The sequence below is a fragment of the Corylus avellana genome, chromosome 4, assembly GCF_965113065.1.
Source record: "Corylus avellana chromosome 4, dhCorAvel1.hap1.2, whole genome shotgun sequence".
NCBI lineage: Eukaryota > Viridiplantae > Streptophyta > Magnoliopsida > Fagales > Betulaceae > Corylus > Corylus avellana.
The window spans coordinates 24,802,242-24,874,330 of NC_142493.1; the positions used below are offsets into that span (position 1 = coordinate 24,802,242).

General features: G+C 35.8%; 6 protein-coding genes and 1 pseudogene across 7 annotated transcripts; all 7 read right to left on the minus strand.

Annotated features, from left to right (window-relative positions):
- Window positions 1-306: 306 nt before the first annotated feature.
- LOC148586497 (glu S.griseus protease inhibitor-like) lies at window positions 307-595 on the minus strand. Its single transcript, XM_088515962.1, has 2 exons — window positions 577-595; window positions 307-500 (listed from the first exon to the last, which is right to left on the minus strand). The coding sequence occupies exons 1-2, from the start codon at window positions 593-595 to the stop codon at window positions 307-309; spliced, it is 213 nt and encodes a 70-aa protein (XP_088372088.1).
- An 11,089-nt stretch (window positions 596-11,684) lies between these two features.
- LOC148586498 (TNF receptor-associated factor homolog 1a-like) lies at window positions 11,685-23,258 on the minus strand (annotated as a pseudogene). Its single transcript, XR_015911963.1, has 4 exons — window positions 23,001-23,258; window positions 14,588-15,063; window positions 14,303-14,507; window positions 11,685-13,075 (listed from the first exon to the last, which is right to left on the minus strand). The product of XR_015911963.1 is annotated as a TNF receptor-associated factor homolog 1a-like (transcript).
- A 2,772-nt stretch (window positions 23,259-26,030) lies between these two features.
- Window positions 26,031-26,599, minus strand: LOC148586499 (glu S.griseus protease inhibitor-like). The gene is made up of 2 exons (XM_088516032.1): window positions 26,499-26,599; window positions 26,031-26,381 (listed from the first exon to the last, which is right to left on the minus strand). Exons 1-2 carry the CDS (start codon window positions 26,518-26,520, stop codon window positions 26,188-26,190), a joined length of 216 nt encoding a protein of 71 aa, XP_088372158.1. The 5' UTR covers window positions 26,521-26,599; the 3' UTR covers window positions 26,031-26,187.
- Window positions 26,600-29,111: 2,512 nt separating this feature from the next.
- LOC148586500 (glu S.griseus protease inhibitor-like) lies at window positions 29,112-29,580 on the minus strand. The gene is made up of 2 exons (XM_088516037.1): window positions 29,512-29,580; window positions 29,112-29,429 (listed from the first exon to the last, which is right to left on the minus strand). Exons 1-2 carry the CDS (start codon window positions 29,528-29,530, stop codon window positions 29,236-29,238), a joined length of 213 nt encoding a protein of 70 aa, XP_088372163.1. The 5' UTR covers window positions 29,531-29,580; the 3' UTR covers window positions 29,112-29,235.
- Window positions 29,581-32,935: 3,355 nt separating this feature from the next.
- LOC148586501 (glu S.griseus protease inhibitor-like) lies at window positions 32,936-33,519 on the minus strand. Its single transcript, XM_088516008.1, has 2 exons — window positions 33,410-33,519; window positions 32,936-33,288 (listed from the first exon to the last, which is right to left on the minus strand). The coding sequence occupies exons 1-2, from the start codon at window positions 33,429-33,431 to the stop codon at window positions 33,095-33,097; spliced, it is 216 nt and encodes a 71-aa protein (XP_088372134.1). The 5' UTR covers window positions 33,432-33,519; the 3' UTR covers window positions 32,936-33,094.
- A 3,773-nt stretch (window positions 33,520-37,292) lies between these two features.
- On the minus strand, window positions 37,293-37,798 carry LOC148586502 (glu S.griseus protease inhibitor-like). The gene is made up of 2 exons (XM_088516046.1): window positions 37,730-37,798; window positions 37,293-37,621 (listed from the first exon to the last, which is right to left on the minus strand). Exons 1-2 carry the CDS (start codon window positions 37,746-37,748, stop codon window positions 37,428-37,430), a joined length of 213 nt encoding a protein of 70 aa, XP_088372172.1. The 5' UTR covers window positions 37,749-37,798; the 3' UTR covers window positions 37,293-37,427.
- A 4,307-nt stretch (window positions 37,799-42,105) lies between these two features.
- Window positions 42,106-57,103, minus strand: LOC132179322 (TNF receptor-associated factor homolog 1a). Its single transcript, XM_059592026.2, has 14 exons — window positions 56,962-57,103; window positions 56,351-56,476; window positions 55,895-56,116; window positions 54,586-54,697; window positions 53,640-53,728; window positions 53,473-53,541; window positions 53,243-53,372; window positions 52,967-53,125; window positions 52,045-52,393; window positions 50,007-50,119; window positions 45,619-45,769; window positions 44,441-44,916; window positions 44,156-44,360; window positions 42,106-43,671 (listed from the first exon to the last, which is right to left on the minus strand). The coding sequence occupies exons 3-14, from the start codon at window positions 56,070-56,072 to the stop codon at window positions 42,298-42,300; spliced, it is 3,405 nt and encodes a 1,134-aa protein (XP_059448009.2). The 5' UTR covers window positions 56,073-56,116; window positions 56,351-56,476; window positions 56,962-57,103; the 3' UTR covers window positions 42,106-42,297.
- Between the last annotated feature and the right edge of the window lie 14,986 nt (window positions 57,104-72,089).

The following is a 72,089-nucleotide window of genomic DNA, read 5'->3' on the forward strand; positions in this document are numbered from 1 at the left end:
ATCGAGGCACCCTGTAAACCGTATTAGAGTAATATACACAAGCTATATTAAGAGAGCTAAGAGATTCTTCTAGTGCTCGGCTGCTTCTTGAATCTTTATTTAAGAGGGAAATGTGCATAAGAGATAATTCGATCAACAATAACGTACACAAAATGAAAATTACTCCAAACATTACAAGTCTGCAGTCTTATTAATTATTAAGTATCAAATACAATGGAAATCCTTAATTAATTATTTCATTTTATTTGGAATTGAAATTACAAGCCATGCAGTCTTATTCACATGCAAGCGTGCATGTCTTGAGGCCTAGCCAATAACGGGGACCCTATAAACAACGCCATTTTTATCAATCCAAACCCAAACCCTGTCACAGCGGAAGTCCTGTATGACAACTGATCCTTCCGGCACGATCTTAGCATCCACAAGCAGATTCTCTCTCTCAATTCTCACCTCAGCAACCGTCCCTTGCACTCCAACCAGCTCAGGCCATGATTTCTTACCTACAAAAAAGACTTTTGTCTCATAGCAATTCAATATATATATATATACTTGGAATATTTCTTAATTATTCATTACCGTCACACTCTGAAGCCATCCTTTTCCTTGATCACCCTCTTATATATATTGATAACGTGTTTATTTATGATGTAGTATTGGTTGGGTGAAGAGATTGGGGGGGTGTTTGTATTTATAGAGTATCATTACATAACTTGTGGTTCGTCATTATTGACTATTTAGATTTGAAAGCTAAGGGTTTGAATTCTTTTTTTTTTTTTTTATCTTTTTTTTTTCTCAAAAAAACAAATTAGCGGTCCTTGACATAACTGTCATGGTGAGGTGCCTGATAAGGATTAGCTGCAGTTTTCATTGAATATTCTTTTTCCCCGGCTGCTCTTTATATATATATATATATATATATATATATATATATAGAGAGAGAGAGAGAGAGAGAGAGAGAGTTCACATGAATTCACAAATCTAATGATTAATATATTAAATTTATAAGATGAGATATAAAAATAAAATAAAATAAAAAATATTAACGCGAATCATTCATCTTTATAAACTAATATTCATATTCATTCGCAATAAAGTCTTAAAATCAAGTTATTCATTTTATTAGTGATTTTATATTATGATCCATTCTCTCTATCATATTACCATCTCAAAATGGGCTTCTACTTACTCTAAGCCCATCTATTTGGGCTGGGTCTACCGTTTATTATAGTCTTTATAGATTCATAGCATAAAATTAGAGTTACCATTTACCTTCTCATGAAATTAGGATTGTTACAAAATAAGTCCTGTTACTGTTTCAAACTTATATAGGCGCAATTCATCTTTCCCTCGTAGCTGTTGTGGCTCAACTACATCCGCTTTTTCAAAATGCGATATATAAATAGCAAAATTCATATATTTAGATCAAAGTTATTTCCTATTTTATACGTTGAATGGGAGCCACACAGCCCACACCACTATGTTGTGTAGGCTACAGCAACATCATGAGATTCATAACAGAATCATACCACTCTATTTTACCTCATTTGCATTTCAATATATATATAGAAGACTGAAACCAAGTAGTGTTGTAGACATCCTTAGCGTCCAGCTTGGGGATGTTCCACTTACTGAAATCATTATCACCATCAACAGAAATATTTTCATAGTTAACCACGTCCGGTGGCAAACTGGAATTAGAACTAACAGAAGAATTAGATCTCCACATTTTGACACACAAACTAAACTCAAAATCACACACTGGGTGAAGTCTTAAAGGATCTCATCCTAGGTACTCACTCATTGGTTAAAGTTCCTAAGCATGTCCTTTCTAGACGCTCACTATCCACACATACCCTTGGCCTGCCGTACAGGTGACGCATACCCTTGGCCTAGCCCTCAGCACCTACTTAATGCCCTAACACGCCAAACCCAGGCTTTCAACGGGACTTACAGGTTCGCAAACTGAGGTGACGGGGTGGTAACTTGAAACTGTACCGACGGGGTGGTGGACTACCGTAAAGCAACTAGAGCCATAAGAGTTCCGATCTTATGGCTCTGATACCAAGTGGGCGCTTCCACCCCCCTCCCCACTTGGTATCAGAGCCATAAGAGTTCCGATCTCTTTGCTGCCTTGATGTACACCCTACTCTCTTTCTCCCCCCCTGAGTATAGTCTTGCTCTTCTCCTCTTTGCTTACCCCCTGTTATCCTTTCTCTGTGTCGAGGTTCTAGTTGGTTTACGGTAGTCCACCACCCCGTCGGTACAGTTTCAAGTTACCACCCCGTCACCTCAGTTTGCGAACCTGTAAGTCCCGTTGAAAGCCTGGGTTTGGCGTGTTAGGGCATTAAGTAGGTGCTGAGGGCTAGGCCAAGGGTATGTGTGGATAGTGAGCGTCTAGAAAGGACATGCTTAGGAAGTTTAACCAGTGAGTGAGTACCTAGGATGAGATCCTTTAAGACTTCACCCAGTGTGTGATTTTGAGTTTAGTTTGTGTGTCAAAATGTGGAGATCTAATTCTTCTGTTAGTTCTAATTCCAGTTTGCCACCGGACGTGGTTAACTATGAAAATATTTCTGTTGATGGTGATAATGATTTCAGTAAGTGGAACATCCCTAAGCTGGACGCTACGGATGTCTACAACACTACTTGGTTTCAGTCTTCTTTTAAAATTCAATATTCTGTCAAAACTGTTGAACAAACCTTTGCGGTTTCGGGTAATAATCAGACTATTACCTTGTTCAACAAGAAATTTGTTAATGATGCTCTTGCAAAGAAATACAGATTTTTGCATATTGGTTCTGTCCAAGTCGCAGTCAAGCCTTTGACTCGACTCGGTATTAATGTTTCTGTTTTGCTTTGTTTGCGTGATGCTAGGTTTCTTGATTTTAAAACCAGCATTATTGGTATGATTCAGTCATCATTATTTGGTGGTCCTGTCCACTTTGATGTTTTCCCAAATATGTCTCTTTCTTTAACTGATGTTCATATTCTGAAAGCTCTAACGCTGAATATACTCACATCAGGATATAATATGGAAGAAGGTAGCCATTCTATAGCTATCATCTATCGTATTTATTACAAATTGATGAAAACAAATCTGGATCCTAGAGCTGTGATTAAGAATCCAGGCGAATCGACTCTGTTGATTCAAAGTTCTACTCAGAATGCTCATATTAAAACTCAAAAAATGATTCGATGGGCTGAGATTGACCTCCCCAACGAATGGCTTTTGGAAGGTGTTGCAAAACCTTCTCGAGTAGTTAACGATGCCTCTAATCTTGATTACATCCAGCAATATATGGATGGATCTGTTAAAATCAATTTTGCTGATTTGGGATATTCAAACAGAATTGAACGTCCCCTGTTGATTAACGAACGAAGGAATTCTTTTGCTGGTTCTACGACCTCAGAAGGACTCCGTCGTCGAGATAAAGATGTCGACGAATCCCTTAACGATTCTCCTCATCTTCATCCCACAGTTAATCCTGGTTTGAAACTCAAAGGAATTTCTACCGATTCCCAAGTTTCGTCTGCTTTTTATTCTATTAAAAATCATCCCCTAACGGATGACGATGGTGGATCTCTTTCTCCTTCTGCCTCTGATTTTGTTGCTCCTCTTCCCTCAAATCTCCCTCATCAGTGTTATCACTGCTCATATCAGAGATTTCTTCTCTGTCATTGATTGGTCTGCTTTAAACAAAGATTTTTCTTCAAAAGAAAATCGTGATTTGCGGCATGCTTACCGTGCCAAATATTCTCAAAAGGAACGAGATCAAATCAAGGTCAAATGGACCGAGACTATGATTGAGTCCCAAACTTACATTTTGCTTTTTGATTTTCTCCAAAAACATTTTCCTGACGATAATGTTTTGAATGTTGTCAAAAAGAAGTTTGTCAAAGAGGATAAATCTGTCATCAGAGCTTCCCATCCTCCTATTGAAAACACTCTTCTTGATGTCAACAATATGGTTGTTAAGTGTTCCCCTTTCAAAACTCATGATAAGGACCCTGTCACTAACGATAGGAGAATCATCGAGCAAAACAATTTTGTTTCCCAATCTCTTCATATCATAGGACAACAGTTAGATCGGATTGAAGAAAAACTTCCTTTTTTTTCCTCTGATTTAAAGTTTTCCTCTGTTTCCCCAAAAATTGAAAAACCACTGATTTCTCTCCCTGATTTAAAGAATCTCCTGGTTTGAAAACCACTTCTCAAAAGAACGTTGAGAAAGTGAACAAATTGCTTTCTGAGCTGACTGAGTTAAAAACGACTCAGGCCAGTACCTCTGGTCAGAATTTTGCCATGGAAAAAGCTTTTTCATCTGATTCTGATTCATCCGCTGATTCCACTGGCTCTGACATCAGAGTTCTTGAACAAAACTTTGGCAAGATTGAAATGGAGCCAAAACTCCAAAGGATCTTTGACGGATCTAGAACTTTCAATCTGACAAAGAATTTTTATCCAAAACCAACCCCTCCTGATTTACAATTTGAGGAAAGGTTTCTCCAAACTCAATTTTCTGTTTCTGCTGATAAATTGTATGAATGGAACATTGATGGTCTGTCTGAGCAAGAATTGCTCAACAAGATGAATCATATGGCCAGGGTTGCTAATGCCTATATCTCAAACCACAGTAAAAGCCAGACTGATATTGTGGATTTACTTGCTACTAGTTTTTCTGGAACCCTTCGAAATTGGTGGGATAATTATCTCACTGAAGAAAGAAGAAACCAGATCAGGAAAGCAGTAAAGTGTGATGAAGAAGGTATACCCATTTTCAATGAGGACGTTGGCATGGGTGAACCTGATGGTGTTAACACTTTGATTTATACAATTATCAAGAATTTTGTTGGAACTCCTTCCAACATTACTTCTCGTATTTCTGATTATTTGAACAATCTTCGATGCCCTACTATGTCTGACTATAGATGGTATCAAGACGTTTTTCTTTCTCGTGTTATGATGAGGTCTGATAGCCAAAAACCTTATTGGAAAGAAAAGTTTATTGATGGATTGCCTTCATTATTTGCCCACAAAGTGAAAGATGAGTTGATCAGTACTGACACTGGTCTTATTGATTTTGAAAGATTAACCTATGGAGATTTATTCTCCACAGTGAAAAAACTTGGCATTAAGATGTGCATCGATCAAAAAATGATCCGACAGCAGCTTAAGAACGCCAAGAAAGCTAAATATGAAATGGGAAATTTCTGTGAACAATTCGGGTTGCCTCCTATTGCTCCTTCAAAGAAGCATAAGAAGAAAACCAGAAAAGATTTCATGAAATCTTCCCCTCCATATTACAACAGGTCCAAGACAAGAAAATTTAACAAACCTAAATTTTCTAAATCTCCCAAACGGAGTAAAAGTTCTAAATTTGAAAAATATTTTTCAAAAGATAAATGTTTCAATTGTGGAGAAGCAGGTCACTATGCTGACAAGTGCCCTAAACCTCCCAAAAAGATTAAACAAGAGATCAATGCTTTAAACATCAAAGACGATGAAAAGCAAAAAATCTTTCGAATTTTCCAAAATAATGGTTTTTCTGACTATTCTTCTAATGATGATCTTCCATCTTCTTCCAGTTCTGATTATCATTCTGATTCCTCTGTTTATGAAAATTGTGTTAAATTTGAGAACTGTGCCGGTTCTTGCTGCAACACAAAAACTTGTTCAATGATGTCCAAATCAAAAGAACAAGAAGATTTGCTTTTAACTTTGATTTCAAAAATTGATAATCCTGAGTTAAAAGAGGAGTATCTTAAAAAACTTAAGAAACTCATGTTAAAAGATTTTGAAAAACCAGCTACTTCCAAAATCTCTCTTGAAGACACTTTGAAACGTTTTTCAAATCCGAAAAACAAAGTGCTTACTGTCTCAGATTTGCAGCATGAGATTAGTAACATCAAGAAAGATATTGTGAAATTGCAAACTGACTTGCAAACCGTTAAAACTGAGAACAAAGATTTACAACAACAGCTTCTGCTGTTAAATCTTAACAAATGTTTTTCAGAAAGTGCTTCCAGTAACGAAGACACTAAAAATTCTGAGCATAATGATGAAGCTGAGTCCACCCATAAACCTCTCTCTGATGAGGTTAAGGTTGTCAGTATGATTAGTAAAATTGTTCCTCCCAAATGGTATTCAAAAGTTCATATTCGTATTTCCGATGAATATGCTTTTGATGTTATTGCTTTAATTGATTCTGGTTCTGACTTGAATTGCATTCAAGAAGATTTTATTCCCGGAAAGTATTTTGAAACTTCCACTGAAAAATTGAATTCTGCTAGTGGAAACAAGTTGCATATCAAATATGAACTCAGTAACGTTCATGATTGCCAAAATAATGTTCATTTTCATACTTCTGCAGTTCTTGTTAAAAACATGAAAGAAAAAGTGATTCTTGGCATGCCTTTTCTTGCTTTGCTTTATCCATTCTCTGTTAAGGAGACTGGTGTTTCAACTGTTAAATTTGATACTGATATTCAATTCCAATTTGCTTCTAAATTTGAAATTGATATTAATAGGTTGAGTAATAGGTTTCCAGGACTAGAGTCTAATGAGTACCCTACTCCCATTAGGACTTTATCTTGCCTAAGCACTCCCCCTGACGGTCGTGTTTTATTAATACTTCTTGTCCATACCTACCCCCAGCACATGGCGCATATTATTATTACTGTTTTACTTTGCATCAAAATAATTATGATATTATTTTGTAATGTTTTAAAGATTTTTACATCTTTACTCCTAATTTCTTTCCTTTTGAAATTTTGCAGTGCCACCATGGCAGGCAAAAAAGATAAAGAGAAATTTGTTTCCAAGGCTTTGACCATAAAGTCAGAGTCTTCCATTGCTCCCATCGCTTCCCCTTTACCATTTTCATCTGTTGCCTTAACCAACAGATTTACTCCTTTCAATCCTGGTTCCCAGGTTTCTTACTCCAGCACCCTTGCTGCTCCTTATGATCCATTTGCGGATCCTTCCCAGAAACCATCCATTAAGTACGACAAGACGTTGGAATATATGGTCCTCCCTTATTCCCAAAATTTATTTTTTGTTGAATTAAATCGGGTTTCTTCTTCTCTTTCCCCCGGAGATATTGCTGTCTCCTATTTTCCTCCAAACTTTCATTGGATCCCTGAACATCTTTTGAAAAATTTGGCTTATTATTCTGCTATCTTGAAACAAACAGGTTCTGTTTTCTTCAAAGCCATTCCTGATAGGCTTAATCCCCAGAAAACAATTTACCATAGTGTTTATTTCAAGAAAATTATTTCTGAAAAAGAATGGGGTAATCACCCCTCTGCTTCCAGGTCCCTTAACGGGTTTAACATTCCTTGTAATTATTATGATTACATTGATGCTCATTTTAAATTTCTACTTCATCAAACCTCGAAATTTGAACATTCTTGGTTTGTCAGTTTTGATAAAGACTTCTGTGGTATCCTTCCCCTCTGGTTCTCCAGGTGGTGGAACCAATTTGGTCTTCTCCCTGATATTCTCCCCTTCCAACTTGTTGATGCTTTTCAATTGTTTAAAAGCCACTACAAAGTTGATTCATATGGAGCTAAGTTTTCGACTATGCTTCATTTTGTTAAAAAATTCAAAATTCCTTGGATTCTGAGATGGCAATATCACCTCTCAGAGGACAAAATTCAACGACATTGGTATATCAAATGGTGGGATAAATGCTCACTAAATGATTCCATTGTCCTTGCTGTTAAAAACATGGTCCATGCCCCCAAGGCCCTTCCTGCCCCAAAGGTGTCTGCCCTGTCCAATTTGTTGATTCCTCCCAGTGCTTTCTCTTCTCCAAAAAGAGAAAAAGAAAGTTCCCCTGCTTCCTCCCATTCGGCCTCTTCAAGTTCTTCAAAGAAGAATTCTTCCAAGAAGAAAGAAATGATTGAAGCCCTACTTGCTGCCCTGGATAACTTGGACGATGAAGAAGATGAGACGTCTAAACCATCTGCCGAAAAGCCTATCCAGGTTCCTCCTTATTTTGAAGACTCACAAGACTACTATCCCTACCCAGGGGTTGAAGATATGTGATTGTTAGGGCCCATAACAGCCCTCAGATTTCAGTTTTATCTAGCCTCTCAAACGGCTAGTTTTCTCAGAATTTTCCAAGATTGGCTTCATAACGGCCTGAAATGTTTAAGTTCGACAAAGCTAGCTCATAACGACTGGTTTTCAAGTTTTGGTTCTCCTTGATCTTAGAAGGATCACTGTTCATTACTATTTGGAGTTACTGTGCAAAATCATTGTTCACTTTTACTGTTCATGTACGGACGACACGCGCAGGATTACTATTCAGATGCACTGTTCACTCACTGTTCAAGATTTGTCTGCCGACACTACAGTGCCGACAGCTACTGTTTCAGATTGATTTCTTTCACTGTTCATACTGGCGCCAGACGTGCCTTTACTGTTTACTTTTTACTGTTTTCTTTTGACCGCATTAACGCGGCTCATGATTGTAATTTACTGTTTATGCTTTGTTATCAGCCTATATAACGGGCTCCCCTCCCCCATTATAAGGCAGAGGTTTTTTTTTTAGAGTGTTTTCCTCAGCTCCTCTAGCCATTCCCCTTCAGATTCTTCTTCTTCTTCTTCTCTGTCCCTTACTTCAGTAAGTCCTAACGCTTACTTCTGTAAAGGTTTTATCATATAATCTATAACGATTATCTGTTTTAATCTACTCAACTGCTTTTAATATTAGTTGTTTATTTTGATTATACAATTGTCATACCGCCATCTTGGACGGTTCTACTGCTTTGATTTACAACTGCTTATTTTCTGCATTCTATTATCACCTCCCTTCATCCCTGCATCTATATGCATACTGCGCTTCCACCCCCCCTCCCTATATATATATATATATATATATATATAGGTATGTATAAGATTCTTGTAATTTATGTACAGTTCATAAGTTTAGGAGTTCATTCAAAATGTGTATGACATGATCTATCAAAAACAATAAACGCATTCACTTAGAAAAATATTAAATGTGATCCACTTGATCACAATCTTGTAGTTTTATAGATATGTATGGTGACGTTTTTACAATGCAAAATTTTATTTATAGAGTTTTACCACACAAAATTTTTACCTATGCACTTGATTTATTGGAGGAAATCAAATTTTGTCAAAATGAAATAAAATGTTACAAAAGATTCGAGAGGGCAGGGACATTTGCATCCGTTAGACTCAATAATGGAATCAAAATCGGATTGGATTACATTTCAGATTCTGCACACGTCTCAGTATTTTGACCATAACTTTCCGTTCAAGTATTGGATTGAGGTAAAACCAGCGGCATTGGAAAGTTAACTCATAATTATACAAATTATTGTGAAATAGGATTTTTCCTAATTCGGACGTTTACTAGGCCAAAATCGCCTCGCAATAAAATCTGAACTAATCCTATTCCGATTTGTACTGGAATTGCTTCCTAATTTGACTGGGAGACAAACCTTCAAATTTTCTAGGATTACTAGGGTTTCTAGGACTCTCCTAAGCCCTATAACTAGACCTCTAAGCCTTCAAGAAAAACAGACAAGTTTGGAGAACAAAATTTTATAGCTTTTCTCGTTTTAATTTTTCTTTAGGCTTAGGTTTAGGTTTAATTTTCTATAATGTAGATCTAAATTCTCAACTAAGATTGGGGATAAAGCTTCATCAATGAAGAACAATAGTACTTTTATGTAAGTGTTTATTGTCTGATTTTATGGTTGAATATTTCAATTGTTTTACATCTTTTCAATGTGTGGAATGATTCTTAGATATTTTTTGTAATTCAATGATACATTTGATGATTTGTGATAGTTTCACATAATTAATTGCTTGGTTTTAATAGCCTAAATAATTGGATATCCCTTGTGAGTTGTTCTACGGATACATATGGTGTTTCAATTGAAATTTGACATCTTTTGTGATTTACGGATACATCTGATGATTTAATTAATATTAGATTCCTTTTGTGATTTGTGCAATGAATGAATACATGTGATAATTTTGATTAACAGTTTGAAGCATAACAAAACATATCTAAGATTTTAATTGTAAGAACTTCAAATTAATATTGATGAACATGGAGTATGTTGTTACAATTTGGTGAGTGCGGATTCCCAAACCTTATCTCTTGGTCTATTTTATTTAGTTTATGTTTTGTCTTTTAATGTTCAAAAACCCAAAATTCAACTTTTATTGAAACTAGGTTAGGGTTCAATTAGTTTAGATTTAAATTTGTTTTCAAGAACACAATTCCCTATAAATTCTTGCAAAACATTATATTGCAAACTACTATCATTTAAAACTTACAACACATTGCAACAAAACTTTGTAAAAGATGAGCATCCTTCTGGGGAATACCAAAAGAGGAGGGGTTATGCCCTTAATCTCGTCGGCTAAACTGAGTTGGGACCATGCTAGAGAGTCAAGCAGCCAAAAAGAAACCCTCCACGCAACACGGGCAACGAAAAAAAAAAGGCGAGATAAGGAGTGTCGCTTCTCACTTACTCTTTAGTCTTTCTTTGATTCTCATTCAATTTAAATAAAGCATTTAAAAATGCATGTAAGTCTCAAATAACAAAACCTGCTTCTGTTTAATAAACAATTAAGGGGTAACCTCATTTTAAACCCCTAAATTACCACGCGATTTGACAAGCCCCCCTCAAATTTTAAAACCTCTCAATTTGAACCCACGACTTTCAATTGCAGTCAATTTGAACTCTTTCGCCGGATTTTAAACTTTAAAAATGAAACAATGATGTTTATACCCTTGACGTTTTATAAAATTTCAAATTTACCCTTAATTCCAAATTATAAATAAAAATAAAAATCAGAAATATTTCGATCTTTTTAAATATTTTCGTTAGAAGTTAATGGCTAAATCTGACGAATGGGTTTGAATTGACTACAGTTGAAAGTTTAAGAGTTTAAATTGAGAGATTTTGAAGTTTAGAGGAGACTTGTTAAATCGCATAGTAATTCAGAAGTTTAAATTGAAGTTACTTCAACAATTAAACATGTTGTGTAATATCACCCACTTATTTAAGCAGGTTATGTCATGATTGACCCAAAACAGGTAGACATATAAGTTGACTTATTACAAACCCGACACGTCAACACATATTGCCAACTCTTGAAATAACCTCGACAACCATGAGCCCTAATAGCAATGCACATTGAAGAAGAGTGCTACTTTTCCTAAAGATTATGGTTAGAGAAGAGCTTCCACAACCGTGTAAAATGTTAGATAAGAAGACAATTCTAAACTTGCTCAACACATTATTTTGTTTCTTAGCAAATGCTTCTCTCTATCCAATTTAAACCAAGTCCTGAAAAATTCCTTCGAGTTACCACAAAGCCGAGCACGCACGCAACAATCATATGGATATGGTTCAAATTACCAGGCAACCAGGAGCCAACGACATCGACAATGTGGCTCAAACTATTACGGTTCAACCGGTAACTAGGACCCCGAGAGATATAGAAAGCCTCAATTTTTTAACTACTTCAGAGCTGTAAGCAAAGGTGGACAATATTCTTTACAAAATGTTTTCTTGTGAAAGGATAATAACCTCACTCCAAATCTAAGACCCAACAATTTCCTCAAATACATTATTACAACGGACAGGAACCCACTACTTTGAACGCAGACTCCGTCATACTTCCCTTTTTAGTGCCCATTCGAAGGCCGGAAAACTGTATAACCATTGACACCACAAGCCAGATTTGAGTAATCTGGATTATAATGGGGGTAAACATCGCCCTCCAAGTTCCTCATGCCAAGTACAGATAAATCAGAACCAGCCCGGTGTCAATGGTTCGAAATTAACCCATCTACCTGCCCATTTATATAAGGTAAGGCATTAGCTTGTGGAATCAAATCCCTCGTTGAGTCATAATGGCTGCTAGAAGACTGATAATAGGGTAGAAACCCATTCTCATGGTAACTCTGTGATCGCTCAAACCTGCAGGGGCTAGATGAGGACCCCAAATCAGCCGACATGCCCATATCACCAGGAAAAGAAAACTGTCTATTTAATAGCTGCCCATTGCTGATAGTCTGAGAAACTGTGCTTGCCTTTGCTGCCTTCCCAACACTATGTTCATTATCAAGCAGGTCATTGATGATATCCAGATGCTGGAACGGGAACTCCTCTCCCGACACACCTTGATTCTGCCGGCCAGATATACTGGCAGGGAACTTGGAGGATAATTGTTCCCATGATCCGCTGTGCACAGGCCTATACAAGCCCAGGTTTTGAACGTCATTAAGCAGCGAAGACTGATCATAGTGCATGTTTCTGCTGGATTCCCTTTGAGAAGTCTCCATCCAGTTGTGTCCATTCTGCAAAACGTCCCGCATTACCAAGCCATAAGGAATACCCGGGTCAATCCTCTCAGTGCTTTGGGATAAAAACATTGGTGCTGAAACCAATGTAGCTGATTGAGAGAATGCCGAGGATTGGCTCAACCCCGAGCCTTGAGAGTTAGGATGAGTAAAACCACCTGTACTTGAGGCAACAGGGTTACCCACTAATACTATGGCATTTCTATAGGACTGGGGAATATAACCATGTGTGATGTGTTGCTGGTGAGGGTTCAGGACCTAACCGGCCAGTTGCACTCGCTGAACGGGCAAGCAGAGGGGGTGTTTGAACCACGGAAACAACAGGAGCAGTTGGCCTGGGACCAGGAACTAAAGGAGCACTGGAGGGCCTTGAAATCACAGGTACTTGATGTGCTATGGCTTTCTCAGTTGGTTTTGGACTTGCAGCCTTCTGGATCTCATGTTTCGGCACACCAGCAAATGGGGATGAAGTAATTGAAGGCAGAGCTTTATCAGTCTGTTGTGCGACATTTGAAGAAGCTTTCCCAAGTGGGACAGGATCCACAATAGCACTACTACGGAAGTCCACCTTAAATCGAGCAGTGGAAGTGGGATTCATGGGCAGGCTTCTAGGAGCTAGAGGATGGTACTGCTGATGTCTTATCTTTAGAGGGTCTTTCCACATCAATCTGTTCTTTCATGCTCAGTTTCTTCTGCAGCAAGACAACTTCTTCCTATTACATAGAAGAGTGAACTCCAATCATGTCAGTCATACCAATATTTGTTCTTAATAAAGAAAAAAGAAAAGTAAGCTGAAACCATGGGAATAAAGTGGCACTCTGGGGAAAAACAAAAAACGGGAGATTTGAAAAGAAACAACAGAGGACAATTTTACATATTAAGCACATCCACTAAAATCCACCTTGGACTATGCTGCAAGAACACGTATGATGCAGTTCTTTAATTGGTACATGTGATTCAGATGCATTCCTTAGCATTGGTTAAATCCTAACTTTAAAGAAAAACAGTTTTTTCCTGGTGTCCTTTCTCTTGTGCTCCCGAATGCAATAGGAAGAAATAGGAAGCCAGAATGTTAAAAACCATTTTCGCCTTAAGAACTAAATCTTAATAAAATACAAGACAATTAGATGAGAAAAACCATTTAAAATAATATTTCAAACAAGGGTTAAATACTAAATACCCCATGAGGTTTCACAACTTTATTTTTTCCTCCCTAGAGTTTGATTTTTATCACAGGAGGTCCCTATGGTTTTGATAATAGACAAAATTAATCTTTCTGTCAGTTGACCGTTAGTTAACTTAACGGAATTTCACGTGGACCAATCAAATATTGACACGTGGTACGTACGTAATTTTTTTAAAATTAAAAAAAATAAATAAATAAAAAAGGCCACCCCCTCGGTTCCAATGCCCTTGGGCACCAACGGCAACAGGGTGGCTCGTGGCCGAAACCACCCCCAATGGTAGTTGGGGGTGGTTTCGGCCACCCCCAGTACCCACTGGGGGTGGGTTTTGGCCACCCCCTTGGGCAACAACGGTGTGGCTCGGCCACCCCATTGGAGCCTAGGGGGTGGCCGAAACCACCCCTAGGCTCCATGGGGGTGGCCGAGCCACCCCCAATATCCACTGGGGGTGGTTTTGACCACCCCCTTGGGCACCCAGGGAGCCACCCCCAATTTTTTTCATTTCTATTTTTTTTTTAATTTGAAAAAAAAAAATTAAATAAGTGCTACGTGTCAACATCTGATTGGTCCACGTAGAATTCTGTTAAGTCAACCAACGGAAGACTAATTTAGTCTATTATCAAAACCACATGTACATTTTGTGATAAAAATCAAATCCTTAAAAAGAAAAAATAAAGTTGTGAAACCCTCTGGGCTATTTAGTATTTAACCCTTCAAACAATTGCACAGCTAATCATGCCAATTTAGTAACTGCACCTTCTTAACCATTTTCTGCTCCAGCCAATTTATTCGGTCCTGCAAGGAGAGAACAGCCTCTGACTCAGATTCAGCAGCCTGCTTACAACTACCAGATAAATCACTTAGATCCCCTGCCTCCTCTGCAAGCCCAGAAGAGTGATTATCCATCTCATTTGCCCAACTACTCCCATCACAGGTCACCTTACCTCGTTGATTCTTTCCCCTACAATGTTTAAGGGCAAAATCAAATAAATACCTAATATTCTGAGATTAGTATGCGAAGAACTGTAGCAATAAATTTACCTGCTTGGTGATTTTTGGCTTTTATAGTTTGGGAAGGAGATCCCCTTATATGGCCCATTCATTACCAGTGATGGTACAGATTCTGTAGAACCCGTTGAAGAACTATCATCCAATACCGAATGGCTCTTTCTTTCAGCAGCACCATTTTGTGTAGACAACAGGGAGCTAATTCCACTACTACTGGCTTCCATTGGATTATGAACTTCTGATGTGTCAGTATCCCAACTTACAGGACTGGCATCCCGGTCTTCTGAATCAGGCTGAAGAACTTCAGGAACACCATCTATTGAATCAGATGCATCAGAAACATCTTCCAGCATATCAGGCATTTCAACTACAGGTTGCAACTCCTCCATAATGCTGTCCTGTTTTTCGTCATTGGGGTTTCCCAGTTGATGCTTGTCTTGTACCACCAGAGCAGGCCTTTCCTCCCTCCCTTTTTCCTTCCCTTTCCGATTATTTCGTTTTTGTTTGGCCTGTAGTGTAAGATGCAAAGAAATATGACTCAGTGATTAAATAGAAAGCAATTGAATTCGTTTGGCGTAAGCATTTTCTGACATCTTCTAAATTCAAAACAATTTAATCTGGAATAAGACCTTATATATTAAGAGGACATAGGTCAACAAAAGAGTTGAATCCTCAACACTAAAAAACAAAAGGAAAATCATTTAATCTGAACACCACGAAGACTCTTTCTAAAATCTTAGATATATTTCCAATTAACAGTTAAGATTTGCATAATAACACATCCAATGTAGACAAACCATATCATAAACATGTAGGAGGACAGCTCAGGAACAAGAAGAATCCAAATATTTGATACGCATGGCCCCTCAGCTGACCCTGACCCTCCAGAAAAATGATCCTAGGCATATGCACTCGGATTAGAAACAGGTTGCATGGTCAAAACATTTAGATAACAAGCAAAGCACATTTCCCACATAAATAAGCACGTGCATTTGATGATTTTTCAATTATTTATTCATTATAATGTAAGAATTCAATATATATTAAATGCTAATAACATTAGCAGCGGAAATAGTTTAATATATATATACCTCCGGCAATTGCTTTGCTTAAGCGGTTTGAAGAACAACTCCACAGCAACCAAACTAAAAACTAAAAATATTGAGAGGTTCTTCTGACCTATGCCTACCAATGAGTGCTAATTGATGAAATACACAGGTCTTATTTATAGGTAGGTCAGCGGACCCTCAATTAGAACTGTTACCTTAATTATTCCTCTCATCAAGGAATAAAAATCAAATCAATATAGCTAATTGATTCCACAAAAATAAAATCTTTAATGAAATCAAATACTTGTTCCACAAGAATTAAATCAGTGCTTTAATTCAGAATATTTGATTGAAATCAAATACTTGTTCCACAAGAATTAAATCAGTAATTTAATTCAGAATATTTGATCGGAATCAAATACTTGTTCCACAAGAATTAAATCAGTAATTTAATTCAAAATATTTGATTTACACAATAAACTTTAATTTGAATAAATAAATGAACACCGTAATTTTATAATTACAATAATATGTGTGACATAAAGGGACATACTTTAAATGGAATTTCTTACATTCTCCCACTTGGCCCTTATGACACATAAATTCTTTATGGTGTTCAATTCTATGATATGGCCAATACTTTATTTATTCCAACCATTCATGGAATCCTCCCACTCATTCAAGAAATCCTACACACGAATCATGGCGGTAAAGCTTTTATATGATAAGCCGTCCATTCCATGTATCACAATGTCTAATACCTTCCTAAATGAGTACTTTATGGATAATGTGCTTTATGAACGAACTTCCTATAAGTCATTCGGGTCCAAACTTAATTTTATCCCCATGGATAAGGTAATAAATGTGCACAAAACTTTATTAAAATAACATGATGTCTATAGACTGAATAGAAAGAACAAAGTACAAAATGAATCAATGAGCCCCATATGCTTCACATGACTTTTAAACTGCTTTACCGGTAAACCTTTAGTCATAGGATCCGCAATCATCAGTTTAGTACTAATATGCTCAATGAATACTTTATTCCTTTTAATGTTCTCTCTCACACGAAGGTACTTGATGTCGATATGCTTACTTCTGCTTCCACTTTTATTATTCTTAGAGAAGAAAATGGCAACACGATTATCGCAGAAGATCTTGATTGGTCTCGTTATAGAATCGACAACCTTGAGACCACTAACAAAATTTCTCAACCATAATGCCTGTGTAGTGGCTTCATAGCATGCAATAAATTCTGCTTCCATTGTAGATGTAGCAATTATAGTCTGCTTGCTGCTTCTCCAAGATATAGCCCCTCCAGCAAGAAGAAAGATATATCCTGAAGTAGACTTCCTGCTATCCACACATCTAGCAAAATCTGAATCTGAATATCCAACCACCTCCAAATGGTCAGTGTGTCTGTATGTCAGACTGTAGTCCTTGGTTCCTTGCAAATACCGCATCTCTTTCTTTGCAGCTTTCCAATGTTCCAATCCTAGGTTGCTTTGATATCGACCCAGCATTCCAACTGCCATTGCAATATCAGGTCTAGTACAGACCTGTGCATATAATAGGCTGCCAACTGCAGATGCATATGAGATACTTTTCATCTGTTCTTGTTCCAATGCATTCTGGGGACACTGATTATTACTGAATTTATCCCCTTTAATGATAGGTGCTATAGAAGTTGAACAGTTCTTCATTCTGAGTCTCTCTAAAACCTTTTCAATGTAAGCCTTCTGAGACAATCTCAATATTCTTTGATTTCTGTCTCTGTGAATCTTTATGCCAATGACATATGAGGCTTCACCCAAATCTTTCATTTCAAAGTTTTAAGAGAGGAACTGTTTGCTTTCTTGTAGCGAACCTAAATCATTAGTTGCAAGCAAAATATCATCTACATATAGGACTAAGAAAATAACTTTGCTCCCACTGACCTTAAGGTATATGCACTGATCAACAAAGTTCTCAACAAAACCATATGAGGTAATAACTTTGTGAAATTTGTTATACCATTGGCGGGAGGCTTGTTTTAGCCCATAAATAGATTTCCTTAATTTGCAAGCCTTCTGACTGTTATCATCAAATCCTTCAGGTTGTTTCGTGTATACCTCTTCTTCAAGATCCCCATTTAAAAAGGCTGTTTTCACATCCATTTGATGTAGCTCTAGATCAAAGTGAGCTACTAATGCCGTGATTATTCTAAATGAATCCTTCTTTGATACTGGAGAGAAGGTTTCATGATAATCAATGCCTTCCTTCTGAGTAAATCCCTTGGCCACAAGTCTAGCTTTATACCGTTCAACTTTACCAGAAGCATCTGTTTTGGTTTTGTAAACCCATTTGCAGCCTACGGCTACAGCTCCCTCTGGTAAGTCAACAAGATCCCAGACTTGATTTTTAGCCATGGATTCCATCTCTTCCTTCATGGCATTGAACCAAAATGTGGAGTTATCTCCACTCATGGATTGTGAAAATGATTTTGGATCATCTTTAGGCCCAATGTCAAAATCAGACTCTTGGAGGTATACAACATAATCACTAGGGATTGCTGGTCTACATATTCTAGAGGATCTTCTTAATCCTGCTTCCTCCCCATTTGGAGGAGGTTGAGTAGGCTCATTCAGAACCTGTTCCTCAGGAGTTGGCTGATTTGAAATTGATTGTGGTTCAAGGAAATCATTTTGATTTTCCTTAAGCACAATCAAACGTCCTTCATGTGAAGGAGTTTCAGTCAACTCTCGTGCTTATTCTAATTCAACCTTTCGAGGATGAGCACTCCCACAAGGTCAATATCCTCTATAAATTTTGCATTTATAGACTCAACAATTCTAGGACTATGCGAAGGACAGTAAAACCTAAATACCTTGGAGTTAACTGCATAGCCCATAAAAAATTCACTGGTTGTCCTTAGGTCTAATTTCTTTAGACTTGGATTGTAAATCCTCACTTCAGCAAGACAACCCCATATGTGTAAATGATTTAAACTTGGTTTCCACCCATTCCATAATTCAAAAGGTGTCTTGGGGACAGCCTTGGATGGAACCCTGTTTAAAACATACACAGCAGTTTTTAAGGCTTCACTCCATAAAAATAAAAGGAGATGGGAATTACTCAGCATGCTCCTAACCATGTCCATAAGTGTACGATTCCTTCTTTCTGCTACATCATTTTGTTGTGGTGTGCCAGGCATCGTGTATTGAGCCACAATACCTTCCTCTTCAAGGAATTTCGCAAATGGACCTGTCATTTGTCCCTTTTCTGTGTACCTACCATAGTACTCTCCGTCTCTATCAGATCTTACGATCTTGATTTTCTTTTCCTTTTGTTTCTCTACTTCTATCTTATAGGTCTGGAAAGCATTTAATGCTTCAGCCTTATCATTTAGAAGATAGAGATACATAAACCTTGTATGGTCATTAATAAAAGATATGAAATATCTTTGACCATTTAGGCAAGGAGTAGGAAAAGGTCCACAGATATCAGTGTGTATGATCTCAAGAATCTCAGAACTCCTTTTGGCACCTTTAGTGGTCTTGGTGGTTTGCTTTCCCTTTATGCAATCCACACAAGTACCAAGGTTTGTAAAGTCAAGAGTTTTTAAAACTCCATCATTCACTAACCTTTTAATTCTCTCTATGGAGATATGTCCTAATCTCCTGTGCCATAATAAAGCAGAGTTTTGATCCATTAGACTCCTCTTTATGCCAACATCACTATGCAATGATAAATAAGTGTTTTCAAAATTGGGATCTAGATCAATTTTGAATAAACCATCAACTTTTATTCCACCACCAATCAATTGTTCACCTTTAAAAATACTGAAAGTTGAATTGATAAACCAAAATCCAAAACCAACAACATCCAATTTGGAAACATAAATTAAATTTCTAGAAAATTTTGGAATAAAAAATACGTTTTCAAGGTCTAAAACATATCCAGTTTTCAAAATTATTCTAAAGGTCTCAACAGCTTCTACTTGTGAAAATAGTTTATTTCCTGAATAAACACGTTGTTCATTGCTTGCTGGCTTCCTTGTTGTGAGAAAACCCTGCATTGAGTTGACAATATGGATTGTAGAACCCGAATCAATCCACCATGTATTAGTTGGAGCCTCAACAAAAAAGGATTCATGACACACTAGAGATATAAGATTACCTTTTCTTTCGAGCCACTTTATATACTTTTGGCAATCTTTCTTCATATGCCCTTCTTTCTTGCAAAAGTAACAAGTATCCTTCTTGCCAATTTTCTTGATTGGAAACTTGTTCTCCCTTTTGAAGTTTTGGGCATGCTTGCCTCTCTTGGTCTTTCCCTTAGCATGAATAGCCATGTGAACACCTTCTGGCTTCTCATGTTTTAACCTCTCTTCCTCTTGAACACACATGGTCAGAAGTTCATTTACTGACCATTTATCTTTATGTGTGTTATAGGATATTTTAAAAAGAACATACTCAGAGGGAAGAGAGTTCAAAATGAAATGCACCAAGAATGACTCAGATATGTCAATCTCTAGGGACTTGAGTTGAGCTGCCATGTCCCTCATTTCCATAATGTGCTCACGCACACTTCTGGAATTATCGAAGGACTTGCTTGATAGTTTCTTCATTAGGGTGCTGGCTAAGGCCTTGTCGGAACTCACAAATTGTTCCTCAACTGCCTTAATGAATGCCTTAGCCTTAGTGCATTCAGGAATGAAACTCCTAATGCCCTTAGAGACATGAGATTTCATGAACATTAGACTTAAGCGATTTGATCGCTCCCACCGTTCATGTTTAACAATCTCTTGTGGCGTACTTTCCTTCGTGAGGGCGGGTGGTTCATCCACACGGAGCGCCAAGTCAAGCTCCAAACACCCCAATGTGAAAAATAAATTTTATTTCCAGTCAGAAAAATTGTTACCATTAAGCATTGAAACATGAAAAGTTTCATCCATTAAAGCAGTAGGAATAGCTGCAATAACCAAGGAAAATACTTTAATGCTATGAAATAACTTTATTTAAATTAACCAATGTTAACTTGATAGTAAATTTCAACCTACCTGTGGGCAAAGGTTGCATCACGCATGAAATCTACTATTTATTAATAAGACTAATAAATTTAGCATTAATAAATAAAATTTTCCATACCTGTGGGCCTAAGAGAAATTTTATTTTTTAATGTTAAATTTACTATCTTATTCTAATTAATTCATAAAAATAAAAACGTCCCTGTGGGGATTGGCAAATTAAATTTATGAATTAATTACAACATGATGTTAATTTTCCGTATGAAGTTCACATATATGATCTTGATGCAATTATCATTATAAAATCGGGATGCTGTGGCTCTCCCAAAAATTATTATGATAATCACGATTTCATTAACATCATTAACTGTATAGATGCCAAAAATAAAGTTTCCAAGAATAAAAAACAAAACCATCATGTTAGTGGGTAAACAGTATTTTTCCAAAGTACAACCGGATAGTGTCCCAGGTAAGTGAGAGGGCGTACAACGGCACACTTAAGTCCCAAGACTTGCCTTGCCAGAGCTTTCCGATTGCAATTTTGGATAGTACCATAAACATTCACCAATACATGAGATTTAGTTAATTATTCTCAGGTCCAAGCATCAAACAATTTATATTTAAACAATTAATAAATATATCCTTAAGTTCAAGTATTAAAGAAACAAATACTGAAAAAAACATAAGATAAATATAAATGTAACATTAAAGCTTAATAAACTGAATAACCAAATGGTCTTGAACTGACCTTAAGCCCTTTATACCTTATGAGCCCAAGTTCGAAACCCACCTGAGCACCCCCCCCCTTTTTTTTAATCCGGATGGGCCAGCTACTTTAAACCAGGTTGGGCTACTGGAATGGGCTAGCTAATCCGGGTTGGGCTTCTGGGTCAGCCCACTTAATGACCCAGTTTTTTTTTTTTTTTTTTTTTTGAATCAGGCCAAAACGGGTTGAAAACCCTACCCGAATAACAAGACCCCAAACCCGAAACCTAGCCCCTTTAACCGCCGCCTCTCCCCTTTCCCCATTCTCCAGCCACCGGCGCCGGTTCCTTGATGCGCCGGCCAAAACAGCAGGCACCCCGTGTGGGGGTGCCGGCCGTGTTTTTTTTTTTTTTTTTGGGTAGCCCGGTGAAATGGCCACCGTTCCGGCCAGAAATCGGCAGCCCGTGTGGGCGCCGTTTCTGCCCATCACAGGCGGCCCCTTATGGGGCTTCCTCCGTCAGCAGCTCACCTTATGCGGCCAACGCCGCTGCTGTGGGAGGGGGGATACCGGTGCTGCAAATGGGGAAAGATCAGCACTGCAAGTGGGGGGCGTTTCTGTAGCTTGTCTCCAGTAAATTCTAATCGAAAGTGACCCAGAGGAAAGTGAAGGACCAAGGGTCCTGATCACCCATTGGCCCCACACGTTTTGTTTTAAGAAACAATACCACATGAGCAATTTGGTCAAAACAAATAAAACATATATATATATGTGGGTTTCATGGTGGTTGAGAACAAATGGTTCTTAGTTTCAATAACCGTGGGTCTGAGTTTTGTTTCGATAATCACAACAAAACAGAATAAAATATTATCGAAACAAAAATAAAATATCAACAGCAGACATATTAAAACTAGACTAAGCAAATATGGCCTGGAAAAGGCTCTAATACCACATGTAAGAATTCAATATATATTAAATGCTAATAACATTAGCAGCGGAAATAGTTTAATATATATATACCTCCGGCCATTGCTTTGCTTAAGCGGCTTGAAGAACAACTCCACAGCAACCAAACTAAAAACTAAAAATATTGAGAGGTTCTTCTGACCTATGCCTACCAGTGAGTGCCAATTGATGGAATACACTTATACACATGCCTTATTTATAGGTAGGTCAGGAGACCCTCAATTAGAGCTGTTATCTTAATTATTCCTCCCATCAAGGAATAAAAATCAAATCAATATAGCTAATTGATTCCACAAAAATAAAATTTTTAATGAAATCAAATACTTGTTCCACAATAATTAAATCAGTGCTTTAATTTAGAATATTTGATTGAAATCAAATACTTGTTCCACAGAATTAAATCAGTAATTTAATTCAAAAGATTTGATTTACACAATAAGCTTTAATTGGAATAAATAAATGAGCACCGTAATTTTATAATTACAATAATATATGTGACATAAAAGGACATACTTTAAATGAAATTTCTTACATATAAGGGATGCATTATAAATTGAAATAACCTTAAAAAGAAATAATGACAATTCTTAAATCATTATAACTATGTATTAAATGTCATTAGTGTAGACAAACATTAACTACAATGTCATCCAGCAGAAAACCAATGAACAATTGAAGAATAGTAAATCCCTTGATATTTAAGGTGTGAGAACATTCAACCTTGCTTTTCTTTGATTTCTTTTCCTTTTCAGTTGTTCCACGTTTTGCCTTCTGCGCACTTTCAGCAAGCCACGCTGCCTCCTCTTCACGGATGAGCTCCTCTTGCCTCTTCAAAGCAACAGCTTCCTGGTAGGCAACCTCAATTTTATTGCTGCATGTAAGGAGAAAAAGCTTAGGGCGTCTACAGGTACAGATGAGCAAGTAAACATATTTATAATCCCGTGTAGATTGAAACAGAACCTTATGATCAAATAACATAGTCGATAGATTTTTTTTTTTTTTTTTTTGATAAGTAACATAGTTGATAGATATTATAGAATATCTATATGGTGCATTCGATCAGTCACAACAAAGATAGTTCTACATTAGGCATCAAAACATAATTACTAGCTTCACTACAAGGCTCAATTGCCGCATTCTTTTTTTCTTTTTTTTTTTTTTTTAATGATGTGGAACCTCACCAAGGCAAGGTTCTTTAAGCCCACCCCTTAAGAGTAAACCTCGGACACACAACACCACCTGCAGGGGGTAGAACCACCTTAGCCCTTGGGGAGACCCTATCCCCCAGGCATAAGGTGGTCTCCAAAAAAAATTATTTTTTTATAAAATAGACCATAAACCCTATTTTAACCCCCCCCCCCCCCCCCCAATATATATATATATATTTTAAATTTGCCCCCACCCCCCAAACCCCCCAAACTATAACTTTTAGTTCTGCCCCTACCCACCCGTCAAAACCGTCACATTCTCGATTATATCATTAAAACAAAAAAAAAAAAAGGTTGTGCCCCTTTGTGCTTTTTATGCATAAAAGTACTTATCTACAAAAACATTAAAAAAATAAAATAAAATAAAAAGACAACAAAAGTGGATACTGGAAAATAATATTCCTCATTGAACCAGCAACTATCGCTCAAACTACAGGAATAACATGCCCTATATACAAGACACCATCAAACAATTGCTTTAATGTTGGTAGCACAACTTCAAGTCAATTTCCCTAGTACAATACAGAAATTCGCCAATATTGACAAGTCATTTTTGTTAAAGTATTGATTAAATGATTAAATTTATCATTTCCTATCAACTTAAGCTTTTGAGAAAAGTGGTGATTTAACATAGATCAAAGTTAAGCAAATGCTTCTCTCTATCCAATTTAAACCAAGTCCTGAAAAATTCCTTCGAGTTACCACAGAGCCAAGCACGCACGCCACAATCATATGGATATGGTTCAAATTACTAGGCAACCAGGAGGCAGCGACATCGACAATGTGGCTCAAACTATTACGGTTCAACCGGTAACCAGGACCCCGAGAGATATAGAAAGCCTCATTTTTTTAACTACTTCAGAGCTGTAAGCAAAGGTGGACAATAATATTTACAAAATGTTTTCTTGTCAAAGGATAATAACCTCACTCCAAATCTAAGACCCAACAATTTCCTCAAATACATTATTACAACGAACAGGAACCCACTACTTTGCAGGCAGACTCCGTCAACGGGTCATCTTGGGTTGTGTTTTCGGGCTTGTGTTGGGCTACCAATGTATACTTTCTTTTGTACTTAGAGGCACTTTGCACTTTTTTTTTTTTTTTTTTTTTGATATATACAACATTATTTATCAAAAAAAACATAGATCAAAGCTAAAGGTCCTGAGTTCGAACTTTGTCTCCGTCAATTTATCTTCTATTTCAATTAAATATTCAACAAGTTGGATTTCACCTATTAAAGAGAAGTTTAAGCCCAAGAGTGAGGGAGTGCTAAAGTATTTTCATTAAATGATTAAATTTACCATTTCCTATCAACTTAAACTTTTGGGATAAGTGGTGATTTAACAATTCTTTCATTGCTAATTTCAGACTTCCAATACCAGTTTGTTACAACAACAACAAAAAATTGTGATATATGCTTTAATTTATTCAGTGGTTTGTCCTCGGCGATTTGGTTCTGGTCAATTTTTATTTTCTATGCTGATTAATTATTAAGTGTGATTTAGATAATTGATACCAAAAAAAAAAAAAAAGTAATTGGCTAAAAAAAGTAATTGGCAATTTTTTTCAAAAAAAAAAAAACTCACATTATTTGTTATCAACGACTACTGTGTATTGTCATTGCTAATGATGTTATCATCTTCGTCGTACATGTTTATATAATAAACAACAACATGTTGTTGCTGCTAAAAGGATTAATATCAATACTACAAGAATTTAGGTCTTTAGGGGCGACTTCAAGTCGACCCTAAAAGTCCAAAAGTGGATGCTGCAGTGACAACATAAAAATATTGTCGCTGTTAGAATTGATATAAGCGATGACAAGTTGCCTCATGTAAGGCATTTTTAGCAACTTGAATGTGGTTATAAAAAAAATTAAATTTTTAATGACATGAGAATATGGATTTTGTAATTTTTAATGTGGTTATAAAAAAAAATTCATTCACCCAAAAAAACTCATATAACATGGTATGTGCTCCCAATTCCCTTCACACTCTGATGCCATTTTAATTTTTCGATTTTCCTTTATTATCTTTTATTAATAACGCTTCTATATATATATATATATATATATATGATGCATTGGTTGGATGAAAGATGGCGTTTTTATATATAGAGTATGATTACATTAGCTTGTGCCTTGTGGTTAGTCATTATTGACTATTTAGGTATGAATCTAAGGGTTTGAATTTTTCCTTCTTTGTGAGATAGTTCAAAGAAAAAACAGAAAGTTCCTTATTTAGCAACCTAATAAGCTTCTCATACATTTCTGGTCCACCTAGCTGAGAATTCTAGTCATTTAATTTACTACACCTCTTGATCACCTGGCTTTCCTCCATATTTTTGCTTTGTGCAAGTTCGATCAGCAAGCCAAGGGGAGCTTTTTCATTTTTGGATCATCATTTTTAATGGTAATATGGATAGGATATGAGAGATCAAGTATATATAACTAACATGACCTTTTGAATATCCGGGTTAATTTGGAAGTTAAAAAGTATTAATGAAAGCTCTCGTTCAGCTAATTAAATAAATAAATAGATAGATAAAAACTTGTAACGTCTGATCATATATTTAAAAATAGCAACTGAATCATCAACAATATGGACTTTATAAGCCCAAGATTATTCATAATAAAATAACATTGCAATAAGATAATAATAAGAGTAGCTAGGCCGTCATGTCCAAACTAATTAGCCCTATCCAATAGTGGGGACCCTTGAAACAATGCCGTTTTCATCGACCCAAACCCAAACCCTGTCGCAGCGAAAGTCCTGTATGACAACTGATCCTTCTTCCACGATGATGGCATCGACAAGAGGATTCTCCCTCTCAATTGTGGCCTCCGCAACTGTCCCTTGCACTCCCTCGAGCTCTGGCCATGAATTCTTCCCTACACAGCCTCAAAAAGACTTGTGTTAGATCAAGGAAAACATACTATAGTACAATGTTGCTGGCATATGTATATATACTTACAGACATGCACTCTTAATATAGAGATATTCATTACCTTGACACTGATCTGATGCCATTGTTTCCTTTTCCTTCACTGTCTTATGTATATTGATGACACCAACTTGTATTTGTGATATGTTGTTGGGGTGAAAGACATTGGGGGTATTTATAGAGATTCACTACATTAGCTTGCGGTATGTCATTATTGACTTGGGAGATATATATCATGCTTAGCGTGTGAATAAAAAATAAATAAAAAATAAAAAATAAAAAGAAGCTAAGGGTTTGAATTTTTCTTCTCTTTGCATTGAGATAGCTTCAAAGAAAAACTTAAGCCCTACGTCTTTGACATAACTACCACCGTGAGGTGCCTGAGGACGTATTAGCTGGAGTTTCATTAGAATATTCTTTTTTAGAGATTACAATGAAGTTAATTATTCCTCAGCATATCTTAAATAATCTGAATGGAGGGGGAAAAAGATTACCATTTAAAATCAGTAACAAATCAAATATATAGACAATTTCAGAGCAAGTAGGCGTGATCAAAATCAACTTAGGCTTTTATATATGTATGTGAAAATTGGGGTATATTTCATTTTTTGATCAAGGAGAAGGCCTTTCAATGCTATATATATATATACGAGTTACATTGACTCAAATTAAGTGGGTTTAAATGGGTCTTTTAATTGAATGGATGTCAATGAAATGATATTTTTAATGGAGTCGTGTGATAATAGATCAGTTCGACTGAAGCATAATCTTACCCAATTAGTTGTATGAGAACATCAATGGAACTCAACACAACTAATACTAATAGAAGGGTAATGATATACTGCACGGCCGGCATGCATCACTTACCCAATTAGTTGTATGAGGACATCAATGGAACTCAACACAACTAATACTAATAGAAGGGTAATGATATACTGCACGGCCGGCGTGCATCAATAGTGATGCACGCCGGGCATAATTAAAAAAAAAAAAAAAAATTAAAAAAAATAATAATAAAAAAAAATTAAAATAAAAAAATTAAAAAAATTTATGCCCGGCGTGCATCACTGTAGTGATGCACGCCGATCTGCAGTATATCACTACCCCTAATAGAATTAAGAATTCTTATTTCGATAGTTAAACTCTCATCCTAGTAAATGCCAAACTACTTTGAAAATTTTCTTCTGACCATGTACTAAATCATAACCACTAATGGTGATAAGATATTATTTTGTAGTACTATAAACAATTAAACCTAATTAATTTATTGGCTTTTTCCATGTCTTATGATTGACGACGAATAGTCATAAGCTTTAAAGTTCTAGTCAATTTATATAAACTCTATTTCACACCAAAAATAATAAAATATTGATGACATTTCATCAATTTTCTCTTGTTTACGGCCTGCTTGTCCACGAAAAAAAGAAAAACAGATGAATTTCTGCTTTTGTTTATAGGATACAATAGAGAAACTATTTCCAATATGATTTTATGCTTAAAAAATGACCTTGAAAATCTAATTAAATAATGTAAACCAAAAGACATCACCATCATATATAACACGTACAATTGGCACTTTTATAAAATATTGTATACGGAAATGTACGTGTACTCACGTACGGCATGATTTTATTAACTAGAAAATAGAGATTTTCAACGTGAAAACAATAGTAATTGTCAAATTGAGAGCCATCTAAATAAAATATTTCTCGGTCGGCAGGCCTTAAAAGTCAGCACAAGATATATATGCTACACGCAACAGCTAGTTATCAAACAGCAGGAAGCTGGCGTGTGGAACGGAAATTGCTTAACTAGTTTGTAAGTAATAAAAATTGTGTGAATATATTTGTACGTTTTACTTTCCTTTTATTTAGTAATACCCAAATCCCAAATTATAAAAAGAACTAATTAACCACTACCTCGTACCCCATCATGTAATGTTTTTCTTTAATTCTTACCAGGATTTTCTCAATTTATTTTCTAGTCCTGTCAAAAGATATGGACACGCATGCATATGATGTTTTATTTGTCAAATAATTCTAGCATCATTAAAACTTAGCATGTAGGGTTGATGAAGAGGATTATGTTCTTAGCATATTCTCACAAAATTTGTTTAGGATGAGATTACGCTAAGTAAATCCAAATAGTTGGCATTAAATACTAATCTAAGGATTATGATCACCTCTACTAAAAATTTATTACGAATGTCCAAATTTAGAAGTCAAATCCACGTACACGTATGAACACAAGAAACTACTAATTAATCTGTGATTCTGTGAGTTTAATTATATGGTTGGACAATCATACTTTCAATCAAAATTTTGAAACAGTAATTTATCCTTTATAGGTTAAAAAAAATAAAAAATAAATAAAAAGAATTTGTTAAAATGGACAACTCCCTCTCTTGCTATAAAACCATCTCGATTTGGTCAATAATAAGATAAGCAATTATTATGTTCAAAAGCCATATTAATGTGCCAAGTACGCCATCGAGGTGCCCTGTAAATCGTATTAGAGTAATATACACAAGTCATATTCAGAGAGCTAATAGATTATTCTAGTGCGATCATGCTAGGCTTCTTGAATCTTTATTTAAGAGGGAAATGTGCATATAAGAGATAATTCGATCAACAATAACACAGAATGAAAATTACTCCAAACATTACAAGCCTGCAGTCTTATTAATTATTAAGTATCAAATACAATGGAAATCCTTAATTAATTATTTCATTTTATTTGGAATTGAAATTACAAGCTAGCCATGCAGTCTTATTCACATGCAAGCGTGCATGCCTTGAGGCCTAGCCAATAACGGGGACCCTATAAACGACGCCATTTTTATCAACCCAAACCCAAACCCTGTCGCAGCGGAAGTCCTGTATGACAACCGATCCTTCCGGCACAATCTTAGCATCCACAAGCGGATTCTCCCTCTCAATTCTCGCCTCAGCAACCGTCCCTTGCACTCCAACCAGTTCAGGCCATGATTTCTTACCTACAAAAAAGACGAGCAATTAAATATATATAACATGTAACTCATATATATATACTTGGAATATTTCTTAATTATTCATTACCGTCACACTCTGAAGCCATCCTTTTCCTTGATCACCCTCTTATATATATTGATAACGTGTTTATTTATGATGTAGTATTGGTTGGGTGAAGAGATTGGGGGAGGGGGTGTTTATATTTATAGAGTATCATTACATAACTTGTGGTTCGTCATTATTGACTATTTAGATTTGAAAGCTAAGGGTTTGAATTCTTTTTTTTTTTTATCTTTTTTTTTTCTCAAAAAAACAAATTAGCGGTCCTTGACATAACTGTCATGGTGAGGTGCCTGATAAGGATTAGCTGCAGTTTTCATTGAATATTCTTTTTTCCCCGGCTGCCCTTTTATATATATATATATATATATATATATATATATAGTTCACAAATCTAATGATTGATATATTAAATTTATAAGATGAGATATAAAAAAAATAAAATATAAAATATTAACGCGAATCATTCATCTTTATAAACTAATATTCATATTCATTTGCAATAAAGTCTTAAAATCAAGTTATTCATTTTATTAGTGATTTTGTATTATGATCCATTCTCTCTATCATATTACCATCTCAAAATGGGCTTCTACTTACTCTAAGCCCATCTATTTGGGCTGGGTCTACCGTTTATTATAGATTCATAGCATAAAATTAAGGTTACCATTTACCTTGTCATAAAATTAGGATTGTTACAAAATAATGCCCTAACTTGTCGACAATGAATATAATCAAGGGTGTGTTATTGAATAATCTTCAGTACTTCGCCCTCATGTCATTTAACATCAAGCCATGACATAGATATCCATCTAGTATTACGATTTAAGATCGATCATCAAGTCAAAGGAAATATTGCAAACCCAAACCTAAAACCATAGTTTGGAACCATCAAAGCAAATACAAATCAATTAAATCCATAACATGCAAGTCCCGAAGTCTAGTCAATAGAAGGTACAATCCCAAGTGTACACAAACCCGAGGAAAGTAAACATTTCCTCTTGCTCGTAGGTCCTCGTGTATTTTACCATCTCAGGGTTATCCACGAAAAATGTTCTAGCTAAGTCATCAATAGAGAGTCTCCTGCTTTGATTCCCATATCAAACCATCATCGAAACTGCTGTTAACTATAAAACAACACATTTTACAGGTGAAAAGATACAATTATATATAAGTTTACGATTTAGTGAGTACAATACACATGGTTTACATGTTATCATATAGTGAACTCAGTTATTTAGTAAAATGTGCGCTAATCATCTACAGTAGTGTGATCTTCAAAACAAGCATTATTATTATGGGATTGTTGCCACTAGATGACTACAATCCAGCCAAATCACATCAAGCGATTGATGTTCAATAGTTCTCTTTTACTATGTTAGTTAATGTGATATATGCTTAACGACCTTTTAATTTAAAAATGCCTCAAAGACGAAAAACCTCTATTCTCTCTCTTGTCTTTAGCCAAGACGAAAAAGCTTGAGGAGGAGGCCAAACCTTCTGTTTCCATCCTCCTCCCACCCCCCTTTTCATTTTTTTGGTCACTTTCCTTTTTCATGAGAGAACTCATTTTTTTCTAGAGTTTTCTTGAGATCTATTCATCGTCTATGACAATTTATCCCCTGACCCTCACGAAAAACAGTAGCCTCAATATACATTTCTCTCCGCCCGCTTCACCCCTGCCAAGGATCGTCTCCTCTAACGCTTCGCTGGTCGGATTTGTGTAGTCTTGAAGATCAACTTTTTCAAAGCCCAATCGATCTCCTTCTCTCCATTAGCCCCAGCCAGAAACGCACCCCTCCTCCATCATCATCGGTGTTCCAGCTTTCCGGCGAAGCTTTCTGTGGCCCCTACCAACCCCCACACGCCGGCGCGTGGGTCCCCCAAAGCCTTCCTCCATCGCAGTCGCTGTTTTTTGAGTTTTTCCTATTATTTTGTGTAACTTTCTGTAATTTCCTGTTGGTGCGTTGCTTAGTGTTTAACCCGATCCGGTTGGGCTTCAAATTCTTTGTCTGTGAAGTGGATCTTTTTTTTTAATTTTTGGTTCCTTTCCAGTTTTTTGAGGTGCTAATGGTCTATCTGGATGGGTTTCTGTTAACCCTAACCGGTTGGGCTTCAGACTCATTGTCTGTGAAGGAAACATTTTTTCTATTGTTCATTTTCATCTAAATCTCCATTGCTTCTTAGGAAGCCTGTTTAGATGTTTGATAGGGTATTCGTACTCCCGATGGTAGTATCCATCATATTGCGCCGCGGCTTTCATCGGCTGCATTCTCAGGTGATCACCTCCACTTTCACCTTCATTGAGGTGCTAGTGGTCTATATAAGCTTGTTTTTAGCTTTTTATCTAAGCTTATTTTAGCTTTATGCATGTTCTGTAATTTTTTTTATTTTATGAATGTCAATTTGTTACAACAACAACAAAAATTGTGATATATGCTTTAATTTATTCAGCGGTTTGTCCTTGGCGATTTGGTTCTAGTCCGATTTTATTTTATTTTTTTTATTTTCTATGCTGATTAATTATTAAGTGTGATTTAGATAATTGATACCAAAAAAGAATTAATTGGCTAAAAAAAGTAATTGGCAATTTAAAAAAAAAAAAAAAAAAAAAAAAAAAAAAAAAAACACATTATTTATTATCAACGACTACTTTGTATTGTCCTTGCTAATGATGTTATCATCTTCCTCGTACATGTTTATATAATGAACAACAACATGTTGTCGCTGCTAAAAAGATTAATATCAGCGACAACATAACAATATTGTCGCTGTTAGAATTGATATGAGCGATGCCAAGTTGCCTCATGTAAGGCATTTTTAGCAACTTTAATGTGGTTATAAAAAAATTTCATTCACCCAAAAAAACTCAACATAACATGGTATGTTCTCCCAATTCCCTTCACACTCTGATGCCATTTTAATTTTTCGATTTTCCTTTATTATCTTATAATAATAACGCTTTTATATATATATGTGTGTGATGCATTGGTTGGATGAAAGATGGCGTTTTTATATATAGAGTATGATTACATTAGCTTGTGCCTTGTGTTTAGTCATTATTGACTATTTATAAGGTATATATGAATCTAAGGGTTTGAATTTTTCCTTCTTTGTGAGATAGTTCAAAGAAAAAATAGAAAGTTCCTTATTTAGCAACCTAATAAGCTTCCCATACTTTTCTGGTCCAGCTGAGAATTCTAGTCATTTAATTTACTACTATACACCTCTTGATCACTTGGCTTTCCTCCATATTTTTGCTTTGTGCAAGTTCGATCAGCAAGCCAAGAGGAGCTTTTTCATTTTTGGATCATCATTTTTAATGGTAATATGGATTGGATATGAGAGATCAAGTATATATAACTAACATGACCTTTTGAATATCCGGGTTAATTTGGAAGTTAAAAAGTATTAATGAAAGCTCTCGTTCAGCTAATTAAATAAATAAATAGATAGATAAAAACTTGTAACGTTTGATCATATATTTAAAAATAGCAACTGAATCATCAACAATATGAACTTTATAAGCCCAAGATTATTCATAATAAAATAGCATTGCAATAAGATAATAATAAGAGTAGGTAGGCCCTCAAGTCCAAACTAATTAGCCCTATCCAATAGTGGGGACCCTTGAAACAATGCCGTTTTCATAGACCCAAACCCGAACCCTGTCGCAGCGAAAGTCCTTTGTGACAACTGATCCTTCTTCCACGATGATGGCATCGACAAGAGGATTCTCCCTCTCAATTGTGGCCTCCGCAACTGTCCCTTGCACTCCCTTGAGCTCTGGCCATGAATTCTTCCCTACACAGCCTCAAAAAGACTTGTGTTAGATCAAGGAAAACATACTATATTACAATGTTGCTGGCATATATATATATATGTAATTACAGACAAGCACTCTTAATATAGAGATATTCATTACCTTGACACTGATCTGATGCCATTGTTTCCTTTTCCTTCACTGTCTTATGTATATTGATGACACCAACTTGTATTTGTGATATGTTGTTGGGGTGAAAGACATTGGGGGTATTTATACAGTTTCATTACATTAGCTTGTGGTTTGTCATTATTGACTTTGGAGATATAGATCAAGCTTAGCGTGTGAATAGTAAAAGAAAAAAAGAAAAAAAAAAAAAAAAAAAAAGGAAAAAGCTAAGGGTTTGAATTTTTCTTCTCTTTGAATTGAGATAGCTTCAAAGAAAAACTTAAGCTCTACGTCTTTGACATAACCACCACGGCCGTGAGGTGCCTGAGGACGTATTAGCTGGAGTTTCATTCGAATATTCCTTTTTAGAGATTACAATGAAGTTAATTATGCCTCAGCATATATATCTTAAATAATCTGAATGGAGGGGGAAAAAGATTACCAATTAAAATCAGTAACAAATTAAATATATAGGGGAAAATTACAGTTTACCTCCAAAAGTTGACAGCGTTTTTCAATTCGAACACCAAAGTTTCAATTTTTGCAATCCACCCCCCCCAAAGTTCCAAATTTTTGCAATTTGACCAATTGTATCCAAAACTTTTCATATTGCCCCTAATTTTTATTTTTTATTTTTATAAAAAAAAATAAAAATAAAAAATTCCCATCTGGCCATTTTCGCACCCCCAAATTTCCTTTTTTTTCATAAAAAATATATAAATAAAAAAAAAATCAAGGGCAATATGAAAATTTTGGGATAATATTGGTCGAATCGAAAAAAAAAAAAAAAAAATTAGAACTTTGTGACAGTGGATTGCAAAAATTGAAACTTTGATGTTCAAATTAAAAAACGCTGTCAACTTTGGGGGGTAAACTGTAATTTTCCCAATATATAGACAATTTCAGAGCAAGTAGGCATGATCAAAATCAACTTAGGCTTTTGTATATGTATGTAAAAATTGGGGTATATTTCATTTTTTGATCAAGGGGAAGGCCTTTCAATGCTATATATATACGAGTTACATTGACTCAAATTAAGTGGGTTTAAATGGGTCTTTTAATTGAAAGGATGTCAATGAAATGATATTTTTAATGGAGACGTGTGATAATAGATCAGTTTGACTGAAGTATAGTTTTATCCAATTAGCTTCATGAGGGCATCAATGCAACTCAATACAACTAATACTAATAGAATTAAAAATTCTTATTTCGAGAGTTGAACTCTTATCCTAATATATGCCAAACTACTTTGAAAATTTCCTTCTGACCATGTACTAAACCACAACCACCAATGGTGATAAGATATTATTTTGTGGTCCTATAAACAATTAAACCTAATTAATTTATAGGCTTTTTCCACGTCTTAATTATGATTGACGACGAATAGTCATAAGCTTTAAAGTTCTAGGTACTTTATATAAACTCTATTTCACACCAAAAATAATAAAATATTGATGACATTTCATCAATTTTCTCTTGTTCACCTGCTTGTCCACGAAAACAAAAAAAAAACAGTTGAATTTCTGCTTTTGTTTATAGGATACAATACAGAAACTATTTCCAATATGATTTTATGCTTAAAAAATGACCTTGAAAATCTAATTAAATAATGTAGACCAAACGACATCACCATCATATATAACACGTACGATTGGCACTTTTATAAAATATTGTATACGGAAATGTGTACTCACGTACGGCATGATTTTATTAACTAGAAAACAGAGATTTTCAACGTGAAACAATAGGGATCAGGATCCCTGCAATAGTAATCGTCAAATTGAGAGCCATCTAGATCAAATATTTCTCGGTCGGCAGGCCTTAAAAGTCAGCACAAGATATGCTACACGCAACAGCTAGTTGTCAAACAGCAGGAAGCTGGCGTATGGAACGGAAATTGCTCAACTAATTTGTAAGAGCATTCCTACCCTTTTTTTTTTTTTTTTTTTTGTCATTTTTTTTTACATTTAAGGATTTAAATTACTTTTTGATTCTCTAGGTCAAAATACACTCTAATAGGTTCTCATAATCATTCTCTATATCATTAAAATATTTGTTTTTTTTAATTATATTATATATATGAGATGAGAAATGAGAGAGAATTGTGAGACGTGAGAGGAGAGGAGAGAGAGGAGATAATCATTTTTTTTATTTTAATAATCATAAAGATTACAATAGTGGAACCCAAAATATTAAGTTTTACTATAGCAATCATAATATTTATGGTTCATTTAAGGCGTCTGTGAGACGTTTTTTGTGATTTTTTAGACATATACCCTAAACTTAGGGAACAGACTCCCTATAAGGGAGTCCGTTGGGAATGCTCTTAGTAATAAAAATTGGGTGTATATATTTGTTTTACTTTCCTTTTATTTAGTGATACCCAAATCCCAAATTATAAAAAGAACTAATTAAGCACTACCACGTACCCCATCATGTAATGTTTTTCTTTAATTCTTACTATGATTTTCTCAATTTATTTTCAAGTCCTGTCAAAAGATATGGACACGCATATATATGATGTTTTATTTGTCAAATAATTCTAGCATCATTAAAACCTAGCATGCAGGGTTGATGAAGAGGATTATGTTCTTAATTAGCATATTCTCACAAAATTTGTTTAGGATGAGATTACGCCAAGTTTGAAATGATGAGTTTTAATTAACTATCTAAATTAAAATTCATTTTCGAAATCCAAATAGTTGGAATTAAATACTAATCAAAGGATTATGGCCTCAACTAAAATTTATTACGAATGTCCAAATTTAGAAGTCAAATCCTATGAACACAAGAAACTACTAATTAATCTGTGATTCTGCGAGTTTAATTATACCAGAGAATGGTTTGATAATCATACGTTCAATCAAAATTTAGAAACAGTAATTTCTCCTTTATAGGTTAAAAAAAAAAAAAAAAAAAATCCTTTAACAAAAAGAATTTGTTAAAATGGACAACTCCCTCTCTTGCTATAAAACCATCTCGATTAATTTGGTCAATAATAAGATAAGTAAGAGAGCGACTTTGGTGCACCTATTGCACAAAAGTCACATTTTGTGCTACCAATAAGAAGCTGACACATCAGTTAATTTCATTAGACTTATACTTAAAATAAAAATTCAACCACACTAAATTATACTCTGGATAAAATAAAATTTTAGATTTTTTCAAAAAAAAAAAAAAAACAGAATTGAAGGGCTGGCTGGCTGGCCACCCCTCCCCCACTTTGGGTGGCTGGCCGCCACCCCTAGGCCTAGTAGTGGTCGCGCGGCCACTCCCATGGCCTGGGGGTGGCTCGCCGGCCACCCCATAGGCCATGGGTGTGGCCAGCGAGCCACCCCCATGGACTGGGAGTGGTCGCGCGGCCACCCACAGGCCATGGGAGTGGCCACGCCACCACCCCCATGCTAGGACTAGGGGTGGCTGCCGACCACTCCAAGTGGGAGAGGGGCGGCCAGCCAACCACCCCTTCACTTATTTTTTATTTTATTATTATTATTATTTATAAACAATTAATTTTTTATTTCATATGTGATATAATGGTTTAGTTAAGCTTTTTTTTTTTAATACTTAAGTTTGGTAAGTTTGGTTTTGGTGTCAACTTCTGATTGGTTGCACAATACTCACCTTTTGTGCAAGCTCCCTATGTAAGTTATTCTCGATAAGTAATTATTACGTTCAAAAGCCATATTAATGTGCTAAATACGCCATCGAGGCACCCTGTAAACCATATTAGAGTAATATACACAAGCCATATTAAGAGAGCTAACAGATTCTTCTAGTGCTCGGCTGCTTCTTGAATCTTTATTTAAGAGGGAAATGTGCATAAGAGATAATTCGATCAACAATAACGTACACAAAATGAAAATTACTCCAAACATTACAAGCCTGCAGTCTTATTAATTATTAAGTATCAAATACAATGGAAATCCTTAATTAATTATTTCATTTTATTTGGAATTGAAATTACAAGCCATGCAGTCTTATTCACATGCGAGCGTGCATGCCTTGAGGCCTAGCCAATAACGGGGACCCTATAAACGACGCTATTTTTATCAACCCAAACCCAAACCCTGTCGCAACGGAAGTCCTGTATGACAACCGATCCTTCCGGCACGATCTTAGCATCCACAAGCGGATTCTCCCTCTCAATTCTCGCCTCAGCAACCGTCCCTTGCACTCCAACCAGCTCAGGCCATGATTTCTTACCTACAAAAAAGACGAGCAATTCAATATATATAACATGTAACTCATATATATATATATATATATATATATATATATATATACTTGGAATATTTCTTAATTATTCATTACCGTCACACTCTGAAGCCATCCTTTTCCTTGATCAACCTCTTATATATATTGATGACGTGTTTATTTATGATGTAGTATCGGTTGGGTGAAGAGATTGGGGGGGGGGGGGGTGTTATTTATAGAGTATCATTACGTAACTTGTGGTTCGTCATTATTGACTATTTAGATTTGAAAGCTAAGGGTTTGAATTTTTTATTTTTTTTCAAAGGAAAAAATTAGCAGTCCTTGACATAACTATCATGGTGAGGTGCCAGATAAGGATTAGCTGCAGTTTTCATTGAATATTCTTTTTCCCCGGCTGCTCTTATCTTTATATATATATATACTTTGAATTTCATTAATAGAAGTTAAGAAATTACGACCATTTGCGTAAGTACAACTTCTTGAATACAGGGAGGAATCTGCCCCATCCAAACTGCTTTCTTGGTTAATTTACACCTGCCACCCTTCATACGTACTGTTTAGACCGTACGTTCAGTATGATCCTTGTACAAGGTTGCCCCATTGTCGTTTTTATTGTATGAAAAGCAATTTTTTAATAGAATTTATAAATGAGAAACATAGAATTCATTTTATTTTTAATAACTTTCATAATGAATAAGTGAATCTATCATTGAATTTGTATGTGATTCACATGAGTCTACAAATCTAATGATTGATATATTAAATTTATAAGATGAGAGATAAAAAAAATAAAATATAAAATATTAACGCAAATCTTTCATCTTTATAAACTAATATTCATATTCATTCGCAATAAAGTCTTAAAATCAAGTTATTCATTTTATTAGTGATTTTGTATTATGATCCATTCTCTCTATCATATTACCATCTCAAAATGGGCTTCTACTTACTCTAAGCCCATCTATTTGGGCTGGGTCTACCGTTCATTAAAGATTCATAGCATAAAATTAGGGTTACCATTTACCTTGTCGTAAAATTAGGATTGTTACAAAATAAGTCCTGTTACTGTTTCAAACATATATAGGCGCGATTCATCTATCCCTCGTAGCTGTTGGGGCTCAACTAGGTACATCCGCTTTTTCAAAGAATGGTATATAAATATAAAGGTTTGATACGGACACAATACAAACTCAACTTATGGCCAACTTCTCTCCTACGTGTAAAAAAAATTTGAATTTTAAACAAAATAAATTATTTTTTTTCCAAATTTTCAGAATCTCAAAATTCTCTATATCAATTTTTTTTATTTAAATGACACGTAGAAGAGAAATTGGCCATAAGTTGAATTTATGTTGTGACGTTAACATTTTTCATAAATATATAGCTAAATTCATATATTTAGATCAAAGTTATTTCCTATTTTATACGTTGAATGGGAGCCACACGGCCCACACCACTATGTGTTGTAGGCTAAAGCAACATCATGAGATTCATGACAGAATCATACCACTCTATTTTACCTCATTTGCATTTCAATATATATAAAAGATTCTTGTAATTTATGTACAGTTCATAAGTTTTGGAGTTCATTCAAAATGTGTATGACATGATCTATCAAAAACAATAAATACATTCACTTAGAAAAATATTAAATGTGTTTCACTTGATCACAACAAAATGATTGCAATATAAATCCTTACAAATAATATTTGCAAGTATATATATAAATATCTTGTAGTTTTATAGATATGTATGGTGAAATTTTTACAATGCAAAATTTTATTTATAGAGTTTTACCACACAAAATTTTTACCTATACACTTGATTTATTGGAGGAAATCAAAATTTGTCAAAATGAAATAAAATGTTACAAAAGATTTTTAGAGGGAAGGGACATTTGCATCCGTTAGAGTCGATAATGGAATCAAAATCGGATTGGATTAAATTTTAGATTCTGTACATATCTCAGTATTTTGACTATAACTTTCCGTTCAAGTATTGGATTGAGGTGAAACTAGCGGCATTGGAAAGCTAACTCAAAATTATACAAATTATTGTGAAATATGATTTTCCTGATTTGGAATTTTACTATGCCAAAATCGTCCCGCAATAAAATCTGAACGAATCCTATTCCGATTTGTACTGGAATTGCTTCCTAATTTGACTGGGAAACAAACCTCGGAATTTCCTAGGATAACTAGGGTTTTTTGGACTCTCCTAAACCCTATAAATAGACCTCTAAGCCTTTAAGAAAAGTAGACAAGTTTGGAGAACAAAATTTCCCAGCTTTTCTCTCTTTAGTTTACTTTTAGTTTTTCTTTAGGGTTAGGTTTAGGTTTTATTTTCTATAATGTGGAGCTAAATTCTCAACTAAGATTGGGATAAAGCTTCATCAATGAAGAATAATAGTACTTTCATGTAAGTCTTTATTGTTTGATTTTATGGTTTAATATTTCAATTGTTTTTCTTCTTTTCAATGTGTGGAATGATTTTTTGATATCTTTTGTGATTTACAGATACATCTGATGATTTAATTGATATTAGATTCCTTTCGTGATTTGTGCAATAAATGGATACATGAGATGATTTTGATTAACTGTTTGAAGTATAGCAAAACATTTCTAAGATTTTAATTGTGAGAACTTCGGATTAATATTAATGAACATGGAGTATGTTGTTATGATTTGGTGAGTGTGGATTCTCAAACCTTAGTATTTTATCTCTTGGTTTATTTTATTTAGTTTATGTTTTGTCTTTTAATTTTCAAAAACCCAAAATTCAACTTTTATTGGAACTAGATTATGGTTTAATTAGTTTATATTTAAATTTGTTTTCAAGAAAGCAATTCCCTATGGATTTGACCTCGCACTTGGAAAACATTATATTACTCACAAGACATAGCAACAAAACTTTGTAAAAGATGAGCATCCTTAAGGGGAATACCAAAAGAGGAGGGGTTATGCCCTTAATCCAGTCAGCTAAACTGAGTTGGGACCATGCTAGAGAGTCAAGCGGCCAAAAAGAAACCCTCCACGCAACACGGGCAACAAAAAAAAAGAAGGAAAAATTACAGTTTACTCTCTTAAAGTTGACAACGTTTTTCAATTCGAACACTAAAGTTTCAATTTTTGCAATTCACTCCCCAAAGTTTCAAATTTTTGCAATTTGACTAATTGTATCCAAAGCTTCCCATGTTGCCCATAATTTTTATTTTTTAAAAAAAATTCGGAGCCACCCCTTTGGTCATTTGGCCATTTTTGTACCCCCAAATTTGTTTTTTTTTTTTTTTCTTCATAAAAAAAAAAAAAATCGGGGCAATATGGGAATTTTGGGATAATATTGGTCAAATTGAAAAAAATTGAAACTTTGTGGGGGTGGATTGCAAAAATTGAAACTTTGGTGTTCGAATTGAAAAACGCTGTCAACTTTAGGGGGTAAACTGTAATTTTTCCAAAAAAAGAAACGAGATAAGGAGTGTCGCTTCTCACTCACTCTTTAGTCTTTCTTTGATTCTCATTCATTTTAAATAAAGCATTTAAAAATACATGTAAATCTCAAATAACACAACATGTTTCTGTTAATAAACAATTAAGGAGTAACCTCATTTTAGACCTCTGAATTACCACGCGATTTGACAAGCCCTTCTCAAACTTCAAAACCTCTCAATTTGAACCCCTGAACTTTCAAGTGCAGTCAATTTGAACTCCTCCACCAGATTTTAAACATTAAAAATAAGACAATGATGTTTATACCCCTGACTTTTTATAAAATTTCAAATTTACCCTTAATTTCAAATTAAAAATAAATAAATAAAAATAAAAATCAGGGATATTTTGGTCTTTATAGATATTTCCGTTAGAAGTTCACGGCTAAATCTAACAGAGGGGTTCAAATTGACTGCAATTGAAAGTTTAAGAGTTTAAATTGAGAAATTTCAAAGTTTAGAGGAGGCTTATCAAATCGCGTGGTAATTCAGAAGTCTAAAGTGAAGTTACATCAACAATTAAACAAGTTGTGTAGTATCACCCACTTATTTAAACAGATTATGTCATAATTGACCCTCAACAGGTAGACATATAAGTTAGATCCATTACAAACCCAGCACGCCAACACATATTGCCAACACTTGAAATAACCTCGACGACCATGAGCCCCGATAGCAGAGCACATTGAAGAAGAGTGCTGCTTTTCCTAAAGATTATGGTTAGAGAAGAGCTTCCACAACCGCGTAAAATGTTAGATAAGAAGACAATTCTAAACTTGCCCAACACATTATTTTGTTTCTTAGCAAATGCTTCTCTCTATCCAATTTAAACCAAGTCCTGAAATATTCCTTCGAGTTACCACGGAGCCAAACACGCACGCCACAATCATATGGATATGGTTCAAATTAGTAGGCAACCAGGAGGCAGCGACATCGACAATGTGGCTCAAACTATTACGGTTCAACCGGTAACCAGGACCCCGAGAGATATAGAAAGCCTCATTTTTTTTAACTACTTCAGAGCTGTAAGCAAAGGTGGACAATATTCTTTACAAAATGTTTTCTTGTCAAAGGATAATAACCTCACTCCAAATCTAAGACCCAACAATTTCCTCAAATACATTATTACAACGGACAGGAACCCACTACTTTGCAGGCAGACTCCGTCATACTTCCCTTTTCAGTGCCCATTCGAAGGCCGGAAAACTGTATAACCATTGACACCACAAGCCAGATTTGAATAATCTGGATTATAATGGGGGTAAACATCGCCCTCCAAGTTCCTCATGCCAAGTACAGATAAATCAGAACCAGCCCGGTGCCACTGGTTCGAAATTAACCCATCTACCTGCCCATTTACATAAGGTAAAGCATTAGCTTGTGGAATGAAATCCCTCGTTGAGTCATAATGGCTGCTAGAAGACTGATAATGGGGTTGAAACCCATTCTCATGGTAACTCTGTGATCGCTCAAACCTGCAGGGGCTAGATGAGGACCCCAAATCAGCCGACATGCCCATATCACCAGGAAAAGAAAACTGTCTATTTAATAGCTGCCCATTGCTGATAGTCTGAGAAACTGTGCTTGCCTTTGCTGCCTTCCCAACACTATGTTCATCGTCAAGCAGGTCATTGATGATATCCAGATGCTGGAACGGGAACTCCTCTCCCGACACACCTTGATTCTGCCGGCCAGATATACTGGCAGGGAACTTGGAGGATAATTGTTCCCACGATCCGCTGTGCACAGGCCTATACAAGCCCAGGTTTTGAACGTCATTAAGCAGGGAAGACTGATCATAGTGCATGTTTCTGCTGGATTCCCTTTGAGAAGTCTCCATCCAGTTGTGTCCATTCTGCAAAACGTCCCGCATTACCAAGCCATAAGGAATACCCGGGTCAATCCTCTCAGTGCTCTGGGATAAAAACATTGGTGCTGATGCCAATGTAGCTGATTGAGAGAATGCTGAGGATTGGCTCAACCCCGAGCCTTGAGAGTTAGGATGAGTAAAACCACCTGTACTTGAGGCAACAGGGTTACCCACTATGGCATTTCTATAGGACTGGGGAATATAACCATGTGTTGCTGGTGAGGGTTCAGGACCTAACCGGCCAGTTGCACTCGCTGAACGGGCAAGCAGAGGGGGTGTTTGAACCACGGAAACAACAGGAGCAGTCGGCCTGGGACCAGGAACTAAAGGAGCACTGGACGGCCTTGAAATCACAGGTACTTGATGCGCCATGGCTTTCTCAGTTGGTTTTGGACTTGCAGCCTTCTGGATCTCATGTTTGGGCACACCAGCAAATGGGGATGAAGTAATTGAAGGCACAGCTTTATCAGTCTGTTGTGCGACATTTGAAGAAGCTTTCCCAAGTGGGACAGGATCCACAATAGCACTACTACGGAAGTCCACCCTAAATCGAGCAGTGGAAGTGGGATTCATGGGCAGGCTTCTAGGAGAGGATGGTACTGCTGATGTCTTATCTTTAGAGGGTCTTTCCACATCAATCTGTTCTTTCATGCTCAGTTTCTTCTGCAGCAAGACAACTTCTTCCTATTACATAGAAGAGTGAACTCCAATCATGTCAGTCATACCAATATTTGTTCTTAATAAAGAAAAAAGAAAAGTAAGCTGAAACCATGGGAATAAAGTGACACTCTGGGAAAAAACAAAAAACGGGAGATTTGAAAAGAGACAACAGAGGACAATTTTACATATTAAGCACATCCATTAAAATCCACCTTGGACCATGCTGCAAGAACACGTATGATGCAGTTCTTTAATTGGTAAATGTGATTCAGACGCATTCCTTAGCATTGGTTAAATCCTACCTTTAAAGAAAAACAGTTTTTTCCTGGTGTCCTTTCTCTTGTGCTCCCGAATGCAATAGGAAGAAATAGGAAGCCAGAATGTTAAAAACCATTTTCGCCTTAAGAACTAAATCTTAATAAAATACAAGACAATTAGATGAGAAAAACCATTTAAAATAATATTTCAAACAATTGCACAGCTAATCATGCCAATTTAGTAACTGCACCTTCTTAACCATTTTCTGCTCTGGCCACTTTATTCGGTCCTGCAAGGAGAGAACAGCCTCTGACTCAGATTCAGCAGCCTGCTTACAACTACCAGATAAATCACTTAGATCCCCTGCCTCCTCTGCAGGCCCAGAAGACTGATTATCCATCTCATTTGCCCAACTACTCCCATCACAGGTCACCTTACCTCGTTGATTCTTTCCCCTACAATGTTTAAGGGCAAAATCAAATAAATACCTTATATTCTGAGATTAGTATGCGAAGAACTGTAGCAATAAATTTACCTGCTTGGTGATTTTTGGTTTTTATAGTTTGGGAAGGAGATCCCCTTATATGGCCCATTCATTACCACTGATGGTACAGATTCTGTAGAACCCGTTGAAGAACTATCATCCAATAATGAGTGGCTCTTTCTTTCAGCAGCACCATTTTGTGCAGACAACAGGGAGCTAATTCCACTACTACAGGCTTCCATTGGATTATGAACTTCTGATGTGTCAGTATCCCAACTTAAAGGACTGGCATCCCGGTCTTCTGAATCAGGCTGAAGAACTTCAGGAGCACCATCTATTGAATCAGATGCATCAGAAACATCTTCCAGCATATCAGGCTTTTCAACTACAGGTTGCAACTCCTCCATAATGCTGTCTTGTTTTTCATCATTGGGGTTTTCCAGTTGATGCTTGTCTTGTACCACCAGAGCAGGCCTTTCCTCCCTCCCTTTTTCCTTCCCTTTCCGATTATTTCGTTTTTGTTTGGCCTGTAGTGTAAGATACAAAGAAATATGACTCAGTGATTAAATAGAAAGCAATTGAATTCGTTTGGCGTAAGCATTTTCTGACAACTTCTAAATTCAAAGCAATTTAATCTGGAATAAGACTTTATATATTAAGAGGACATAGGTCAACAAAAGAGTTGAATCCTCAACACTAAAAAACAAAAGGAAAATCATTTAATCTGAACACCACGAAGATTCTTTCTAAAATCTTAGATATATTTCCAATTAACAGTTAAGATTTGCATAATAACACATCCAATGCAGGCAAACCAGATCATAAACATGTAGGAGGACAGCTCAGGAACAAGAAGAATCCAAATATGTGATACGCATGGCCCCTCAGCTGACCCTGACCCTCCAGAAAAATGATCCTAGGCATATGCACTCGGATTAGAAACAGGTTGCATGGTCAAAACATTTAGATAACAAGCAAAGCACATTTCCCACATAAGCAAGCACGTGCATTTGATGATTTTTCAATTATTTATTCATTATAAGGGATGCATTTTTTGATAAATTGAAATAACTTTAAAAAGAAATAATGACAATTCTTAAATCATTATAACTATGTATTAAATGTCATTAGTGTAGACAAACATTAACTGCAATGTCATCCAGCAGAAAACCAATGAACAATTGAAGAATAGTAAATCCCTTGATATTTAAGGTGTGAGAACATTCAACCTTGCTTTTCTTTGATTTCTTTTCCTTTTCAGTTGTTCCACGTTTTGCCTTCTGCTCACTTTCAGCAAGCCACGCTGCCTCCTCTTCACGGATGAGCTCCTCTTGCCTCTTCAAAGCAACAGCTTCCTGGTAAGCAACCTCAATTTTATTGCTGCATGTAAGGAGAAAAAGCTTAGGGCGTCTACAGGTGCAGATGAGCAAGTAAACATATTTATAATCCCATGTACATTGAAACAGAACCTTATGATCAAATAACATAGTTGATAGATTTTTTTTTTTTTGATAAGTAACATAGTTGATAGATATTATGGTGCATTCGATCAGTCACAACAAAGATAGTTCTACATTAGGCATCAAAACATAACTAGCTTCACTACATGGCTCAATTGCCGCATTCTCTTTTTTTTGATGATGTGGAACCTCACCAAGGCAAGGTCCTTCAAACCCACCCCTTAGGAGTTAACCTCGAACACACAACCCCACCCGCAGGGGCAGAATCACCTTGGCCCTTGCGGGAAACCTAGCCCCACCCCCCCCCCCCCCCTTCCCCCCAAGGCATAAGGTGGTCTCCAAAAAAACATTATTATTTTTGCCCCCACTCCCCCCCCCCCCCCCAATAATTTTTTTTTTTTAAATTTGCCCCCACCCCCCAAACTAAAACTTCTAGTTCCGCCCCTACCCACCCGCCAAAACCGTCACATTCTCGATTATAACATTAAAAAAAAAAAGGGGCTATGCCCCTTTGTGCCTTTTGATATGCATAAAAGTAGTTATCTAAAAAAACATTAACCAAAAAAAAAAAAAAAAAAGACTACAAAAGTGGATACTGGAAAATAATATTCCTCATTGAACCAGCAACTATCGCTGAAACTACTGGAATAGCATGCCCTATATACAAGACACCACCATCAAACAATCGCTTTAATGTTGATAGCACAACTTCAAGTCAATTTCCCTAGGTACAATACAGAAATTTGCCAATATTGACAAGTCATTTTTGTTAAAGTATTGATTAAATGATTATATTTATCATTTCCTATCAACTTAAGCTTTTAAGATAAGTGGTGATTTAACATAGATCAAAGCTAAGCAAATGCTTTTCTCTATCCAATTTAAACCAAGTCCTGAAAAATTCCTTCGAGTTACCAAAGAGCCGAGCATGCACGCCACAATCATATGGATATGGTTCAAATTACTAGGCAACCAGGAGGCAGCGTCATCGACAATGTGGCTCAAACTATTACGATTCAACCGGTAACCAGGACCCCGAGAGATATAGAAAGCCTCATTTTTTTAACTACTTCAGAGCTGTAAGCAAAGGTGGACAATAATCTTTACAAAATGTTTTCTTGTCAAAGGATAATAACCTCACTCCAAATCTAAGACCCAACAATTTCCTCAAATACATTATTACAACAAACAGGAACCCACTACTTTGCAGGCAGACTCCGTCAACGGGTCATCTTGGGTTGTGTTTTCTGGCCTGTGTTGGGCTACCAATGTATACTTTCTTGTGTACTTAGAGGCACTTTGCGCTTTTTTTTTCTTTTTTTTTTTTGATGTATACAACATTACTTATCAAAAAAAAACATAGATCAAAGCTAAAGGTCCTGAGTTCGAACTTCGTCTCCGTCAATTCACCTTCTCTTTCAATTAAATATTCAACAAGTTGGATTTCACCTATTAAAGAGAAGTTTAAGCCCAGGAGTGAGGGAGTTCATTAAATGATTAAATTTACCATTTCTTATCAACTTAAACTTTTGGGATAAGTGGTGATTTAACAATTCTTTCATTACTAATTTCAGACTTCCAATACTGTCCAAAGATATAAACTCCCAACAACCACTATCCAGTTAGAGGAGCCTTGCAGTTTAGGTTCTCACTTCAATTCTCCACTACCTTCTTAAACTTGAATGCCAAAATAGTGGGGAAACAAATTTACACCCATTACTCTACCTAAGCTGGTCTATTCACAGTAGCTGAAATCCATGTGTTGAACATGGAATGTCATTTACTTCGGAAGTAGAATTATGTTACAAAGGGTAGACGGTTATACAGTACAAGAAAGACCACACATAATAAATAATTAAAACCTAAATTTCTTTCATCCAACAAATTTTTTTTTTATAAGTAATGATGATATAAAACAAAAGCGCAGAGGAGCGCAACCCATATACACGGAAAGTATAAAAAGAGAGCGCCTAAGAGGGAGAAAAATGAAAAAGAAAGTCAGAAAAACTTATCACTAATGGAGCTAACCAAGCGGCCGTCCAAAAGTAAAGAGTAAGAAGGAAAAAATAAATAAATTCTTCTAAAGTCCTAGTGAAATTTTCAATGCATCTAGCATTTCTTTCGCTCCATAAACACCACATAAGACAAAGATGAATCATCTTCCACACAACCGCACTTTGAGAAAGCCCTCCCGTCCACCAGCAATCAAACAAGTCCTTTACCCTGCAAGGCATAACCCAAAGCAACCTGAACCGACTAAAAATAGTATGCCAAAGAGCACTTGCAATCTCGCAGTGAAGAAGATGATCGACCAACTCTCCGTTCTTCTTGGACATACAACACCATTCCACTACCACAATGTTCCTTTTACGCAAATTATCATGAGTCAGAATTTTGCCAAGGGCCGCAATCCACCTGAAAAAAGCCACTCGCAACGGCACCTTAATACGCCAAATACTCTTCCAAGAAAACACCTCATGTTCAAATTGGACAAGGCCTTATAGAACGACTTCACCTCGAACTTATCCTTCTTGGACGAGGACCAACGAATACGATTCACAATACCAAGGGAGATCGAGAGCTTGGTTGAACTTATGCATCTTCCGAATGCCAAGACCACCAGAACGCAAGGGACGGCAGACTTGATTCCAGCTTACCAGATGCAACTTAGGCTCATCCAACAATGTCATTACAATTCCAAAAAGAACACTATATAAGCACTTTAGCCTATAGGTTTTAACCATATTTATTTTTTATAAAATCAAGCTATCATTAAAAGCGTAAGTAAGGGCACTCCAGGTACACAAAAAGTAAACAAGAGAAAACACCTAACTAGAAGGGGAAAAAAAAAAAGTCATGATAATTAATCACCAAAGGAGAAACACAAGCAGTTGTCCAAAGATACAGAATATTGAAGAATAAAGACCTAATCCTCTCCAATGTCCTTTCATGGCCCTCAAAACTTCAAAGTAAACGAGTGCAAAATAAATGATAGTGCTTTGGTAGTCATCAAGCACCAACTTTCTGCTCAATTTTTTTTATTTTCATAACTATAATTCCTAATTGCAATTAAAAAGGTTAAAACACTGCTGGTAATATGAAAGGAAATATTGACAAAAACGTTGTAATAACCGTGTCACAGGAAAAATGGAAATCCACATGAAGCTATAGGTAATATGCCAAATTAAAATTCTGTATCTCAGTTCCAATTGCATATTTAACCATATGTACATTATAAAAAAATTAAGATCCTAAAACAAAGCAAATTAATTAAATAGAAAGAAAGATCTTCAAATACAGATCGCTCAAAACATTGTGCAGTGAACAATATGGACACAATTTCCCATTTGAAACATCACAAAAGAAGCTGCTTGAACTAAATAGTAAAGAAAAACTTTGCATAGGACAGCTACATTCAGCTATTGACATTTGGAAACACAAAAACCTACAATCCACTTTGAATTATACCGGTGTTGTAATGACCCAGGAAAAAGCGCTAGTCAAATTTACGCTATAACCCCACAAGGACTAGCGCAGAGGTGGCTAACACTTTTCTATGGGTTGTTATAAAGGGTATCAAAGCCACCTAGTAATGCCAGTCTATATAGTACTGGAGTACTTAAGAAGGGGAGTTTGTGACACTTCGGTCCCATATTGAGAAGATAAGTAGCTCACGTAGATTGGGTAGTTTATAAAGATAGTTATGAGTGCTAAATCTCATATTTCCTAGTTACTAAGTGAAACTAGGCTTTATAAAAAAATTTAAGGAAGCTCCAAATGACTAGTCCTTTTGGAGTAATAACGTGGATGTAGCTAACGCTTTTCTTTCGGTTGTTATAGGTCCGAAACAAAATTATCCAATTCATAATGACTGACATCATGTTGCCATAAGCTTCCAATAATAAGACACAAGGAAACTGAAAGGGGAAAACTGGTAACTACATATTAAAAATCAGCAAGATATGAAACTTAAATAATCCTTTATTGGAGCTTGGTAATGATAATAAAGAAAGAACATGCAGAACTTTCAGGAAGCTTGCAACTGCTATCTGATTTAGTGAGAGATAACAAACGGCAATCAACAAATTCCAAGATGTTAATACTCAAAAGAAAGAGAAATAGTGAACTATTTGAATTACATTTATCAGACTACCTACCTGAAAATATGAGCAAGGACAAATATCTCCACAGTTCTCCTACCCAATTCTGTTAGACGCCTTTCATCACGCTCAATAGAATCTTTGTTGAAGTCCTCTCCAGAGTTTCCATCCTGTATATAAAGGTAAAGGGTTGCACAGCCATCAAAAGATTAGTGCCACTGGATGTCCATTATGAGTAGTAATTAATATTTTATTTTTAGTACTTGGGTCTCCCGTTGGGGGCCCCGTTCAAGGTCAAGGCAAGTTGGGAGGACATGTTGGAGAAGTATGCTAGAAGACTGGCCCCGTGGAAACGCTTGTATTTGTCTAAGGGAGGGAGGATTACTCTCATCAAAAGCACCCTATCCAATCTTCCCACTTATTTTTTGTCTCTGTTTCCTATCCCCGCATCCGTGGCGAAGCGTATGAAGAAGATACAATGTGATTTCTTATGGGGTGGGATTAATGATGAGTTTAAGTTCCATCTGGTAAGTTGGAACAAGGTTTGCTCTCTGATCTCTGAGGGAGGTTTAGGGATCCGGAATTTGCATGTGATGAATAAAGTTTTGTTGGGGAAATGGTTGTGGAGATTTGCTCATGAGAAAGAGGCTTGGTGGAGGAAGATCCTAGTAGCTAAGTATGGTGCGGTTTGGGGCGGTTGGCGTTCTAGGACTCCCAGTGGTCCGCATGGGGTGGGATTATGGAAGCATATTTGCAGGGGGTGGAGGTCTTTTCGGGGTCACTTTAGATTTGTCCCTGGTCTTGGGTCCAACATTAGGTTTTGGGAAGATATCTGGTGCGGTGACATGTCTCTCAAGGATGCTTTTCCTGGACTCTTCAATATTGCCACCAATAAGGATGCGTCTATTGCGGATAACAGGGAGTGTCTAAATGGCTCTGTGCAGTGGAACGTGGCCTACATTCGCAGGGTTCATGATTGGGAAGTGGAGGTCTTGGCCTCTTTTTACACGCTCTTGTATTCGCATTCGATGAGTGGGGTAGGGGAGGATAGGATGTAGTGGATATCTTCTCGGAAAGGCAAATTTGAGGAAAGATCCTATTACAGGATCCTTGCTTCTACAAATCCCATCCCTTTCCCATGGAAAAGTATTTGGCGCACTAAGGTTCCTTCAAGAGTGGCTTTCTTTGCTTGGATGGCCGTGCTTGGGAAGACTCTAACATTGGATAATGTTCGGAAGAGATGTATTGTAGTGGTAAATCGTTGTTGCATGTGTGAATCGGATGGGGAGTCAGTAGATCATCTCTTTCTTTATTGTGGGGTTGCGCGTATTTTGTGGAATGCCGTTTTCTCTCGGTTTGGATTGTGTTGGGTGATGACTGGTTATGTCAGGGAGTTGTATGCTTCATGGTGGGCGGGTGGCAAGTCTCGTAGTGCTGTTGTGTGGAAGATGATCCCTCCTTGTCTCATGTGGTGCATCTGAAGTGAGAAATGCTAGATGTTTCGAGGACTCTTCTAGGAACATAGAGGACCTTGTCCACTTTTTCTTGTACACTATTTTCACTTGGACTACTGGTTGGCCAGCGCCCCTAGTGATTAGCTTCCTTGACTTTCTTTTTATGTTCTCTTCTTCTTTTTCTTCCTCTTAGTCGCTCTCTTGTATACTCCCTGTGTACTAGGGCTGCGCCCCTCTGCGCTCTTTAATACATCTTTTTACTTATCAAAAAAAAAAAAAATATATATATATATATATATATATATATATATATATTATTTTGTATTTTTTGAATTCTTCGAATTTTAAATTGCACTTGTACTTTTTGGGAACTCTAGTACTGTTCACTTAGTTATCCATTTTCTCCTTTTTCAATATATTATCATTCAATTAAAAAAAAAAAAGATTAGTGTGAGTGGTCATGAAAGCAATCTCCACTCTCTCTGCTTTATTCTCACTCTCAACGCAGCGGTATACATTGTTAGTTCACGTTTAAAAAACTGTGTGAGAGAGAGTGAATAACTGCAAAAGATGTAATCAGCCTTGCACAACTTCATAATCACAATAAGAGGTTAAAAAGAATCACAAATTCAGCAGCTCACCTTCGTACGATTCTGAGGACCCTTCTCATCTTTTGGAGGCAACAGATCCATGGCAGCCCTCTCAAGTAACGATAAGACATCATCAACTAATACAAACGTATCCTTTTCCACACGAACAATGGGGGCTGGCATTTCTTCAGCGTCCAACAATTTCAAACTCCCTTTCTTACACATAGTCTGACCTTCAAGCGCCTTTAATCCACTATACAAGGAATCCATTACCAAAGTAGATGTGACTTCCTTTTCTATGAAGAAGTGCTTCACAACTACTTTTAGAATCACATCTGTCTTCTCCCTAGACATGCGACGCCTAGCATTTTGGTCTATTCCCAACCAAAAAGCACGGAAACTGCAACAATAGAAAATAATCTGTTATCATAAAACACAATTATATTGAACATGGATGTAAATGGAGCAGATAGCTAATAGCATATACAACAAAAGGGGTGGGGGGGAGTGGAATCATTTATGCAGCAAAAATCAATAACAACATCAAGGGAAACTTTGAATAGCTTCCACAATACAAGAGTACATATATACACATGACAAAGTCAACAACTTGCAAAAGTACAGCAGATGCAACAGGGTTATCCATAGCCATAGGAACCAGGAAATCATTTAACTACTGTTAAATCAACACTTGTCCAAAAGCTTAAACTGGTAGGAAAAAGTAAATTTAATCATTTAATCAATACTTCAATAATTTCCAACAAAAAAAAAATGAAAACACCATATCTTCCAAAACTGGGATGTCGAGTAATTGACCCTGGCAATCAGAGTTCTAGATTTTTTAAAATATATATATATATATATATATATATATATATATATATATATATATTGAAAAAAAGAAAACAAGATTGATAAATAGAGTTCTAGATTTTTTTTTTAATGAACAAATCCAGAGGCAAGGATGAAATACCTTGACCACCTAGCTTTATCATCTATCAATTTCCCAAGCTTGCTCCTTCTCTCTTCTACAAATCGCCGGCAAATCTGCTCCACATTCGTCAAATATACCCTAACAAGTTCTCTCCTATACTGACAATCAAGGCAACGAAAAGGCCTGTCTGCTTTCTCCCTACAACACAGGATCAAACTTCTTAAAAGCCATAAATATCAACTAGAGAATGTCAAAAGCGAAACATTGTTGGATTAAACACTAATGCACAAGATTTACATATTAATTATAGCACACCTGATGACTTGAACTTGAGCCTTTATTATAAGAGTGTCGGCATCAATAAACCCATCTAATACTTTTGACAGCTCCATGAATTTTTTCCACCCCCAGTCATGCTCTTTCTTCCAGAATCGATGTAATGTATCTGCAAAAATTTACATTTAATCAATTGTATCAATGCAAGAAATGAAAAAATAAATAAATAAGAATATCCACACAACTAAACCCAAAATTAACCAACCAACCAGAATATTTTGATTTCTTTGGGTCTTTATTCACGACAGCTATAGTAAACTGTGCAAAATGGCTCCAGCCTGTTCCCCAAACAAAAGGAAGCTGCATGATTACAGCCAGACAGAACCAAGAACAATACACATGACTGAAAAATTCCAAACTCATTAACATATCAAACCTGGAAGAAGCTTGTCATGATTAGCAACACAGAGAAACAAAGAAAGATGATTGCAGACATCACAACCTTGGGGATAAATTAAAATGTACCTGCCAAAAATAGCAAAAAGCTCAATACAAAAACTAAAAGGTTTGGGAACTTTAATGTAATTAACAGTTTTGCAAGATGTGCTCATTTCCATAACTGTATCTACACCCTAAGAATTGTAGCAAGCACATGGACATGAACATCATTGTCCTGGATTACATTATCTACCATACTCGGTAACTTCACTGTTGTGTACTTATCAAAAAAACAAAAGTAACTTCATTGTTGTCAGCAACAAATGAAAATGTGATATATCTATGTCATCTTAATGCATATCATCAAAATGCACACATAGGAATCATGATTGTGCTTTTAAATTACAGTTAAAGGAAAATGAAAAAGGATAAATCAATTTACAAATTGGAAGGCATTATCTCCTAGTGGCATCAATTTTCAAATCAAATAATTACTCTTTGGGATTAATCAAAACATTGTAGCAGGAGTTATGGAATGATTTGAAATTTATCAACTCATTCATCACTTTTCATGAATGGTAAGCTACATGCATCGTGACGGACAAATTACCTCCAGCTATCATGGCATCATAATATATCTCTCCATCAGAAATAGAGGTTAGAATTTAGACATGCATATAAATGAAGTCAAGTAAAAAAACAAACTATTGACCTTGAGTTCAGAAATGATGAAACTGACTGGTGCATATGAATGTTAATTTGTGTTTTATATACATCAAAGCTCATATACAGAACATAAAGATGAGTAGTAAAGCTTATACATGTAAGAATGCATGCATATTCATAGTCCTTGTATGTCCATGCATATTTATACAATTAACAATTACATGAAGAAAATAAAGTTAAAAGAAAGCAGGAAGAAAGACATATTCCATGCCCCATACCATTTGTAGCCGCCGACCTCAAACTGATTACTACGAAGTTCTCTTTTGTTAATCTGTGAAAATTTCTCTATCCTCCATGTATATTTTCCATATAACTCAGATGGTTTTGGCCCTAGAAAGGAGTAAACAGAGTTTGTCAATAATTAAGTATACAATGTTCAAAACTTAATCTTTACTAGATACCATTCCCAACTTTATCAAATGGGCTTTACTAACCACAAAAAACCACCTAAAAAAAATCACAGGCAGTATACACATTGAAAGTATTACGAGTAACATGCTTCAGCTAATATGGTAAAAACCAACTAAAAAAAAAAAAAAAAAATATTAGGATACAAAAGGCTCCATACACAAGAGTATGACAGTCAGCAATGAATTATGCGTATTCAAGAAATAAACAAAATCTTTTTACAATATACTTAGGGTGATGGTTCACATTTTTATGCTATGAAGTAGTCTTAATTATTCCAGAAGAATAAGAATTTTGAAACCTGAAGACAACAGCAGCAAATGATCTTAGAAGAAGTTTGAAAATATATCATATGCAGCAAAAAAGAGAATACAATAAATTCCATGCAAGTCACCAAAAAAAAAAAATTAAAAAGGAAAAGGTTTACATGGCTATGTCAGATTAGAAGCCAAACCACATTGTTGAAGTACAACAATGACATAGAATTGAAGACAAGGTAATTGCACACACCACGAGAAGTAAAAATATAAGAGAAGATTTTTTTTATATATCATGGAGGGAAATGCAAGTATGAAACAATAAGAAATCACACAACATGCAAAATTAATCCAACTTATTAGGCAAAATATAACAGGTGCTTGCAAGCTTTAGTTTCATCCACTTCTCCAATTTCAATTGCCTATGTGTCAGTAATGCATAGAAGATCTCTTTACAAACAATGGAACCATCCACACAGATAATCCCCTGCATTTTAAATACAAACTATTTAAGAATGTGTTGGATAAATAATCTAAACGCTTTCTCTAAGGATGTTAGATGAATAGAACATGCAATTGCATTAGTACACGGCTCAGCCTAATTCATATGTCAGTTTTCTTTTTATTGATAAATTACACGCACACCTGGTGGGTCTTGAACCCATGGTCTTACCCTCCACCTCATTTTTATGGAGGAAGAGGGATGCTATTTTGGCTAGAGCTCATTTCCCTATTCATTCTTCAAATAAAATTCAGATGTCTGTAAATATCTTGCTTGCTTCGCTTTCGTAGTACTACTCCTAGGAAGAAACGTCAGCTAATTATAGAACCTTCTGAGGGGGTAGTGGAACAGAAAGCACACCTCCATCATCATCATCATCAGTGTCCCAGTAAGGAGGCGAAGTCGATGGGGTTCCATTTTCCACTTGCTCAGAAGACCGCCATTCCGCCAAAGCTTCCCCAGATTGGGAACGCTGCGCACTTGAAATTCCCTCCATGGACCTTCCCACTCCAGACTCCTCATTCGCAGTCCCAGCCATTTCCCACTCCGAAACACCTTCCCCCACAACTTCAACTCTACTCGCTAGAAAATATGAGAAACCACAGAATACAACAGTCAAAATTGGGAACTGAATCACACATAACAAATACATTGAAGTAAGTTACAAGTATTTACGATTTAACCAAAATGTCAAAACCCAACTATTTTTTTTTTAGATAAGAAATCGAGATATCATAAGTAATTGAGATATCCAAAACCCCACTAAATAAAACCAAGATTAGACGTCCATTTTAAATAGAAAGGGTCGTGGATTACCAAATTTTCAAATATGAAAAACTTGAAAAAGCCTTCTGTTTGGCTGCTAGGGACTTCGTAAAAGAGAAGAGATTGAAATTAGATTAATCAAGCTTTCATCAATTGGAACATCAGGAACCAAAAAACCTGCACCAAAGAACTATTTGGCTGAGATTCTTTAATTTATTTCATTCTGCAAATCACAACACAGTGTAAAACATGAGAAACTGGAAACTCCCTCTCTTTCCCATTTTCTCAATTTTCTCGGCAACCAAACAAAAGCCCAACATTTAAAAGTCTCTAAACCAAAAACCCACCTCCGAAAAGCCAAACAGCAATAAACCATATACTAAAAAAATTGAAAAAATTCAAAGACTAAACCGATTAAACCAACAACGAATTAACTCCAAAAACCCTAAAATATAAAACCATCTAACCGACCCAATTGCATGAAACCCAGGCCCACTAGAACCCACAACAATCTAAACCCAAAGATCGCAGACAACAATACCCCAAAACCACCATCAAATTCAAACCCTGAGACACGACCAAAAACCAATACAAAATCCAAAAGAATAAAAGGAAAACTGAAACTCAGAACCACATCGCGTAGATCGAATGGGCATACAAACCTGGAATAGAATCAACTACCACAGTCCCGCCAATGGCCAATGGAAGCTCTGAGATTTTAGAGAAAGAGGGCTAGAGAGAGAAAGAGGTCGAAGGAGCAGCACAGACAGGGAGAGAACGAGACCAAAGGCGGAACCCAAAAAAGAAAATTGTATTTATTCTAATTTTATCTTTTTGTTAAAAAAAAAAATTGATTTTTTATTATTTGTTCCAAGGAACAGCGACATAGGAGTACCGAGTATGTGGCAGATGAGGGCTGTTTGGGCTTTTCCCTTGCTCCTTTGCCATCTCTTAAAAAAAAATAATAATTAATAAAATATAAGAAAAAAATTAAAATATGGGGTGGCGATGACGTGTTTTATATATATACATAAAGAAAAATGGTTTCCATGCTTGACTCGTTTCGGGTGCCAATAGGGGATTGGCTATGAACAGTGCGGGCCCCACCGACCCCCCTCCCCGCTTTTTTTTTTTTTTTCGGGAGGAAGGGGGTAACTAGGGTTTGTGATGAACCCTAAGGGGGCAGGAGAAAGGGTTTTGGGCCTGTTTGGGAGGAAGGGGGTAACTAGGGTTTCTGATGAATCCTACGGGGCAGGAAAAGGGTTTTGGGCCTTTTTGGGAGGGGTTGTAAATGTGAATTGGGTCAACAAAGGATAGATTCATGTGACTTCAAGTTAACTTACTTTAGGGATAGAAAAAAAAACAAAAAAAAAAGAAGTTAACTTACTTTAAGAAGGATTAATTCTATCATGGTCTTAAGTTTACTTGGCATAGTTCTTCAATTAAAATACAAATTTTCAAACACTAAATATTTTTGAAATAGCACGTCACATATCATTCGGATATGAGAGGATGATGTATAACATTATTCAATCTTTATAATGCCTAATTGCCTACATAGTGCCTACATAGTCAATTTTAGTAAATAACCAAGGAACCTTATTGTTGTGCAAATTTATTTAACTCACAAGTGCACGAATTGATTGTAATTTAATGGATTGTAAGTGCGAGGTCGAACCCACAGAAAATTATATTTTTGAAAGAACAACTTATACCTAAACTAATTTTATCCTAATCTAGTTCTAAAAGGTTTTTGATTTTGGGTTTTTAAAACTAAAAGACAACATAAACTAAATAAAGTAAAACAAAAGATAAAGGTACTAAGGTTTGGGAATTCACACTCACCGAATCATAACAACATACTTCAGGTTCATCAATATTAATCAGAAGTTCTCACAAATTAAATCTTATGTATGTTTTACTATGCTTCAAAAGATTAATCAAAATCATCACATGTATCCATTTATTGCATAAATCACAAAAGGAATCCAAATTTAATTGAAACACCAGATGTATCCGAAGAATAAATCACAAGGGATATCCAATTTTTAAGCAAATAAAACCAAGCAATCAATTATGTGAAGTTATCTTAAATCATCAAGTGTATCTTTGAATCACAACAAGATATCCAAGAATTATTCCACACATCGAAAAGAAATAAAACAATTGAAATTGAGCTCAATAAAATCGGAATAATAAAAACTTAAATAAAAGTAACGTTGTTCTTCATTGGTGATGCTTCATCCCCAACCTTAGTTGAGAATTTAACTCCACATAAATAAAACTAAAATCTAAATCTAAACTAAACTAAAGAGAAAAATTGTAGAATTTTGCTTTCTGGAATTGTGCATCTTTTCTTGAATGCAAAGAGATCCATTTATAGGCTTAGGGAAGTCCTAGAAGCCCAAGTAAACCTAGATAATTCGGAGGTCTGTCTCCCAGTCAAAATAGAAGTCTGAAATCGGAATAAGATTCGTCCAAATTTGTGTCATTTAATTTCGGGGCGAATTTCGCATAGTAACTGTCTAAATTAGGAAAATCTTATTTCACAACTAATTATAGTATTTTGAGTTATCTTTCCAATGCCACTTGAATCACTTCAATCCGATATTTGACCGGAAAGTTATGATCAAAATACTGAGACATGTGCAGAATCTGAATTGAATCCAATCCAAAATTTTATCCAAGATCTTTAATCCAATCTGATCTTTAATCCAATTTAACCTTTTCTTGGATTTCGTTAAACTTAACCACATCATTTAGATCTTCTCAAAGTATGCTTTCTTCAAAGCTTTGCATTTTTTCATTTAAAGCTGTAGTTTTTCTTCAACAACCTACAAAATATTAAAAACACAAAACATTAAATAATGACACAACTAAATGATTAACTAATGTAAATAAAGGGGTCCAAGTATACAATATTTGGCACTTATTACTTATTGCCTTTTGTGAGCCTATTTGGCACTAAAGGCATAAATGAAAAAGTAAGATAGATTGCAATGGGGAAAAAAGAATATGGAGTTGATTTCACCACTTACCGCATAACAATGGTCAATTATAAATTAACAAGAAAAAATCATTATATGCATGATAAAACTCGTGTCACTCGAGTAGTCAAGAAAATATTATTATTAAGAAATAAGTATAATTCATCTTCAATTGGCACAGATCGTTTGCCTAACCTCTATATGCAGTGCAGTCCATCTTTCCTAAGTATGGACTATCAAATCTCTTAATTAGTTATACACAATCAAGGAATAAGCATAACTCATATTCAGTTAGTACGAATCGTCGATTCGTCTTCCCTAGGCATGGCCTATCAAACCCTCTTGATCTTGTGTCAGTTAAAACCGTTGCAAACCATCATTCTTATAATCACAAAAAATAATAATGATTGAGTTCAATCAAGATAAAAAACTTTATAAGACAAAATAAGAATTCTATCAAGATTGAATATAAACATTAAAATCAATTCTCTAAGTTATACAACCATTATGCATATAGAAAAATCCTAAATTAGAATACAATCAAACCATTATTACTTGGAAATGACTACATGAACATTCTATTACAAATTTAGTTGCTCATGGTGGTGTTGGAGTGGCCTTCTGCCATGATCATCTTCTCTTTAACTCTTCAAGCCTCCAAGAAAATATTTGTGTGAAAATTCTCTAAACTAAGCACCCCCTCTCTTGAGAGGTTTGTGACATATTTATAGGGTCTAAAATAAACCCTATGAGCTCTTGGAGTCCTAGAAACGACATACTTCCATCTCCTAGTCGAATTAGAAGACCTAAACTTGTTTCCATATCAATTATGTGTTTTTGTCCAGCAAGTTGGTGTGCGTGCGCTCGAGCTTATGTGTGCTTGATCTCACTTGCTATCGCGCCTAAGGATCATGTTGTAGTGACCCAAATAATTAATTAGGCTTAAGACAACTTAGTTTAAGGGTTAATTTGATATTGGATCACTAGGGATACCTGGATGGGCATTTTTGAAATTTTTAAATTTCGATGCTACATTAGACGAATGCTTGCATGGGGGACCACACGAGCGCTCGCCTAGCAACAGTACACGAGCGCTAGTGTGGGGACCAGGCCAAACGCTTGTTGACTTTTTGTTGACCACTGGTTTTTGTCCGAGCATACCGCCTGCAACTCAAAAACCCCTAGATAAACAGTACACGAGTGTTCGTACCTTTTCATATATTTTCTGCAACGCCCTTTTCCCCTATTTAAACCCACCCCCTACGCCTTTAAATCCTCATTTTAGCTTCTAAATCCTTAGAGAAACTCAGTTGCTTTGGTTCTTGAGTGTGTGTGAGGTGGTGTTTGTTTTTGAAGAAGAATGAGGTGTTTTGGAGGATTTGCGTGTTGAGGTAACCACTACACTCTCTCTTTGTGTTTTGATAGGTTGGTTATGTTAGCTTCTTGATTTATGGTAGCTTAGTTGTTAATATCTAGGATATTTAAGCTTTAATCTCGTTTTAAGTTTCCCTTTCCATTTAGGCTTAATCTCGTTATTTTGAGACGTTGTTTTGGTTGAAAGGTGTTAGAAACCCTTTTTATGGCCTTAGGACTAGTCGAGAAAGGCTCCGAAAGCATTTGGACCAAATGAGGTTCTACCTGAACCTCACTGGCCGAATGCTCGCCACTAAGGTCAAGCGCTCGACTAGAGATGTTCACGGGAAGGCCTTTTTGGCCGAGCACCCTACAACCTTTGTTTATGAGTCTTAGGTTCGTTTTATTTGGACTTTAGACTAATGGGAGGTTTTTCACAAATTTGGAGAACCCGGATTGTTTGGAGGAATACTCGGAGAACTTGTTCGACCTAGGTGAGTTTTAACTCACATAATGCTCCCTATTTATTTTTCCGGATTGCACGACTATTTTGTGTACTAAAACATGTATATTTACAACTCTAACGATATATACTTTCATATACCATGAACTCTATCATTTGTGAAAATGTTCTACTTAACAAGATAATGACATTGAGATTTGTAAAAGCATGCATGTAAAATAGAGACAAGATTAATTGCATCATATGACATAGTACGCTGGTACGTACGGGATAACGATCATGGGCTTACTATATATGTTAACTTTTATGGTCAAATGTATGTGTTATTATATGTGCCTTGAATCCAATGGTTGTTTCATGATTAAAGCAGCCTTAATGGGTGGTCACTACAAGACGTATATCATTAGTAGCGTGAGCCACTCAAGGTCAGACTCGATCAGGCTGCTAGTATTATGGACGGTAGCGTATAATGGTCGGGGCATCGACATTGTATTACAGGTCTTTTAAGACAACGCCAACCCTGCTAAGAAGGGGTAATATCTCTGGTAGACCATATTGTTGAACTGTTATTGATTCTCATGATTATAAGCATGTATTATATCTATATCGCATTCATGGATAATCGTCATACCTAAAATGCTGCATGCTATACCAAACAGAGTTCATCACTAAAATGACATGGGTATTGTGTGCATTATCTCTCACTAAGCCATTGGACTTACCCATTTTTTACTTTTCCCCCATTATGTGTAAATTGCACGGTTTAGCTAGTATAGATGATGATGCTTTTGGATAGGATCATGGTGATTGCATAGGACCTGATTCAGGTCATTTTTTGGGATATGAACCCTATTTGGTTGAAGTCTATGTGGGACGATGGAGGGACTATCCGGACATAGATGATAGAGATAGTGATCATGCTTGCACTACTTAAGATTAGGCATTAATCTTGTTATCTTATTTTAAGACAATGATTTGGAGTAGTAATATGTATATTTTGATGATCGGTCTTTGACCATACATTTGATGATGTATTTATAATATGATACTTTATCTTTACTCCGGTGATTATACATTTATACTTGTGGTATTTAGTTATTGTTTTCTATTCTTGTAATTTAAAGTCTTCTGTTGTATTCTCTCATTTATGAGAGATTAAGATCCTTGAGTACGGGGCGTTACACATGCGCTCCCGTGCAGTTTTGTGCTCTAGCCCATTTATTCAGCATCTCAAAAAGTCATATTTTTAGCCAAAAATCAATGAAATTTGCTTGTATCTTCAATTAGAACATGAAAACACTAAAACACCACAAAATCAAACAGATAACAACGGTAAGGAGTTAACATATGGGACTTAAGGGGCTTGAATATGCAACATTAAACGCAAACTTTGAGCAAAAAAATTTAGTTTTATGTGTGTGGGTGAAAAAGTAGAAATTTTGAAGTTTTTGAGTATGGGTGGTTGCTATAAACACAAACTTTGAGCGCTATATTTTCAAAATGGAGACATTTGAATAGTGACATACTATTCACGCATCTCTATTCATACTCGAAAGCACTATTCACACGTGAAAGGCGACACATGAACAATATATTACTATTCATGCATCGCCTTTCATGTGTGAACAGTACGTTACTATTCATGCGTCGCCTTACACACGTGTATAGCGACGCATGAACAGTATGTAACTATTTATGCGTAAATAGCGATGCGTGAATAGTAATACTATTCAAACATCACTATTTTATGAATAGTAAAATGCCGCATTTTAGTAACATTTTCCAAAAATATTACTATTCCAAACGTCACTAATTATGCTTCTTTTTTTTTTTTTTTTTTTTAAAGTGTATATTGTAGTTGAGAAGTTGTATGGATAACTGAAATTGAGAAAGACAATGATTAAATATTTATCTATCAAAAAATATATAATATAAATGTAACTAAAAAATTCATGTTTTTTCCAAAAAAGCATATCTCATGCGGTAAAACCGCTTCCTCCTTATGGTATAACTCAATATTATACACGAGTTCCACTAAATTGCATGTATGGACAATAAGTAAATTATATATTTGAAATTAAGTGCTAATAATAGTTAGATAAATAATAAATTAAGTTTAATGGTTCTTACCTCTTTTCAATATTCATATAAGTGATATTCTCACTACTATCCCCAACCTCACCTTCAGCGTCATCATGAACCGTTTCTATATGCAAAGCCAAAAGCTAATTAGTTAGCTTCTATGCCTAGATTATCTATAGTAGCAAGATGGTTAGTCAAAGCTTACCAATTACTTCCTTATTAATCTATTCATTTCTATGCCTCCAGATAAATCCTCTTAGCTTTTTTTTCATCATTTTAGAAGTTAATTCTATTAGGGGCAATGTAAATTGAAAGAAAGTGACGTTTGACGGAAACAAATCCTCTCCATTTCAAGTGAAATGGAGAGCATCCATTTAATGCAATTAAGATGGCATACTTGTCCAAAATATTTTGCCCAAAAAACAAATTGGACAATATTGCCCTTCAAAATGCACTAAATGGATCATCTCCATTTCAGTTATCCTTTTTCGACGTGTAACAGGACTCTGTATCTAATGTATTTTCCTTTATTTACGCAATTGCAGTGGAAGGGTGGACAAAAAGTGAAAAAAAAAAAAAAAAAAACACTATTTTCTTGAACATATTTACTTTTCTTGAATGATATATAGGGGATGAAGTTGAAATGCCCAACCACCAAAATATTTTACTGTTGTGTAGCCTGCCCTCGTTTTGTGAGTTAAAACACTATTGGCCGTGGATGTTTAATCAACAGTCATCGGAGCTCTTTTGGTACCCTTGAAGCGAATTCCCCCCCCCCCCCCCATCATTTTCCCCTCCTGTAATGAATGACACCCCTAATCAATGAACTGCTAATGCACGTGCCTCAGTTAGTAAAAAGTCATTATATTTTTATTTGCGAAAATCCTCTCCTTTTACCCCTTGTGAATGACACCCTCATAATTCATCTTACCTATATTGTACGTAAGCATACTACTTAGATCTACAGTGATCCCAACCAGTTAAGTTACGTAAGAGTTCATAAGAATGGATGGCCCAGATCATCCATATTAATTTGTATACATTATTATTAAATGATCTTCGCTTCATATTTCTCTATAAATAACCCTCCTTGACTGCTGCTTAAACATGATTCATATTTTGGGTGATTAGATTGTTCGCTTAGAATTTGATTGGAGCTCAATGTTATCGTTGTTGTTATCCATAATCTCTGATACGTATAATTATAAATTTCTTACAATTAAAATATGTAACAAAAATCATATATATTCATAAATAACTAATCTAAATATAAAATGAAGAAACATTTTTATCATTTAATAATAATGTAAACAATTTGTTTACATACTTGAAAATTTTCAAGAAAGAGAAATTATTAAAAAAACAAAACAAAAAAAAAAGTCGACTTTTTGTTCAATTGTACCTTCCCGTCCTTTTCAATGCATTTAAATTGTTGATTGCTTTGAAGAATAAAAATTTAACCGAGTATAAACGAATTCAACAAATTGATCACTGTTCAATTTTCTAAGGAATTAGAAAATTGATATGTATATATATCACAATATTTATATATAGGATGACCTTTTTAGTAATTTTGGTTCAATTCCAATTATGAAATATGTGTTGTTACCAAATTAAAGAATATGGGGTTCCTTGTGGAATGTGGCCAAGATGAGGGAATTATAGATGCAAGCTGGATGCTCTTATAGAGTAGAACACAATGAGTTGTGGGGTTCCTTGTGGAAGCTACCAATCCGCAATGTTGAGAAAAAAATTTTATGGCGAGCTTGTCATGAGATCCTCCCCACAAAGGCAAGTTTATTTCGAAGAAAGGTTGCCATTGATGCTTTATGCCCTATTTGTGGTTTAGGTGAGGAGACGTGCTTCCACATATTGTGGGACTACCCCTTAGCCAGGGATGTCTGGAGTGGTAGCCTAAAAAAAATTCCATAAGAGTTCTTTGTGTGGGCCAACATTTATGTGGGTGGTAGATGATATGTTCAAGAATTGTACTAAAGAGGAGCTGTGTCTGTTTGCTGGGATTGCACGGAGAGTGTGATTTCGAAGGAATGAGGTCGTCCATGGGGGTCCTTTCCTTCATTCGAATGTGCTGGCCAAATATGCCCGAGATGCTCTGATAGATTTTTCTGTTGCAAATAAGTTGGTAGTGACCCTCTCTGATTTCAAAGAACCTAATGGGGGTAGTGGGATGGGTAGCCTTTGAGGTGGCCTATTCTGCAGTCCATTAGACCATTTGGGAGAAATTAAAGGATTTTGATAGGATGGCTTTTTATCTAGAGTGTAGTCATGCGATTGTATAGGAGGAGTTTTTTGACTCCTTCTATTTGATTCATTAATAAAAAAGACTGATATTTTTCTGAAAAAAAAAAAAAAACAAAAAAGAATAATTATTCCATTCCAACCTCCTCCATTCCCAATAATTATTATTTATTTTCCTAATGAAATACTTATTCCGCAAACCAAACGAGGCATATGTGTTTCGTGTAGGTTTCAGGTCAATGGGGGTTTTGGGTTTGAGGGTTTTTGGTGTTTTGTGGTTTTGGGCTTGAGTGTTTGTCAGGTATGAGGGCTTTCAGGTTTTGTTGGTTTTGATTGGGACTAACGGGCGTTAATGAGATGGATGTGTGAACCGTGCCCGCTACATATAGCGGTGAATTGTTCACAAATGCAAAAAAAAAAAAAAGTATTTTGCATTTGAGATGCATAATCCAATGTAGAGGATTTTTTAGTGTTTTGCTTATCTATTTTAGATAAAAGTAAGAAATGGCAAAGCCATTGTGAGTGTTCTAAAATAAATGTATGGACGGTAAGTAAATTATAGAGGAAAATTCACTTTACCCCCTCCCCCGAAGTTTGATGTCATTTTTAATTTGAACCACAATGTTTAAAAATTTGTAATGTACCTTCACAAAGTTACAAAATTTTGCAATTCGATCAATCCGTTAGTCAATTCCGTCTTCTTAGATGGAAAGTCAAACACGTTCCATGCAAGTGAAGACTTTTATCTAAATCTTCCCATATTGCCCTTAATTTTTTATTATATATATATATATATATATATTGGGGGTGACTCCCTTTGGCCATTTGGGGGGATGGTGGACCACCTCTACGCCTTGGGGGTGGCTGAAACCACTCCCATAGGGGTGGCTTGGCCACCCCCAAGGGGCCAAATGGGGGTGGCCAAACCACTCCCATGGGCCTTGTCGCCCCCAATCTAACCAAACGGGGATGGCTAGGTGTAGTGACCCAAATAATTAATTAGGCTTATGTAGCTTAATTAGGAAAATAATTTGGACTTTGAGTCACTATGGAGACGTGGAAGGGCAATTTTGAAAATTTTGGATTTCAAAGCTACAGTACACGAGCTCTTGCCCCGAGGACCACACGAGCACTCGTATGAACAATGTTATTCCCCTTGTGCAATACCCAATCATACGTTTTAAAAGCATTTTTAACCCGTAGTGAACAGTACACAAGCGCTCATATAGGGACCAAAACGAGCGCTCGTTGACTTTTTGTTGACCTTTGGTTTTTGCCAGCGCATGCCACCTGCAACTCAAAAACCTTTAGATAAACAGTACACGAACGCTCGACATTGTAGTACACGAGTGCTCACACTTTTTCAGATATTTTCTGTAGCGCCCTCAGTTTTTTTCATCTATTTAAACCCATCCCCCATTCGTTCTTTAGAGTTATTTTTGCCTCTGAAGCCTTAAGGAAGCACTATTGGTTTGGTTCTTGAGAGTTGTGAGATTGTAAGCGTTTCCTTGATGTCCTTGGTGAAGAATGAGGTGCTTTTGGGAGGACTTGCTTATTGAGGTAACATCTGCCCTTTCCGTTGTGTTTTGTTTGGCTATTATGCTAGTTCTTGCTTTCAATAGCTTAGTTGGTGATTGTATAGAGTTTAAGCTTTAATATCGTCTTAAGTTTTCCTTTTCGTTTAGGCTTAATCTTGTTATTTGGAGACGTTATTCTGGTTGAAAGGTGTTAGAAAACCTTTTTATGGTCTTAGGACTAGTCGGGAAAGGCTCGGGAAGCATTTGGATTAAATGAGGTTCTACCTGAACCACATTGGCCAAACGCTCGCCCCTAGGGACGAGTGCTAGACCAGAGACGTTCATATGAACGCCTCTTTGGCCGAACACCTTATGACCTTCATTTTCGAGTCTTAGGTTCGTTTTAGTTGGAATTAGGACTAATATGAGGTTTTTCACATATTTGGAAAACCCGAATCGTTTGGAGGAATACTCGGAGAACTTGTTCGGCCTAGATGAGTTTTAACTCACATAATGTTTGCCATTTATTTTTCCGCATTGCACGACTATTTTGTGTATCAAAACATGCATATTTACAACTCTCACAATATACACCTTGCTGCACCATGAACTCTATCATTTGTGAAAATGTGATACTTAAAAAGATAATGATGTTGAGATTTATAAAAGCATGCATATAAAATACGGACAAGATTAATTGCATCGTATGACATGATACACTAGTACGTGCGGGATAACGACCATGGACTTACAATACATGTAACTTTATGGTCAAATATGTGTGTAATATATGGGCCTTGGATCTAATGATTGTTTTCTGATCGGCGCAACCTTAACGAGCGGTCAATACATGACGTACATCATTAGTAGCGTGGGCCACCCAAGGTCGGAATCGGTCGGGTTGCTAGTGTTATGGACGGTAGCGTATAATGGTTGGAGCACCAGCATTGTATTACAGGTCTCTCGGGATAGCACCAACCCTGCTGAGAAGAGTAATATCTCGAGTATACCATACTGTTAAACTATCATTATTTCTCGTGATTATAAGCATATATTATATCTATAATGCATTCATGGATTACTTGCATACTTAAACTGTTGCATACTTTACCAAACATAGTTCATCACTAAATGACATGAGTATTATGTGCATTGTCTCTCACTAAGTCCTTGGACTTACCCCTTTTTATTTTCTCTCCCATTATGTATAAATTGCGCGGTTTAGCTAGCGTAGAGGAGGATGCCTTCAGACCGGATCATGGTGATTGCACAGGACCTAATTCAGGTCATTTTTTTGGACATGGACCCTGTTTGGTTGAAGTCCATGTGAGACGATGGAGGGACTATCCAGACAGAGATGATAGAAATGGTGGTCATGCTTGCACTACTTAAGATTAGACATTAATCTTGTTATCTTATTTTCAGACAATAACTTGGGGCTGTAATATGCTATTTTGATGATCGGTCTTTAACCATACATTTGATGACTTACTTATGATATAATGTTTTATCTTTACTCTATTGATTATATTTGTGGAATTTAGTTATTGCTTTCTATCCTTGTAGTTTAAAGTCTTCCGCTGTATTCTTTCGTTAAGGAGAGATAATGATCCCTGAGTTTTGTCCCGTGAGGGATGTAGGCTTAGAGACGAACTATGGAGTTAATTACCAGTTAATTGATTTTCAAAGGGCGTTACACTAGGCCACTCGCATGGCCAAAGGGGGTGACCAGGCCACCCCTATGGCCAATGGCCCAAATTTTTTTTTTTTTTTTTTTTTTTTAATTATAAAAAAAATGAAATTAGGGGCAATATGAGAAGATTGTGATAAAAATCCTCACGTGTTTGACTTTCTGTATGAGAAGATGGAGTTGACTAATGAATTGGTCGAATTGCAAAATTTTGTAATTTTATGAGGGTACATTGCAAATTTTTAAACATTGAGATTTAAATTGAAAATTGGGTCAAACTTCGAGGGGTAAAGTGAATTTTCAATTTTTTATCTTTGAAATTAAGTGCTAATAATGGTTAGATAAGTAATAAATTAGGTTTAATGGTTTTTACCTCTTTTTAATATTCATAAAAGTGATGTTTTCACTACTATCCCAAACTTCACCTTCAACATCATAATGAATCGTTTATATGCAAAGCCAAAAGCTAATTAGTTAGCTTCTATGCCTAGATTATCTATAGTAGCAAGATGGTTAGTCAAAGCTTACCAATTAGTTCATCATTAATATGTTCACTTCTATGCCTCCAGATAAATCCTCTTAGCTTATTTATTTATTTATATATATTTTTTTATCATTTTGGAAGTTAATTCTATTAGGTATGGGTGTAAAGGCGGTTACAGTTAGCGGTTAGTGGCAATAACCGCTAACCGTAACCGCCTTAGCGGTTAGCGAAATAGATAACCGCCTGCTAACCGCTTTTTTTTTTGCTTTTGTTTTACCCTCGTTTTTTTTTCTTGTATTTTTAATATCTTCTTGGGCCAAATTGCTATAAAAAGAGCCCATATTGAAAAATCAAAAATATTTGACCCAAAATTTTGGATCACCAATCCTAAATTTGTACATTTGCTCTTGTTTTTGTTTTGACAACAAATTCATATGCAAATGTTTGACCCAATAGAAAAATCAAAAATATTTGACCCAAATATTTGGGCTTATTATATAATCATATGATTTAATGATCAAGTCATCATGTGATATAATCATATCAATTATAGTGATAATATATAAATTACTAAAATTATAATGATAATACATTAATACTTAAATTGTGTTTATAAGCAACACATTGGTCATTGTTTAATCCAATGTCAATTACATAATTTGATATTATACGAATCATATCATCATTGTATATTAATAATATGATTCACTTGAAGTCTTGAATAAAGTATTTGAATTGTCATTGAATCATATGATTAAGTATTGATATTATACATTTATATTATTCATATGCATATGTAGACTTATATAGACTTATAACATATATAGACTTATAAGTTTATAACATACATTGGAAATAAGTCTCTAGATATTTAACTATTGTATTAGTATGAATTTGTATACTTATGAGTTATGTCATATTATATATGTATAATTTGTTATTATATAATCAAATGATTTAATGATCAATCTCATGTGATATAATCATATAAATTATAGTGATAATATATTAATACTCAAATTGTGATTTAATTATTTTTTAAAAAAATTGTGATTTAATGATCAAGTGATTATGTTATATGTATAAATATTTTTATAATTATAATTATAAAAATATATTATATAAAAAGGCGGTTAGCGGTTAACGGTTACGGTTAATAAACCCAATAACCGCTAACTGATAACCGCTAGGCGGTTATAGCGGTTAGACGGTTAGCGATTAATACGGTTAAGCGGTTAGAGCGGTTAGAAAACCGCCCGCCTTTGCACCACTACTATTAGGGGCAATGTAAATCGTGCATAAATAAATTAATTGATAAATGGCAAAGATTTCCTTTTAACTGGGTTAGAGGAAGTTGCTCAAACTCATCTCTAAAAATGTTATATGTCCCTTTTGTATGTGAGAACCACATACTTTTTAAATAGTAAAGACAATGTTGGAATAACTTTTATTAAAAGAACGTGTCTCTTCCTTCTTTGTCCTTGCTATTTAAAAAGCATGTAAGGCTATTTTACCTCACACATTCAACAATTTATTTTATTTTATTTTGAGTCTTGGTAAAATCAAAAATTATATGGCCCTTTTAATAATTTTGGTTCAATTCCAATTATGAAATATGTGTTACCAAACTAAAGAATATGAATAATTATTTCATTCCAACCTCCTCAATTTCCAATAATTATTTATTTTCCTAAAGAAATACTCATTCCGCTAACCAAATGAGGCCTAGGTGTTTCGTGTAATTTTCTGGTCAATGGGGATTTTGGGTTTAAGGGCTTTTGGTGTTTGTGGTTTTTGGGCTTGAGTGTTTGTCGGGTGTGAGGTCTTTCGGGTTTTGTGGGGTTACACATGTGAATTTTCGATGTATTAATGAATGCGATCTAGTAATTTATTCAAAAAAAAAAAAAGTCATGTCCTTCTCACATACGAAAGGGACACATGAGATTTATATAGACTAAGTTGGAAGAACACCTCCAACATAGTTTTGAGGAAATCTTTGTCAATTGTTAAAATAAGAATGTAATTGTATATTTGTATAGAATAAGCTAATTGATTAAGTACGTACATGCAACGCATGAATTGATCTTGTTGTTGACCTCCATTTGTTTGAAGGTGAGTTGCTTTATGTGATTGAAGTTCATCGTCGCCATTCGGATATACAAACGTTCTTTTGGCCCTTGGGCTTTTGGGATTAGGAAGGTTGTAGCCAGTGGCGGAGCCATGTCAAAGATTAAAAAAAAAAAAAAAAAAAATTCTTTTTTTCTACCCACCGTAACCCACGGCACCCCCAAAATAAAACTATTGATGGGTGGAGAAATCAGACCAATAGTGAAAGCAGGGGAAGCGGAACGTGGAGGAGTAGAGAAAGAGCTGCTGATGGTGCGGTCGTTGTCTCTAGTGGCACTACAGGTAGGAGGACGGTGGATGAAAGGCCAGAACGGGAAAATGAAAAACATTTCTCTTGGTCATGAGGTAGGGAAGTTACGGGAAATTCGGGATAAGTGGCTAAAAACATTTCTAAATTTTTTGATTCCACATCACGGGAATCATGGGGAAAATATTATCCCACCTCTCACGTCAGTTCCTATTCCTACAACTATGTGTATGGATAGTTTTGGAGGAAGAGAGTTTGGAGGTTAGGAAGGGAAAGAAGATAATAGAAGGAGAGATTTAAGGAGAAAATAGGGGGGACATCAATCGCACACGTGTACAGAGTCATTTTTTGGTGTTTCTAATGTATCCCTACAGAGCTCACACGTGGTTTGTAATAAACAAGACAATGTGTGTGATTCTTCTAAGGGACATGGAGTTAAGTTGGGGGAGGAAAACAAGTATGAAGTGTTGCATGAGATTGAGGCTAGAAATGACGTAAGAGGATCTCTCCATTTCAAATCCCCTAATTTTTTTTTTTATAAATTTAGTGCATTTAATGCACTACCATCATTAAAATTTTTG

Bases quoted from the DNA above. Each gene is read 5' to 3' on its own strand.
- LOC148586499 (XM_088516032.1), bottom strand. From the start codon at position 26,520: ATGGCATCAGATCAGTGTCAAG. The intron at 26,382-26,498 runs GTAATGAATATC...GAGGCTGTGTAG, and splicing joins GGCATCAGATCAGTGTCAAG to GGAAGAATTCATGGCCAGAG.
- LOC148586501 (XM_088516008.1), bottom strand. From the start codon at position 33,431: ATGGCATCAGATCAGTGTCAAG. The intron at 33,289-33,409 runs GTAATGAATATC...GAGGCTGTGTAG, and splicing joins GGCATCAGATCAGTGTCAAG to GGAAGAATTCATGGCCAGAG.
- LOC132179322 (XM_059592026.2), bottom strand. From the start codon at position 56,072: ATGGCTGGGACTGCGAATGAGGAGTCTGGAGTGGGAAGGTCCATGGAG. The intron at 53,126-53,242 runs GTGTGCTATAAT...CCTGTGTTGTAG, and splicing joins GCTCAAGTTCAAGTCATCAG to GGAGAAAGCAGACAGGCCTT. The intron at 43,672-44,155 runs GTGCAGTTACTA...TCTATGTAATAG, and splicing joins AGCAGAAAATGGTTAAGAAG to GAAGAAGTTGTCTTGCTGCA.